This window comes from Coregonus clupeaformis, chromosome 30, assembly GCF_020615455.1.
Source record: "Coregonus clupeaformis isolate EN_2021a chromosome 30, ASM2061545v1, whole genome shotgun sequence".
Taxonomy (NCBI): domain Eukaryota; kingdom Metazoa; phylum Chordata; class Actinopteri; order Salmoniformes; family Salmonidae; genus Coregonus; species Coregonus clupeaformis.
Genome location: NC_059221.1, coordinates 41,022,228 through 41,093,914, shown reverse-complemented (window position 1 = coordinate 41,093,914; position 71,687 = coordinate 41,022,228). Strand labels below are relative to the sequence as shown.

At 45.1% G+C, this 71,687-nt stretch overlaps 4 protein-coding genes across 6 annotated transcripts in view; all 4 read left to right on the top strand.

The window, feature by feature from the left end:
• The window catches only part of LOC121546564 (extracellular sulfatase Sulf-2-like), a 30,500-nt gene extending 28,206 nt beyond the window's left edge, over positions 1-2,294 (top strand). The window contains exons 12-15 of the mRNA XM_041857817.2: positions 64-187; positions 627-660; positions 1,513-1,566; positions 2,206-2,294. Of these exons, the coding sequence (XP_041713751.1) occupies positions 64-187; positions 627-660; positions 1,513-1,566; positions 2,206-2,236 (243 nt within the window). The 3' untranslated portion in view covers positions 2,237-2,294. The remainder of the gene's footprint in view (positions 1-63; positions 188-626; positions 661-1,512; positions 1,567-2,205) is intronic.
• Positions 2,295-10,603: 8,309 nt separating this feature from the next.
• Positions 10,604-14,117, top strand: LOC121546788 (dolichol-phosphate mannosyltransferase subunit 1). The gene is made up of 9 exons (XM_041858028.2): positions 10,604-10,766; positions 11,689-11,788; positions 11,896-11,929; positions 12,044-12,120; positions 12,397-12,422; positions 12,555-12,650; positions 12,804-12,872; positions 13,223-13,337; positions 13,454-14,117. The coding sequence occupies exons 1-9, from the start codon at positions 10,636-10,638 to the stop codon at positions 13,556-13,558; spliced, it is 753 nt and encodes a 250-aa protein (XP_041713962.1). The 5' UTR covers positions 10,604-10,635; the 3' UTR covers positions 13,559-14,117.
• A 757-nt stretch (positions 14,118-14,874) lies between these two features.
• LOC121546025 (activity-dependent neuroprotector homeobox protein-like) lies at positions 14,875-23,053 on the top strand. Of its 3 annotated transcripts, none has more exons than XM_041857004.2 (4): positions 14,875-14,962; positions 18,277-18,393; positions 18,715-18,813; positions 19,085-23,053. In XM_041857004.2, exons 2-4 carry the CDS (start codon positions 18,286-18,288, stop codon positions 22,016-22,018), a joined length of 3,141 nt encoding a protein of 1,046 aa, XP_041712938.2. In that variant the 5' UTR covers positions 14,875-14,962; positions 18,277-18,285; the 3' UTR covers positions 22,019-23,053. The 3 variants fall into 3 exon arrangements, with proteins under 3 accessions (XP_041712938.2, XP_041712935.2, XP_041712939.2); XM_041857001.2 differs by lacking the exon at positions 14,875-14,962 and adding an exon at positions 15,046-15,511; XM_041857005.2 differs by lacking the exon at positions 14,875-14,962 and adding an exon at positions 15,692-15,999.
• Positions 23,054-27,989: 4,936 nt separating this feature from the next.
• Positions 27,990-71,342, top strand: LOC121546787 (partitioning defective 6 homolog beta-like). Its single transcript, XM_041858027.2, has 3 exons — positions 27,990-28,299; positions 39,696-39,918; positions 69,666-71,342. Exons 1-3 carry the CDS (start codon positions 28,237-28,239, stop codon positions 70,496-70,498), a joined length of 1,119 nt encoding a protein of 372 aa, XP_041713961.1. The 5' UTR covers positions 27,990-28,236; the 3' UTR covers positions 70,499-71,342.
• The last annotated feature ends 345 nt before the right edge of the window (positions 71,343-71,687 follow it).

Genomic DNA, 71,687 nt, shown 5'->3' with positions numbered 1-71,687 from the left:
TCTGTCTCTGTCTCTGTCTCTGTCTCTGTCTCTGTCTCTCTCTCTCTCTCTGTCTCCCTGTAGCTGATGAATGCTGTGAACACGCTGGACCGAACCGTCCTAAACCAGCTCCATGTTCAACTCATGGAGCTCCGCAGCTGCAAGGGCCACAAGCAGTGCAACCCCCGCACCCGCACCCTGGAGCTGGGTGAGTTCATCTCACACACATACAAACACACACACACACAATGTCAGGTTGATGTGGGTTGTGACTACAGAAGAATGATCTCTGTTTGGTATCCTCATCACCATCATCCTCTCCACCAAATCCAAGTCCTGCCTTGCTTTGTGTTGCTGTTTTCACCATCATGTACCAATTTTATTACTGCATCTTAAACGATTACAACCCCTCGCTCTGGAATGAGTTTTGTTCCTTTTAATTAAGGTCAATTCAGTTGAAACTCGTTTTCTTTACATTATTTGAATTTCAGACACCATTTTGCATTTTAAACAACTGCTTCTTTCTAACCCGTTTAAAAGCCTCTCTCAACACAGTTAGACCTACATGGCTTAACTAGGTCTCTGTGCCTTAACTGATAGGAATCTGTTCCTATATTCTCTAACCACTGCTATTGTCTCTTCTTCAGGAGGTAAAGAGCGAAGCAGCTTTGATGAATACAGGTATCTTTACTCATTGACATAAACACCACTCAGCACTTAACTATTTATTAGGTATTAGTACTATATCAGATTAATATAAACATTCCTAAAAGATAGTTTACTATCTACATGGTCTAAAATACGTTGACAGAATACACAACACTTAGCGAATACATAGAGTTTGTGTATATGGGCGATGTGTGGGGCGATGTGTGGACGTCATTGGAGGTTGGTGGCTCCTTAATTGGGGAGAATGTGCTCGTGGTAATGGCTGGAGCGGCATAGGTGGAATGTTATATTATACATAAAACACATGGTTTTCTATGTGTTTGATGCCATTCCATTTGCTCCGTTCCGACCATTATTATGAGCTTTTCTCTCCTCAAGCAGCCTCCTGTGGTGGACGTGAGATTGACAGTGTTTTGGTTTTGTGCTCTTTCTTTTCTCTCCTCTTTTCCTCTCTTTCTCTTCCTCTCTTTCTCTCCTATCTTCATCTCTTTCTCTCTCTCTCTTTCTCTCATCTCTTTCTCTCCTCTCTTTCTCTCCTCTCTTCCTCTCTTTCTCTCCTCTCTTCCTCTCTTTCTCTCCTCTCTTTCTCTCCTCTCTTCCTCTCTTTCGCTCATCTCTTCCTCTCCTCTCTTTCTCACCTCTCTTCCTCTCTTTCTCTTCTCTCTTGCTTTCCTTTGCATCTTTGCATGACTTCTGGTTTGGGGGATTTTGCACTGAGCACTTTTCTATCCCTGGGGAGTACTCACTGTATGCTTGACTGTCTCTACATTCCTTCTAACTGAGGTTGGGAGAGGGTTGAGGGCTTATTTTCCTTTGCTTGAACGGGCTGGATAACAGTCTATCTTATTGTTGCTTGTGCATCAGGCAGTTTCAACGCAGAAAGTGGCCAAAAGTGAAGAGGCCCACCTCCAAATCACTGTGAGTTTGGACATCCATCTGGAACCTCACGATGCCACTAAACAGTCACCTCTAACTTGGCTTTTCTTCGTCTCATTCTTCCTCTCTTTCTTTTCGTTAGTTCTTTCAACTCTGGGTTTTTCCAGGCTTGCATGCTGCTCTCTGCTAGTTCTAGTTATTAACCATGTCTGTCTCACTCTCCTGTCTCTCTGAATGGATGTAATTCTAACCTGCACGGTTTAGGCAGCTCACATCTCATACTGTCCTGCTGATTGTCACCTGTAGAGGGCGCCATCCACCTCCACCGCCCAGCGCATCTGCCTTAATCATTTTATTACCTCTATTGGTTGACTTTCTCTTTTCATAAGAGGGCAGTGCCTCACAATGTCTCTCTCTCTTTCTGACACGCTGCTGTCCATGTGTCTTATGTGTTTGGTGATGTAGCTGCCTCACATACTAGAGCCTGGTGTGAACGTCAAAGAGTGAACCCATTCAAGCATTCATATAGAAATGAATACAACTCTGTCCTGGGACCAGTTTACTGGGAGCAGTGTTCACGTGGTGCTGATGGGAAGAGGAGAGTACAGAGTACAGACACAACGGTAGACAGAGGTTTACTGTGGATGACACTGTTTTGTCTGTGTGGTTTTGTTTCATCAGAGGACAGATTTGGGAAGGCTGGGAGGGATAGGGTCCAGCAGGAGAGAGTGGCCCCTTCAGAAGCGCCCACTGCGGGGGGAACGGGAATGGACTGGTCAGAACTTGAACCCTTGTACAGACTTGACAAGCACGCCTATGATCTCAAACTCAACTTCAATGTCAGCCTGGAGGACTGGGACAACTTTGACGGGACTGTGGACAGGATGTTCGCATTGCTAGGCAACTTCAACCACCAGCCGAACGGGCACCGCAGCAACTTGATTCCTGGGGAGGGGAGAGGAGGAAGAGACCAAGCCCTGGTGTCCTCAACGGACCAATCAGCCTCAGCCATCTACCTGACCACCCTGGCCACTCCTGCTCTCCTGCTGAGAGAGGCTGGGGCCGAGGTCCTGAGGGAGGCGCTGGGGCTGAATGGAGGGGCGCACCGCTCTCCCTCTTCCTCCTCCTCTTCCTGTCCTCCAGTCCCAGCTGAGGAGGGCCGCTCAGACTGGGACCGCTCCCCACCTCTCCTCAACCAGTTAGGGGATGAGGGCCGGCCCAGTCAGCATGAGGAGGGCAGGGAGAGGGGTGATGAAGAGGAGGAGGAGTTGTTGAGGAGACGGTCGGCCCAGTGGAGGCTGAACCATGTTCACTGTGAGTGCAGTGACTTTGTTCAGGAAACTGAGAACGGGTTGCCCGAATGACTGCATGTAAGACCCCTCTCTCACTCTGTCTCCCCTCCTCACCTGAGATTTTAGGGAGACTGAATCAGCACAATGCCACCTCTGGCCTGTCCCCCCTTGACCTCTCACCCTCCTCCTCCTCAGGCCACAGCAGTACCTCCAGGCTGATATGGGGACGAGCCTGTCCCTTTAATCCAGACTGCAGCTCTCCAGTGCCCCAACCATATCCCAGACAGACTGCCCCCTGCTGGCCCCTTCCTGTAATACACCACAACACAACGGGTTTAACCAGGAGATTCTTTATGCGCGAACGCAGCAGCACATGATTTTTTGCCTAATGCAGGACGTTACCTTGCTTTGTTTTTAGTTTGTGGGGCAGGGAGCTTTGTGAATGTGAGAGGAAAAGAAACTTGATCGATTTTTGATATTCATTGGATTCTTTAAAAAAAAGATGTGTACTTGACCTTTTAGTTTTTACTAATGGCTGTATTAATTGGTGCCAGTTCCATCCCCTTGTGCAGATTCCGTGTATGTGGCACATTGATTAATGCTGTTTTTTATCAATGTGTTACTAATCAATTTTTGTAAACCCTTAATTCTATAAAATGCAGATGATGAATAATGAGATGCAGCGATGCACACACACACACACACACACACACACACACGCACACGCACACTCACACACTTTGAGTTACAGTGCTGTGGAACCTGCTCTTGAGTATGGCATCAGACTGACACGAGGATGCTGTGGTTAGGGTTAGAGTGCAGGTAGGAACTGGGAGTATGCCATCTAAGTGCCATTTATTTTCAGTGTTGCTGCTAATTTAAGTTTTACTATGTTTCTAATGAAAAACAAGAGACTTGATATTTATGCGTATCAAAACATAATTTGGAACGCATTCCCTTTTGTTGTGTTCTTTTTTAAATTTCAAAATGAGTGAGGTCTCGATGTTGGAACAGAATAAGAGTTTTTCCTATTCGTACAGCTTGGAATCTGGTATGAACCGTTATATTTTTATAAAACTTTTTTTTTGGTCATTTAGCAGATGCTCTTATCCAGAGCAATTTACATGAGCAATTAAGGTTAAGTGTCTTGCTTAAGGGCACATCAACAGATTTTTCACCTAGTTGGCTCGGGGATTAGAACCAGCGACCTTTCGGTTACTGGCACAACGCTCTTACACACTAAGCTACCTGCCGCCGTCTGTTATGAAACAGTCCAATCAGAGAACATGCATTTGAAGGCACTTATCTAATGTGAACCCATTGAGATGTATAAAGATCCCAACATTGTAGCTGTCCCGTTATGGCGTCTGTGACAGCATGGGCAGCGCCATTGAAGCTATCTACATTTTGAAGTAGTCCATTTTCTTCTTCTTTTGATGTTTGAAAAAAGTGTAAAGCTAATATTGGTGTCTTACCGCCTCCACCTGCAGCGCTGGAGTCTTGAACCAAATATTGTAATTCAGTTATTGTGGACACTAGATGGCAGTCACATAATTTAAAGCCATTTACAAACTAGGCAAACCAGTGTGAAGAAGAAGACAATGCTCTGCTCATTGGCTGATCGCTCCCAACCCCATTGGAATCCGTACCCTGTTGATTACTTTAAAATGTCTGGAAGCCCTCAATGCCAATGTCCATTCAAAAACGGGTTATTTTCATGTAATTTACATTTACATTTTACGTCATTTAGCAGACGCTCTTATCCAGAGCGACTTACAAATTGGTGCATTCACCCTATAGCCAGTGGGATAACCACTTTACAATGTTTTTTTTTTTTTGTAATGATCGCTATACATCAGGGGTGTCAAACTCATTTTAGCTCAGGGGCCACATGGAGGAAAATCTATTCCCAAGTGGGCCGGACCGGAAAAATCATGGTATATATAACTTAAAAACAACAACTTCAGATTGTTTTCTTTGTTTTATAATACGATCAACATACAACATAAAGCTGGAGCCTGAGGACAGTGTGTCCAAAATAGTACAAGCACAACATAACTATTAATCATAAAACACGTCAAGTTTATTTGAAAATTCTAAAGAAAAAGAACACACAAACACACAATGCCTCAGTGATTAACAGAACTGTTTCACAGATCACAGAACTATATCAGGGTGTCATTTCTCAGGCAGAAATGTAGATAAAAATAATGAAATCCTGTTCCCCAAACAAGTGCAAGAACCACAGAGTCAAGAATAGGTTAAATATACAAATAAAATAAAATCAATTAAAAACAATAGCACATCAACATAAAAACATATAAACATAAAGCTGGAGCCTGAGGACAGTGTCCAAAAGCACAACATCACTATTAATCATAAAACACCTCAAGTTATTTGAAAGTTCTGAGGACAAAGAACACACAAACACACAATGCCTCAGTGATTCACAGAAGTATATCACAGATCACAGAACTATATCAGGGTGTCATTTCTCAGGCAGAAATGTAGATAAAAATAATGAAATCCTGTTCCCCAAACAAGTGCAAGAACCACAGAGTCAAGAATAGGTTAAATATACAAATAAAATAAAATCAATTAAAAACAATAGCACATCAACATAAAAACATATAAACATAAATCTGAAAGCGTTGCTCAAACTCCCGTAACAGTCCCGTTATTTTATCTTTGAACCGCTTCATGTCTGCCACATGTTGGGTCGCGCACACATTTTTCAGACAGGGGAAGTGAGCTGCATCACCACCGGCGAGTTGCGTCTCCCACAATGACAGCTTCAACTTGAAAGAACGTATGCTGTCATAATACTGTGTGACAACTTTGTTGCGCCCTTGCAGCTGTTTGTTCAAGTTATTCGGGTGCTCTGTAACATCCACCATAAATGAAAGGTCCTGCATCCATTCTGCGGAATGAAATTCTAACACTGGTTTGCCCTTTTCTTCCATGAACTGTTCAATTTCTTCTCGTAAATCAAAGAAACGCCTCAGCACAGCACCTCGGCTTAACCATCTTACCTCAGTGTGGTATGGCAGGCCATAGATGTGGTCTTTCTCTCTGAGAAGGCTGTCAAACTGACGGTGATTCAGGCTTCTGGATCGGATGAAATTAACAGTTTGGATGACCACCTTCATGACGTTATCCATCTTTAATGACTTGCAACACAAAGCCTCCTGGTGCAAAATACAGTGAAAAGTCAAAAAATCACGTCCTCCATTTGCAGATTGCACTTTCTCTCTGAACTTTGTCACAACGCCTGCTTTTTTCCCGATCATTGAGGGCGCACCATCTGTAGCCAGGCTGACAGCGCGGGACCCAGTCCACTCCGACCCTGTCCAGCGCGCCGACGAGTGCGGTAAAAATATCAGCTGCTGTCGTTGTATCTGTCATCGGCACCAACTCCACGAACTCCTCGGTGACGGTCAATGTGTCATCAACTCCGCGGATGAAAAAATGGCCAGTTGTGCAACATCTGTAATGTCCGTGCTTTCATCAATTGCAACCGAAAACGCAATAAATGACTTTACTTTTTGCTTCAACTGGCTGTCCAAATCCACTGAAAGATCGGAAATCCTGTCTGCAACTGTGTTTCTTGTCAGGCTGATATTTGCAAAAGCCTGCCGCTTTTCAGGGCACACAATCTCCGCTGCCTTCATCATGCATGTTTTTACAAATTCACCCTCACTAAATGGTTTTGAAGCCACTGCGATTTCATTAGCAATGAGGTAGCTAGCTTTCACTGCAGCGTCACTGATGTCTCGGCTGTGAGTAAACACAGACTGCTGTTTCTTCAGACCCGCCAACAGTTCATTCACCTTCTCTCATCTCCGCTGTCCTTGAAAGTTGTCATATTTGTCGGCATGAAGACTCACATAGTGGCGACGAAGGTTATATTCTTTCAGCACTGCAACATGCTCTGAACACACCAAACATACAGCTTTCCCATTCAATTCCGTGATTAAATAGGATGACCATTTTTCTTGGAACACTCTGCACTCTGCGTCCACTTTTCTCTTTTTTGACAGAGACATATTGGGGCAATGAGGGTGCCAAAGCACATAATGTTAAAAGTAGAAGCCGTAATAAATATCGCGGGCAAAACAAAGTAGCTCATTGGCTGCACGTGCTTGACCTACTTGCTCTGCCACGGTATAAACAGTTTGCTTGCTTAACACAATTGCTATTGCGCCATCCAGTGGACGCAATTGGAACAGCAGTTTATTTTATAGAAAAATTGCAGCGCATTTTTATACTTTACAAAATAATAAAAACATTTTTTAATTTTTAATTTTTATTTTTTTTAAATCATCTCGCGGGGCGGATTAAACCCGTTTGCGGGCCTGATCCGGCCCGCGGGCCGTACGTTTGACACCCCTGCTCTAGGAGCTCAGATGCAATACTTTAATATCCTAATAACCAACGTTTCGACAGACAAGCTGTCTTCATCAGGGTATAATGACAAACACTGCGGGTCACTAGTTTATATAGTGTCAAAGGACACACGCAGGTGTCTGTAATCATGGCCGGGTGTGGCCTAATAGCGTTGGCCAATTCACAGATAAAAAAAGAACATACAAAAAATATGGATAGCATATGATCATAGATACTTGGCTACACCTTCACACTTAAAATATTGGTATATCTGTTCATTACCATCCATGTTTTTTTTACTCATGCACTGTTTGTGAATGCATTTGACCATGAGACTGGCTTTTACAGAAATATTCTAAATCAGGGGTGTCAAACTCATTTTAGCTCAGGGGCCACATGGAGGAAAATCTATTCCCAAGTGGGCCGGACCGGTAAAATCATGGTATATATAACTTAAAAACAACAACTTCAGATTGTTTTCTTTGTTTTAATACGATCAACATAAAACATAAAGCTGGAGCCTGAGGACAGTGTGTCCAAAATAGTACAAGCCCAACATCACTATTAATCATAAAACACCTCAAGTTTATTTGAAAATTCTAAAGAAAAAGAACACACAAACACACAATGCCTCAGTGATTCACAGAACTGTTTCACAGATCACAGAACTATATCAGGGTGTCATTTCTCAGGCAGAAATGTAGATACAAATAATGAAATCCTGTTCCCCAAACAAGTGCAAGAACCACAGAGTCAAGAATAGGTTAAATATACAAATAAAATAAAAACAATTAAAAAGAATAGCACATCAAGATAAAAACATAAAACATAAAGCTGGAGCCTGAGGACAGTGTGTCCAAAAGCACAACATCACTATTAATCATAAAACACATCAAGTTATTTGAAAATTCTGAGGACAAAGAACACACAAACACACAATGCCTCAGTGATTCACAGAAGTATATCACAGATCACAGAACTATATCAGGGTGTCTCATGCAGCACTTTAAGTGGGGTTGCATAGTTTATTTGACTACTGATACCTGGCATCTTTTAGCTTTCACCAGCGCATCAATATCAGGCGTCACATCCTGAGTGGCAGCCAACTTCAGGATGTGATTCAAGTGCTTGTGCGCAGCTTTGTTTTATTTATGCTCATTACAGAGAACTTGCTCACAAAGATATGTGGTTCCAAACATGCACAACAGTTTTGCAGCAAGGGCTGTCAAGTTGGGGTAACCTGGCAAGAGATTCTGATAAAATGTGTCCAAGCCAGCTGCGGCAAATTTGCCCTTCAAATCCGAGTCACACTGCAAGTCTATTATTTCAAGTTGGATGCTGACGGGCATATCAGAGGGATTCACGGTGAATGGCGAGCAAAAAATGTTGAAGTCTTTCTCCAGTTCACCAAAAATCTGAAAGCGTTGCTCAAACTCCCGTAACAGTCCCGTTATTTTATCTTTGAACCGCTTCATGTCTGCCACATGTTGGGTCGCGCACACATTTTTCAGACAGGGGAAGTGAGCTGCATCACCACCGGCGAGTTGCGTCTCCCACAATGACAGCTTCAACTTGAAAGAACGTATGCTGTCATAATACTGTGTGACAACTTTGTTGCGCCCTTGCAGCTGTTTGTTCAAGTTATTCAGGTGCTCTGTAACATCCACCATAAATGAAAGGTCCTGCATCCATTCTGCGGAATGAAATTCTAACACTGGTTTGCCCTTTTCTTCCATGAACTGTTCAATTTCTTCTAGTAAATCAAAGAAACGCCTCAGCACAGCACCTCGGCTTAACCATCTTACCTCAGTGTGGCATGGCAGGCCATAGATGTGGTCTTTCTCTCTGAGAAGGCTGTCAAACTGACGGTGATTCAGGCTTCTGGATCGGATGAAATTAACAGTTTGGATGACCACCTTCATGACATTATCCATCTTTATGACTTGCAACACAAAGCCTCCTGGTGCAAAATACAGTGAAAAGTCCAAAAATCACATCCTCCATTTGCAGATTGCACTTTCTCTCTGAACTTTGTCACAACGCCTGCTTTTTTCCCGATCATTGAGGGCGCACCATCTGTAGCCAGGCTGACAGCGCGGGACCAGTCCACTCCGACCCTGTCCAGCGCGCCGACAAGTGCGGTGAAAATATCAGCTGCTGTCGTTGTATCTGTCATCGACACCAACTCCACGAACTCCTCGGTGACGGTCAATGTGTCATCAACTCCGCGGATGAAAATGGCCAGTTGTGCAACATCTGTAATGCTTTCATCAATTGCAACCGAAAACACAATAAATGACTTTACTTTTTGCTTCAACTGGCTGTCCAAATCCACTGAAAGATCGGAAATCCTGTCTGCAACTGTGTTTCCTGTCAGGCTGATATTTGCAAAAGCCTGGCGCTTTTCAGGGCACACAATCTCCGCTGCCTTCATCATGCATGTTTTTACAAATTCACCCTCACTAAATGGTTTTGAAGCCACTGCGATTTCATTAGCAATGAGGTAGCTAGCTTTCACTGCAGCGTCACTGATGTCTTGGCTGTGAGTAAACATAGACTGCTGTTTCTTCAGACCTGCCAACAGTTCATTCACCTTCTCTCTTCTCCGCTGTCCTTGAAAGTCATATTTGTCGGCATGAAGACTCACATAGTGGCGACGAAGGTTATATTCTTTCAGCACTGCAACATGCTGTGAACACACCAAACATACAGCTTTCCCATTCAATTCCGTGAATAAATAGGAGGATTACCATTTTTCTTGGAACACTTTGCACTCTGTGTCCACTTTTCTCTTTTTTGACAGAGACATATTGGGGCAGTGAGGGTGCCAAAGCACATAATGTTAAAAGTAGAAGCCGTAATAAATATCACGGGCAAAACAAAGTAGCTCATCCGGACTGCGGTATAAACACTTTGCTTGCTTAACACAATTGCTATTGCGCCATCCAGTGGACACAATTGGAACAGCAGTTTATTTTATTGAATAATTGCAGCTCATTTTTATACTTTACAAAATCATCTCGGGGGCCGGATTAAACCCGTTTGCGGGCCTGATTCGGCCCGCGGGCCGGACATTTGACACCCCTGGTCTAAATGTTTCTACAGCAGGATGGCAATGGAGAGTGTCTATAAAAGTGCACTGGTTCAAACTTTCTTCATCCCCAAACAGTGGGCAAGTTTTTACTTCAATGAGATAATGATTATATTATGTAGCTATTGCAAGACAATACTATTAAATAGGCTACTGTTACTGGGGAATAACATTGGCAGTTGAATAGGATCAGTATTATCCAATATCTCCAATCAACAGACGTATTATTTGTTGCAATACCTCCACCTAGTGGTAGCTATATTCCTAGGAACCATTATTTTAAGAATTTGTTGCATGGGTGGATATTTTTGAGAGCACCCGCATCCGGCTCAACATTCCAACATGGCAAGCCGAAAAGGTTCGCAGCAAAGCCGGGTAAATGGTGATAAATATTCCGTGTTGTTGCCAACTTACAATGAACGTGAAAACCTACCTCTTATTGTGTGGCTACTGGTGAAGTACTTCGGTGAAAGGTTAGTAGTCGTTTCAAGTCATTAGTTACAGAATCTCTAGCCCAGAGTGAATGACAAGATCTGTAGCCCACAATCGGTGATGAGCTGTCACTAAAAATCTGATTTGCCAGGGGACAGCTAATGGCTTACTTTAACAATCTGTTGTTGAGATTTCCAGCCGCTCATTTGTAATATCATTTTATGAAATACCCCCTGTTTTTTTTCTTCAGAATATGACTTATAAATACCTTAATGAGCTTATTACAAATGCCTTACCTCTTCATAACAACAAAAGGAAGTTGTGGGTGGGCCAGTCAATTATTTAAACAAGCAACACTGTACTCCATAGACATCAAAGACTGCAATGACATTTTACATGTTGTGCCTTTAAAAGAGTAAATCTTGTAAGCGAACTAATGCAGTGGTCTAAGGCACTGCATCTTAGTGCTTGAGGCGTCACTACAGACTCCCTGGTTCGATTCCAGGCTGTATCACAACCGGCCATAGGGTGGCGCACACGTCGTCCGGGTTTGGCCGGTGTAGGCCGTCATTGTAAATAAGAATTTGTTCTTAACTGACTTGCCTAATTAAATAAAGGTAAAATAAAAATAAACTCCATTTGAACAGATCTTGCACATTTGTATTTTTAGTGATCCAATTGACATTTTAGTAATTTAGCAGACGCTCTTATCCAGAGCGACTTACAGTTAGTGAGTGCATCAATTTTTCATACTGGCCCCCCCGTGGGAAACGAACCCACAACCCTTGCGTTGCAAGCGCCATGCTCTACCAACTGAGCTACAGGAGGGCCAATGAATACATTTTGACTGAAGCTATAACTGGAACAATGATAGTTAATTGTAAAGTCCCTGTTTTAATCAGTTGTCAGATTAGCATATTATTTGTTGTGTGCTGAGTTGAAACATCTGTTTGTTATTTGCAGTGGATATAACTATGAGATTATTGTAATTGATGATGGAAGTCCAGATGGGACACTTGAGGTGGCAGAACAACTGCAGAAGATATACGGAGAGGACAAGATAGTAAGTGATTGGAATAGATATTAGTAGTTGTAATTTGACATTCACATACCTGCTGACATAACACAACACTCATTCTTTCTCTGCTCTGTGTTGGGTTTTTTCTCCAGCTCCTTCGACCAAGAGCAAAGAAACTAGGGTTAGGCAAGTGTCACATACTCATTAATTAAAGTGAACACAGTGTTGCATCTGTATTTAGAAGAATATCTCAGACACTCTACACACACGTCTGATAATGTCATTTGATTCTTCATACAGGTACTGCCTACATCCATGGCATTAGACATGCTACAGGGAACTATGTCTTCATAATGGACGCAGACCTCTCCCATCATGTGAGTGGATCTTCTATATATCTGGAGGGGACAATACAATAGCAGATGAACAGGGTGGGATAGTGGCTACGGACCCTGTACATTCAATATTCACAATGTTTTAGTCCAATACTATTTTTAGTTCCTTTTATTATTCAGGAGGTTACTTGTGGTGTTATAAAACTTGCTTGGTTAAATAGGCCTATTTGTATATGAATGCTTCATAGACAGAATTGTCTTTTTAAATCCTTTGAATGCATGCATGCTAAAATACATCCATTTTGCCTTTGTTTACAGCCTAAATTTATTCCAGAATTCATAGAGTAAGTCATCTATTTTAATTTGTACAAAAATGTGAATATTTTTCTGAAATCCACACGTTCAATAGCCCACTGCATCTCTACCATATGATCGTCTGTTGCCAAGTAGCTGATGTGAATGTGTTTGTCTCCAAGGAAACAGAGAGAAGGCGGGTATGATCTGGTGTCAGGCACCCGATACAGAGGAGACGGGGGCGTATACGGCTGGGACCTGCGCAGGAAACTCATCAGGTGACTGCAGTGGCACGCTCTCACTTCTGCTACATTAAAATTGTTGGCTGTCAGTTATCCTGCTTGTGCTAGCACACAAAGCAAGCACCAAACTTTAATTAAATATTCAAGTTTCCTCATCTCGTTTTGTCCTTCCCTCTCTCTCTCTTACAGTCGGGGAGCTAACTATGTCACACAGGTGCTGCTGAGACCTGGGGCATCAGACCTGACTGGCAGCTTCAGGTAAGTGGCAAAATGTAAATAAGTGTGAAGAACAGCAGGTACAGTTATCACACTTACATACTGGCACATCAGCTTCTATCAGTGAGCTATTAGTCACTGTCAGATGAAAACCTTGTAACTCCATTTATGTCAATAAAACATTTTTGAAAGCAGTCCTCTGAACAGGACCAATAAAATTTATTCAAAATAGCTTCTGAAGTTTCGTAATTATATGCTTGTTAATGGGAAAATATGGCAGTTTTTTCAATTTCCTGAAAAGTTTCTGTTTTGGAGATGAGATGTTTTCATTCGACAGCAACGTAGTGAGTGTTATCTCACGTTGTGTTTGTTCTAATGCATGGTGACATCAGGCTCTACAAGAAGGAAGTACTGGAGAGTCTGGTGGAGCGGTGTGTGTCCAAAGGCTACGTCTTTCAGATGGAGATGATTGTCCGTGCTAGACAGCTGAACTACACCATTGGAGAGGTGGGGACTTTCAACCCTTTGTGTGTTTTGTGTTGTTGTACCATTTTGAACGCTCTGTTTGTCATGTCAATAGGTTGTATGTAAGTTAAACTATACTTTTTCTGTCTTCCAAACAGGTTCCAATTTCGTTCGTGGATCGTGTTTATGGGGAGTCAAAACTGGGAGGAAATGAAATAGTGTCGTTCCTGAAAGGACTGCTTACTCTCTTCGCGACAACATGATTTATGATGCTCTAGGACTCAGCAGCACTGCTTATGTGATGTTTTTTAGTCATTCAGTAAGGGTCTTAGTGCAGTAATTAGCCAAAATAAGAGTCAGGAAAATGGACAGACTACGCTCTTTTTTATGAGTAGTTGATTATTGACAAGAAAAGCACAGATGGTAATAAATTAGAATACTCAATCTTCCCTTCCTCTACTCTAAATGTATCTCCAAACTAGTGGAGACTGCTGAGGGGAGGACGGCTCATAATAATGGCTGGAACGGAGCATATGGAATGGCATCAAACCATGTATTTGATACCATTCCAGTAATTCCTCTCCAGCCATTACCACGAGCCCGTCCTCCCCAATTAAGGTGCCACCAGCCTCCTGTGCTCCAAACAGACAGATTTTGAAACATAAGTCCAGGTATAAACAGTCACAAGTTCCTTCTGATGTGTTCTTATAGATGGATCAACTTATTTTCACATTTTTCAAAGATTTTGTATTCACCCTAAACTGAGAGACCTGTGATTGTTGTAAAAATAAATAGTAATAAATACTTTACATTATTTCCTAATATGTTGAATTGGTCGCTGCATGGCTGTTTCCTTTGTTGGAATCTATGTGAACTGTCAAATGTGCATAGGCAGCAACAAATACAATACACATTGTTAGTGTGCTAATTGACCGCATTGTTTAACCTGCGCTGCATCAATAGTTAGTTGTGACACAATTTGGAGCAGACGGTGAGTGTAAAAGTATTTTCTTTCTTTACCCAGTGATCTGAAGTTCTCACAAAATATGTAAAATTCAGATCAAACCCAATCTAGCAGGATGATATTAGTTTGGCATGTACTGCCCAGAACATGGTGCGATGGGGAGAAGTCAAGGATGGCCTTGCTTTCGCTGCCTGGGAAGAAATAATCCTTGAGCATAAAAAAGATGAGACCATGAAGGCGGCCATATCTATCACCCATCAATCTATCACATGATATGGTCCCTCCATCCCACCACCACCCCAATCTCACAGGGGCCCATGCCAAGATGGGCAGAGAACAATTTGCCCTCAGGCTTGGGAAATGCCCCAGACTCTCGGGAAAGTAGTCCCGGTGAGTTTAGTGTAATGGGAACATAGAACAGCGCCACCTACTGTTCTCATAGCACTCTGACGTTGGGCAAGTGCAAAGGCACTGTGAGTACTGAGGCACTGTATACATCCGACCCTCTGCAGTGTACGAAGCCAGATGTAGTCCTATAACGCATGCGTTCATGCCATGCTAAACTAGAGTGCGCCTGCTGTTGGTTGAATCTGGTAAATACAGCTCGAGCTTGTTTACCCCAGTCCCTCAGGCATAGAAACTACTTGCCCCTGACAGACGTGGAAGAACGACCAAGGCCAAAATCAGAGGCCTGTCTTGAACGGTATGAGCATAGATAGCTAATTGATTACCACACACTAATTGAGTTGTATAAGTCTCGACTCATATGGATATAAAGATGAGCTTTTTATGCTAATCAAACATATGTCACTTCCGCCCTTTCATTTGCGCCATTTTGGATAGGGCAGTTTCCAGGCTAGGGTTGTATTGTCTCTATAGGAAGAGATGGGAGCGCGTTATCAGTGAACATTCACAGAGTTAACACATTTTTGGATGAGGGGTTCCTCGTAATATTTACTACAACGCTAGCCACGCTATCTTTTCCTACAATGGGCGTTCTAGATGTTTATCCACCTAACTAAATGAGTTTCAGTGGCACTTCATCCCCGGTAGCCGAGAAGGATAGTCTGTGTCGGATAGTAGTGAGAGGAGTCGAGCTTCCTCTCTCGGTGTGGTGTGACCGCTTGGAGAGAAGACTGCAAGGCGGTTAGCCCCAGCTGCTTATCTGGAGGACTAGGAGGGAAAGTGAGAGTGCCTTGTTTCTCTGAAGTTATATAATTTACTACAACAGGAGCACCGGATTTCAAACCAGGTAAACTCCTCATACTCCGCTTTTCAGACAACCAAGCTAGTTAGGATACACCAGTGATAGCTAACTGGGTTAGCTACGGTAACGTTATGATGATGCGTTGTTCGGTCATAGTTACGGTCGGGGAAAAAATGTATACTCTAGTATGACATGGATTGATCATTGAGGATAACAAATGAAACATCATGTGGAATATTATGATCGCGTATATCATAAGTTGTCGGTAAACATGACACCGATTTTGGCTCGCTAAACTTGGGCACCGAGTGGCGCTCAGAATCAGCACCGACTGAAGAGCTCATGCGGGGCACCTTTCTAATACTCAGTTAGCAGCTGCTAGCTAACGTTAGCGCGCTAGTTCCCCGTGTTTTACGTGCGCTTCCCTTTGTGGTGGCTCACTAGCTACTGCTAGCAAGCTACTATCAGCTATCGATCTTAACGTTAGTGAAAATATTACCAGATCAGATGTTATTTGGCCGTAAAACCGTGAGGTAAGATGCATGTAGTAATCGTGTTAGAAATATTTATATCCTCTTTCATTTGTCAACCAGATATAGACATTAAACAATATCAATCATTGACTTCAATCAAAGCCTTAACCACATTGATAAGTGGGGAGATGGTGATAGCTCGTGAGTAACCTCCCCTACTCGCCTGGCTATTTATTACTAGCCACATTTGACCTATATTAGGTCCCTTCCCTTATCAAATGGAACCGTATTTTTCTTCCAATTTCTAGCCTGGTAACGTTATCCTGACTCATTCAGCAACTTGCCCACAGAGTGAGAGTGAGTGTGTGTATAGATAGGCTAGGTGACAAGGGGTTGTTATCCGCACATCGCAGGTTTGATTTTGAGTGTCGAAATACAATTGATGTCAGATGAAAAAGTAGTCTCGCCTCCTTTATTCACCTCTCACAATTAACACAGTCTATGTGAAACAGTGTTTCCAGCCATTTATGTATGGTGTCGACATTGTCTTGGAGGTTAGTTTTATACCCTCTATTGATTCAACCATCTGTTCTCATGGTCCCAGTGTGAGAGCAATCAGGAGAAAGAATGCGGTGGTGATCCTGATTTGAACCTTTCAGTCATTTAGCTAGGTGTTCTACTTAAATGCCAACTCTGTTCCTTTGGTGTTTAGGGTCATAGATGACCCTTTGCTGACAGGGTATGACTGATACAATCAACTTTTGTTTTGGTAATCAATGTGAGTTTGGAGGATCAGAGGTGACCAGAGGAAATGTCATCATTGATGCTTAGAAGGACAGGCAGAACTCAGTTGTATATTAGAGAGAGGACATGGTTTTCGTTTTTAGGCCTAAGGTTTAAGATTACTACTATCCCCCTCTTCCTCTCCTCCTCTAACTCTTGTCAGCTGTAGAGAGGGGCTATTCTCTGCCAGCTACCCACCCAGCCCCCACTCCCCTGCAGACTCATTGTAAATGTTGTGCTCTGATGCTGACTCAATAGGAGGCGCCATTCTGTGAAAACGGGGCAGGCAGAGCAATGGAGGCCTTACGTAATGGAGGCAGAGCAATGGAGGCCTTACGTAATGGAGGCAGAGCAATGGAGGCCTTACGTAATGGAGGCAGAGCAATGGAGGCCTTACGTAATGGAGGCAGAGCAATGGAGCAGAGCAATGGAGGCCTTACGTAATGGAGGCAGAGCAATGGAGGCTTTACGTAATGGAGGCAGAGCAATGGAGGCCTTACATAATGGAGGCAGAGCAATGGAGGCAGAGCAATGGAGGCCTTATATAATGGAGGCCGAGCAATGGAGGCCTTATATAATGGAGGCAGAGCAATGGAGGCCTTACATAATGGAGGCAGAGCAATGGAGGCCTTACATAATGGAGGCAGAGCAATGGAGGCCTTACATAATGGAGGCAGAGCAATGGAGGCCTTACATAATGGAGGCAGAGCAATGGAGGCCTTACATAATGGAGGCAGAGCAATGGAGGCCTTACATAATGGAGGCAGAGCTGTCCTCTAGCGCCATCTATAAGCCATGGGAGTCAGGCAGCATTCAGCTCAGCGAGGGAGTCAGGCAGCCAGACAGCATTCAGCTCATATAGGTGGATGGATGGATGGATGGGTGGTGACGAGTGTTTGGCCTTATGCTGCTTGTCGCTAAAGCTTCTTGTCCTGACCTTTGAACCTGAGTAGAGAATCAATTCTATAGTGTTTCCATTGTTCAGCATTGACTGGAATATAACAAATCAAACAGCCCAGACGCATAAAGGTGGTAGTAGGGTCATAACGGATAGACTTGACGAGTGATGCAGCAGTGATGCAGCTGAGGAAAACCACTGATGGTTTTATGATGAAAGGTGACTGACAGGAAGCAGGTACTGTTGTGGTGGCGTTTTTCCATAGGAGCACTAGAGTCACTCCAGTGATTATGTTAATGTTAGCTCTAGTGTTATTCTTTTGGAAGTGTGTTTCCATCACCCAGGGTGACACTAAGGTTTTTCTTTTGGGTCTGCTTAACTCTGCTCTCTACAACAATGATCAGTTCATATGTTGACCTGGGGTGTATTCACTAGGAACTAAACGGAAGCAAACAGAATGAAACAGGGCGGGACCTACCTGAATTTGTCCAATAGAAACTCTTGTTTTCATTGCAAAACATTTTCCATTTGGAGTAAACGTTTTCTGTTTCTAAACGTTTTGCAACTGTTTGCTATGGTCTTCGTCTAATGAATACACCCCTGACCTCGCCTGTTGCTCACCCCTGTCCACCTACCTGTGTCCCTCCCTTCTCCAGGTGGGCAGAATGTTCCAGCTCCCGGTCAACAACCTGGGCAGCTTACGGAAAGCCAGGAGAAATGTCAAGCGGGTTCTGGGAGACATTGGCCTGGAGTTTTGTAAAGACCACATTGAGGTGAGCGGCACATCATTTGATCTGTTCTACTATCCATGGGTGAGTGTGCCCTTGACACATTTTATCACACTGTTTTTTTTCCCTCCAAAAATGAAGAGATAATAGCTCATTCATTTAATAGCTAATTCATCAATCAGTCTAGTAACATTTCAACTTAGGAGGCCTCAAATTTCTCATGTCTGTTTGATGTCATAATTAACAAGCCCAGTCATCCACAACCATAACAGGTCGACTCCTCCTAGCAAATCATCTCTATCAGACTTGATGTTTTGCATTGATTCTATATGAATTGTGATTAATCATGTATTTCTCTCCCCTTAGGACTACAAAGACTACGTCCCTGATAATAACGAGTTCTACATCAAGCACACCACCTGGGATGATGTGTGTGTGTGGGATCCTTCACTGACCAAAGCCCAGGTGAGTGGCTCACTACCTGCCTGGAGTGGCTCCCTGGAACACCCTGTATTTTCGAGGGAGGGAGGGAGAGGGAGACCGAGTGAGGGGGGAAGGGAGACAGAGGGAGGGAGGGGGGAAGGGAGACTGAGGGAGGGTGTATTTTAGCTCTTTTGTCTCTTAAAAGCTTTTAACTGGGATATTATCGTATGTTTATCTTCAATAAATGTTTTATTTACATGGAATAAATGTCATCAAATGACTGACCACTGTCTCTATTTCCCCTGTCTCCCAGGACTACAGATCAAAGCCTTTCTGCTGTTCCGGCTGCCCCTTCTCCTCCAAATTCTTCTCAGCGTACAAGAGCCACTTCCGCAATGTCCACAGCGAGGACTTTGAGAGCCGCATCCTGCTTAACTGCCCCTACTGCACCTACAATGGGAACAAGAAGACCCTGGAGACGCACATCAAGCTGTTCCACATGCCCAACAACGTGGTGCGCCAGGGTCCCGGCGGCATGCAGGGGGCAGTGGGGGGGCTGAAGGACGGCATGCAGCTGGGCAAGAGGCCTGGAGAGAGCATCGAGCAGGCCGTATACTACTGCAAGAAATGCACCTACAGGGACCCGCTTTACAACGTGGTGCGCAAGCACATCTACAGAGAACACTTTCAGCATGTGGCCAAGCCCTACCTGGTTAAGCCTGGGGAAAAGACCACGCCCAACGGTGCCGCAGCAGGCACCACCACGGGCACAGGGAACACAGACCGCAGCAGCAATACCAATACCAATGTCAATGCTAACGCCAACAGCAACACCCTCCACTGCAAGCGCTGCCTCTTTTTGCCACGTACCTATGAGGCACTGGTGCAGCATGTTATTGAGGACCACGAGCGCATCGGTTACCAGGTGACCGCCATGATTGGTCACACAAACGTGGTGGTGCCTCGCGCCAAACCTGTCATCATGGTATCCCCGAAGACTGGGGAGAAGACTGTCATCGGGGTAGGACCTAAAGGTCAGCTAGTGACCACCACAGTGGGGGGAGTCCGCTCCGTTTCTAGCCAGAACCTCAGCAGGATCGTCATCCCAAAGTCAGGCCTGAGCTCAACAGGACTCCTGTCTGGGGTTCACCTGAAGCAGGGGGCTTTTGGGTTAAAAAGCGGGACTACTCAGTCCTTCTCTATAGGCGTGCAGCAGGTGAGAATCACTCTGCCTGGCAACGCAAAGGTGTCTGTGCCCCAGCATTCTCAGGCTGCCAAACAGAACCTCCCTGGTGGCTTGCGGAGCCCCATAGTGGTGAGTTCCTCCTCGTCTACGCTCAACTCCCGAGTCCAGGCGGCTGCCGCTACGGTAGCCTCGGTCACGGCCAAGGGGAAGGGGGGTAGCTCTGTCCTGGGCACGTCGTACACACAGAAGTGGAAGATCTGCACCATCTGCAACGAGCTCTTCCCTGAGAATGTGTACAGCTCGCACTTTGAGAAGGAGCACAAGGCGGAGAAGGTCCCTGCCGTGGCCAACTACATCATGAAGATCCACAACTTCACCAGCAAGTGTCTGTACTGCAACCGCTACCTGCCCAGCGACACACTCCTCAACCACATGCTGATCCACGGCCTGTCCTGCCCACACTGCCGCGCCACCTTCAACGACGTGGAGAAGATTGTGGCACACATGCGACAGTCCCACCCGGACGAGGCGGTGGGGCCGCGCACCGATTCCCCTCTGACTTTCGACCTCACCCTGCAGCAGGGCAACCCCAAGAACGTCCAGTTGATTGTCACTACCTACAACATGAGAGACGCACCAGATGAGTCTGTGGCCCTCCATGCCCAGAGTGCCTCATCGTCCACACAGACGGGCAAGAGGACCGTGCCCAGCCAACCCCCAAAGATGCCCTCTGATTCAGAAGAGGGCTCACCTGCCAAGAGTGCACCTCAGGCGGCCGTGCCGTACAAAAAAGACGTGGGCAAGACTCTGTGTCCGCTGTGCTTCTCCATCCTCAAGGGCCCCATCTCTGATGCTTTGGCACACCATCTGAGGGAGAGGCACCAGGTCATCCAAACCGTGCACCCGGTGGAGAAAAAACTAACCTACAAATGTATCCACTGCTTGGGTGTGTACACAAGCAACATGACAGCCTCCACCATCACACTGCACCTGGTGCACTGCCGCGGTGTGGGCAAGACTCAGAACGGGCAGGACAGCAGGCCTGCGCCCTCCCCCAGGGTCTCTCAGGCCCAGGGCACTAGCCTCAAACGGGCCGGCTTCGAAAACTGTGACCCTAACGACCCAAAGCAGCGTAAGCTGGCGCCTGGAGAGCCGGAGGGCCCCGCGGCTTTTGTAGAGAATCCAGACGACCCTGTCAACCTGGTCCTTGACCCCAAAGGTCACGAGGATGAGTCGTACGAGGCGCGGAAAGCCTTCCTATCGCAGTACTTCAACTGCGAGCCCTACCCAACGCGTAGGGAGGTGGAAAAGCTAGCCGCAAGTCTGTGGTTGTGGAAGTCCGATATCTCCAGCCACTTCACCAACCGCAGGAGGAAATGCACGCGGGACTGTGAGACCCAGAAGGCCGAGGTGCTGCTGGGCTTCAACATGCAGGACATCAGCCGGCTCAGCCACGAACTGACCTTTGACCCTGAGTGCTTGTTTGAAGGCAAAGGGGACAGTGGAGAGACAGTGGAGAGGCGGACGTCTAGGACGTGCATCGGGCGGTCTGAGCAGGCCATCCAGCGCATGGAGGAGAGGGCGGTGGCTAACGGTGGTGCCACACTCCAGCAGGCTACGCCAGCAGGGTCTGGCAGTGGGGCCAGGGCCACAACCCAGCCCAACTGTGGGGCCAAGAGCGACCAAATCAAGACAATCGGAAGCACCTTAAAAGAGAGAGGGCCTCAGGATCTCTCAGAACCAATCGCTATTGACTCAGACAGCGATGAGGATGAAATGGATGATGATGGTGATGATGAAACGGGACCAGTAGAAGTGAATTCCATGGGTAATGACAGGCTGGCTGCAGGGAGAGAGGGAGAGGTGGTAGGGACAGGGGCCCACTCCAGCTCAGACCTAGAGGATATGGAGGATGGGTCAGAGGAGGAAGAGGGTCATGTAGAGAATGGATATGGTTCAGTGCTGCTGGAGAGGCAGGCTAAGGGGAAGGAAGCTGTTGCCAAACTGGGACAATCGGGAAGTGGAAAAACTAGGGCCCAACTCGGCAAGCATCAGGTCTAACCAATGGACACAAACAAATGACACGACGCACACAGAGACGTTACATTTGATCCATGCCAACAACTCTGCCTCACCAGAACTTTAGAGCTGGAAATGGTCAATGGTGACATGAAGGAGAAGAGGAGAGTGTTAAGGAGAGTCTCTTTCCTTTTCACTTCCACAAGCCATCCAATGACGTTTAAACATGTCATGTCAAAGACCAATTAAAGCTGCTCTGCAGTGATAAAGTAACTATGAGTGATGTAAGATTTGTGAACAAAGTTGATACTTTACCTCCAGGGGGAAAGAGAACACTGAAATGATTTGCCTTCTGTTTACTTTACTAGAACATTCAGATTAGTACTTATTCTTGTCCATTTGGCCACAAGTTAAACTGTGGCAAAAACATGAGTCATTACGACTTACTAGTTTAAAAGAAACTAGAAAATCCCACGTTTTTCATTGCAGGTATGCAGGAATAGCTAGTGTATATTTGTACAGTCTTTTAGACCTTTTTGGGGAGAAGTTGCTGTAGATGTACTCATCAAATATTTGCTTTTCTTTCTGTGTACAAGCTAGCTGCATATGTTCTACATTGGTTCGCTAGATGATAGATGTTGCTTTGGTGGCTGGTGTTTTCTGTATGTTTTGTTAATTTTTTTGAACAAAACCATAGCATTTTTGCTAAATAATATATCTATATATAAATGCAAATTTAAATGAACATAATTGATTGCTTTTGTTTTTCGCTGTTTGTTTACTATGATTGATTATACTTTTTTATTTGCAGTAATAACTTTGGTTCTGTTGAAAGAGTTCCTCATATCCTTCTCCCACATAGTTAAAGGGCCATTTCGACTGATCTCTGTAGCCCTGTGCTCTGTAGTCTAGACTGTGCTTGATTAGCCTCTTCCACCGAGACGTTTGCTGTTGCCTTTGAAACAGACCGCATTCGCTATTAATGACTTTTCTGTGTGTATGTTTAATTTGTGATCTTCAATTTATTTGTTTTGTTTTTAACTTTAGCATTTATGAACAATAAAGTGCTGCACTGTGCTTCTCCTAGTCTAACCTCTTTTCCTTCCTCTTATGTGACACGCCCCTTTATGGAGACTGGACAAGTAGCACCGCAAGTTAGGTTTTCCAAATGTAACCCATGAGCTAGCTGTACACAGTCACTAGTGGTATAAATCCTATTGTCTCCGGTGTTTTTACAGTGAATCTTTCAGTAAATCACAACCTACTAACATGGTTTTACGTGTGTAAAACACGGGGTTCTAAAGCTTTGTGATTTTGTTATATTTCACCTGAAACAGAATATAGGTGTAGTCCATGTGAACTATGCTAGTCTGTGAGAGGCATCTGGACTTAGTGGACCCACTGGTGAGATGCTGGTGGTTAGATGGTTGACAAGAAATCAACAGTTGGACTCAGAGGAGAATGATTGTATTAACCCTTTGCTGAGGCTCATTATCTGCTGTTGTGTGTATCAATCTGGTGCCAAACCAAAAAAAATATGACTGAGTCCCATATTGACTCTGTGTTTGATTGTGTTATAGTGATAATTTTATATATGAGTAATTCCTTATGCTACAAATGTTTGTTTTGTGCTTATGTTCCATACCATAGATAGTCTGACAGTCTCTAGCCTCCTGGTAAGAAAATAAAATGGAGGGAAATTGCCCCTCTGCGAGAGAGAGAGCGAGAGCACCCTCCCCCTTGCTGGCTTGCTCAGTGTTGCTATGCTGGTATGAGGAGCAGCAGGGAGGGAGGGAGGGAGGGAGGGAGGGAGTGGCAGGGGGAGGCTGAAGGGAGGCGGGGGAGGCTGAAAGAGAGGCCTAGCAGACTGGGAGACGTGGAGGCCTCATCTGCAGTGCTGTGAGCAGCAGGAGCGCCAAGCAGACTGAGGGGGAGGGGGGAGGCAGGCAGGCGAGGGGGGAGGGGAGACTGCGCGAGAGAGGGGGAGGGAGGCAGGCAGGCAGGCAGGCAAGGGGTAGGTTGGCAGGCGAGAGGGAGGGAGGGAGGCAGGTGAGGGGGGAGGGGAGAAAGGGTGAGAGGCAGTGGGGAAGGGGAGGGAGGGGGAAATCGACAGAGAAGGGGGGAGGGAAAGGAAGACGGGGAGAAAGGAAGACGGGGAGAGGAGGAAAGGGAGGGCGGGTGAGGGGGGAGACAGAGAAAGGGAGGGAGAGGAGGAAAGGGAGGGTGAGGGGGAGACAGAGAAAAGGAGGGAGGGAGCACGAGGGAGAAGGGAGGGAGGGAATGAGGCGAGGGGAGAAAGGGGAGGGAGGGAGGTGAGGAGGGAAGGGAGTGAAAGAAGAAAGGGAGACAGAGAGGGGGGGAGAAGAGGGGGAGGGGAATAGAGTGAGGCAGTGAGGAATTGAAGCTCCTCCTGGCGCCCCCTGGAGTTAGAGACTGGCTCTTGTCTCTGTACTGTCTCTAGTGTTAAACACAACACACTGCAAGCATGGAGTCAACAAAGAGTGCCAAAGGTTAGGGACAGTCAGCACAGTATTTGGGATGAGTTTTTACCTGCCTGTATTAAATCTATTTCGGCAAGGGTGATTTCATATTGATGGATCAATGGTCTCATCGTGGCGTGGCTGGTGTCCAATTTGTTGACCAAACTGTGATCTTGTGAAGAAAATACATACTCCTGGGACAGGGGCAGTGGAGCCATTGACTAGAGCACATCATATTCAACAGGAGCTTTAGAGGCAACGACCTATGAAATAGCCAACTGTGAAGAGCTTAATGGAAATATTGCACCAAGAGGGTGGAAGGGAACAATACCATCTGTCATCAATGTGTCAAACCACAGTATTTCAAAACACCAGATTATTCATAAATATTTTGGGATGCTTCATATAAATTGATGTTGACATCCCAATCAGATTGAGCAAAAAAAATCAATGTTTTAATGGTCTCTAATTGTCAGCGTTCCAAAAGGGACATTATTTGTCTTTTTACCTAAACATGCAAACACCATCAGATAGAATACATAGCAAGCAGTGCACTGGAATGACTCATTCTCATGGGATGGGTGGCAAAAAATAACTAACTGAAAGCCACACCCCCAATAAGCCACGAATATGACTGCATTGAGGCCTATGTCACTGGGCTTCTATGGCCATATGCACCATGACACTGCCTACTTAATTTGTTCATTTAGCAAACAAGTGTCAATCCACCTATGTTATCACAGTCAACCCACCTATGTTATCACAGTCAACCCACCAATGTTATCACAATCAACCCACCTATATTATCACAGTCAACCCACCTATGTTATCACAGTCAACCCACCTATATTATCACAGTCAACCCACCTATGTTATCACAGTCAACCCACCTATGTTATCACAGTCAACCCACCTATGTTATCACAGTCAACCCACCTATGTTATCACAGTCAACCCACCTATGTTATCACAGTCAACCCACCTATGTTATCACAGTCAACCCACCTATGTTATCACAGTCAACCCACCTATATTGATTATATTATTACAGTCAACCCACCTATGTTATCACAGTCAACCCACCTATATTATCACAGTCAACCCACCTATGTTATCACAGTCAACCCACCTATGTTATCACAGTCAACCCACCTATGTTATCGCAGTCAACCCACCTATATTATCACAGTCAACCCACCTATATTATTACAGTCAACCCACCTATGTTATCACAGTCAACACACCTATGTTATCACAGTCAACCCACCTATATTATCACAGTCAACCCACCTATGTTATCACAGTCAACCCACCTATATTATCACAGTCAACCCACCTATGTTATCACAGTCAACCCACCTATGTTATCACAGTCAACCCACCTATGTTATCACAGTCAACCCACCTATATTATCAAAGTCAACCCACCTATGTTATCACAGTCAACCCACCTATGTTATCACAGACAACCCACCTATGTTATCACAGTCAACCCACCTATATTATCACAGTCAACCCACCTATATTATCACAGTCAACCCACCTATATTATCACAGTCAACCCACCTATGTTATCAGTCAACCCACCTATATTATCACAGTCAACCCACCTATGTTATCACAGTCAACCCACCTATGTTATCACAGTCAACCCACCTATATTATCACAGTCAACCCACCTATATTATCACAGTCAACCCACCTATATTATCACAGTCAACCCACCTATATTATCACAGTCAACCCACTTATATTATCACAGTCAACCCACCTATATTTCACAGTCAACCAACCTATATTATCACAGTCAACCCACCTATATTATCACAGTCAACCCACCTATATTATCACAGTCAACCCACCTATATTATCACAGTCAACCCACCTATATTATCACAGTCAACCCACCTATATTATCACAGTCAACCCACCTATATTTGTAGCTTTAATTAGCTTTAAAAATGCACAAATGTTTCTCAGCACCTATATTTTTGCTTAAAAACTGCAGACAAAAACTATTGGCCTCAGGTCAAAATGTCTAGAATATCGTGAGATTTGCTATAAATCTGCACATTTTTATCTTTGCCCCATAGCAAAATATGTAGAATTGCAGGAAGTTTGCTGTTTTCCCAAAACAATTGTTTTATTTTATTTTTTTGGCCCCCCACCAAATTTCAGCAGGCCCACCTACCAACGAATTGCTGACTATGCTACTGGTTGACATACACATTTTGTATGTCAAATTTAACTTGCAAATTGGTACTGGTACTCCCTGTATATAGCCATGTTATATTCTACTTCCTGTATATAGCCATGTTATATTCTACTCCCTGTATATAGCCATGTTATTTTCTACTCCCTGTATATAGCCATGTTATTTTCTACTCCCTGTATATAGCCATGTTATTTTCTACTTCCTGTATATATCCATGTTATATTCTACTCCCTGTATATAGCCATGTTATATTCTACTCCCTGTATATAGCCATGTTATATTCTACTCCCTGTATATATCCATGTTATATTCTACTCCCTGTATATAGCCATGTTATATTCTACTCCCTGTATATATCCATGTTATATTCTACTCCCTGTATATAGCCATGTTATATTCTACTCCCTGTATATAGCCATGTTATATTCTACTCCCTGTATATAGCCATGTTATATTCTACTCCCTGTATATATCCATGTTATATTCTACTCCCTGTATATATCCATGTTATATTCTACTTCCTGTATATAGCCATGTTATATTCTACTCCCTGTATATAGCCATGTTATATTCTACTCCCTGTATATATCCATGTTATATTCTACTCCCTGTATATATCCATGTTATATTCTACTCCCTGTATATATCCATGGTATTTTTACTCTTATTGTTATGTTATTCAGTCTGTATTTATTTGTCGTGTCACTATTTCTATTTTTATTCGATCTTTTTTATCTGTATCTTTAACTCTGCGTTGTTGGAAAAGGACCCGTAAATAAGCATTTCACTGTTAGTCTACACCTGTTGTTTACGAAGCATGTGACAAATAAAATGTTATTTCATTGTATTTCGCTGAATTCTATCTTTTGAGGGAAACTGTCTGCGCTAACAACAGATGGCGCAATTTAACAACATACAGGAGTTCGGGAAAGGACTCGGAGCGGACCTCACTTTGCCCAAGGTGAATTGTAAAGGTTTATATGTGATGTAGACGATAGTGACAGAAAACCTAGCGCATTCCTTATGCTTGACTTTCTTTGTGCTTTGAACCATTTTATAAGGCATTTTAGACATGTATTCACAAAATAGGACATGCACATATACAGAAAAAAAAAAGTAGACAAGATTATGTGGACAAAATACAAACATTTATTGACTTTTCGGTTGCGTCATATTAGAAAAATAATTGTACAGCACCTAAAAAGTAATCAAGATACATTTTACTTGATTCTGACACTAGCGGGAGTGCGTGTGTTGGGAACGAGGCTCCAGGCAGGAGCAGTTTCCTGGGAGCGTGAAAGCGTCACACACAGGACAGCAGTGAAGTGGTTAGCTGGCGATGTGACGACGAGTATGATAAGATAAGTTTAAGGCAGGTTGGTTGGCAGGCGTTGTCGCATTCTAGGAGGAGGACAATCCAAACGAGGGAATTTAAGTATCTTATAAGGACACACAGCTAACTGGAATACCTGTGTTGATATCATTTGGGATATAGGGCAGTGCGAAGCAGACGAGGGCAGCCCCGCGAGGGCGAGTGTGTACTGTGGCGGTCCTGCTAGCGAAAGATGAACAAGAACCACCGAGTGCCGACCAACCGAACTCTGAGCGCCGTGGAGGTGAAGAGCAAGGTGCGTTGCTTGCAAAATTAGCTAGCTAGTTGCCAACACAAAACAGTTAGCTATGTAACTATTGTATGAGTTATCGAAGTCTCCAACCCCTACTTGCAAATCATGGCTAAATTAGCCTGCTAATTGTCTTGTCAGCAAGTTATGATGTTGTAATTATCTCGTCTGCGCCAGTTTGCAAACTAACTAGATCGCTAACTAGTTGGCCAGCCAGTTATCTAGCCAGTGAATTAGCAAGTGTCAAATGTGGATTGGTGTGAGAAAGGCATGTGTTGGTGATCAATGTTTTACCACATTCTATTATTTGTACGAATTCTATTATTACGATGCGGTCGGATTAGGCAATGTTGTGACTGTACCCAGCAAACCACATAATGAGCGAATACTTGTCAGCAAACCAGACATTGATGTGGTTGATCAATGGAGTTTGGACAATATATCACACAATTCCATAGGATGTGTTTGGTTGGATATTTATGATTACAAACTTGTTTAAATTTGAAATGCTAGAACCATAAGATTCAAAAGCATCTGAGACATATTGTATGGCCTACTGACTGGTTGTTAATGAATCTGTTATGAAGATTATTGGCCTAGGACTCTGATAAATCACTTTGCTGTTTATTGTCCCGTGCGCAGGTGTCACAGGTGATCTCTGTTCCTTCCGCAATGAATCGCTAGTAGTAAACAGAAGTCATTGCGCAGTTTGCATACATATTTCATACTTATTAACTACAGTTTCCATGATTGCAATATCCCCAATGAATAGCCAGTATCACTATTGGAATGTCACATAATAATAATAATAATAATAATAATAATAATAATAATAATAATTCAGGGTCCCTTCAAAATACTAACTTTTTTTAAATCAATCAGCAATCATCAGTAATGAGATGTTTTCAAGACTAGACATGAAAAGGATGACAATAGTACCAATCTTCAGTTTCCCAAGTGCAGATAAAGAAGAATGCAATTTTCTTGTTTTCTTCAGCCTGGTTAGACAAGGGGTCACTAATCAACCGTACAAACCCAGTCCCCCGCACTGTGCAGCAGTAACCACAACACTGCTAGTCGCTGTGGGCACCATCACGGGGTTTAGCCAACATCCATCCATTTAAAAGCACGTCTTTGCAGAAATATATATGTATATATGTGTGTGTGACAGACAGATTGATATATATATCTCTATCACACACACATACAGTTGAAGTCGGAAGTTTACATACACTTAGGTTGGAGTCATTAAAACTCGTTTTTCAACCACTCCACAAATTTCTTGTTAACAAATTATAGTTTTGGCAAGTCGGTTAGGAGGTCTACTTTGTGCATGACGCAAGTAATTTTTCCAACAATTGTTTACAGACAGATTATTTCACTTATAATTAACTGTATCACAATTCCAGTGGGTCACAAGTTTACCTACACTAAGTTGACTGTGCCTTTAAACAGCTTGGAAAATTCCAGAAAATGATGTCATGGCTTTAGAAGCTTCTGATAGGCTAATTGACATTATTTGAGTCAATTGGAGGTATACCTGTGGATGTATTTCAAGGCCTACCTTCAAACTCAGTGCCTCTTTGCTTGACATCATGGGAAAATCAAAAGTAATCAGCCAAGACCTCAGAAAAATGTGTAGACCTCCACAAGTCTGGTTCATCATTGGGAGCAATTTCCAAACGCCTGACGGTACCACGTTCATCTGTACAAACAATAGTACGCAAGTATAACCACCATGGGACCACGCAGCCGTCATACCGCTCAGGAAGGAGACGCGTTCTGTCTCCTAGAGATGAACGTAATTTGGTGCGAAAAGTGCAAATCAATCCCAGAACAACAGCAAAGGACCTTGTGAAGATGCTGGAGGAAACTGGTACAAAAAGTATCTATATCCACAGTAAAACAAGTCCTATATCGACATAACCTGAAAGGCCGCTCAGCAAGGAAGAAGCCACTGCTCCAAAACCGCCATAAAAAAGCCAGACTACGGTTTGCAACTGCACATGGGGACAAAGATTGTAGTTTTTGGAGAAATGTCCTCTGGTTTGATGAAACAAAAATAGAACTGTTTGGCCATAATGACTATCGTTATGTTTGGAGGAAAAAGGGGGAATCTTGCAAGCCGAAGAACACCGTCCCAACCGTGAAGCACGGGGGTGGCAGCATAATGCTGTGGGGGTGCTTTGCTGCAGGAGGTACTGGTGCACTTCACAAAATAGATGGCATCATGAGGAAGGAAAATTATGTGGATATATTGAAGCAACATCTCAAGACATCAGTCAGGAAGTTAAAGCTTGGTCGCAAATGGGTCTTCCAAATGGACAATGACCCCAAGCATACTTCCAAAGTTGTGGAAAAATGGCTTAAGGACAACAGTCAAGGCATTGGAGTGGCCATCACAAAGCCCTGACCTCAATCCTATAGAAATTGTGTGGGCAGAACTGAAAAAGCGTGTGCGAGCAAGGAGGCCTACAAACCTGACTCAGTTACACCAGCTCTGTCAGGAGGAATGGGCCAAAATTCACCCAACTTATTGTGGGAAGCTTGTGAAAGGCTACCCAAAACGTTTGACCCAAGTTAAACAATTTAAAGGCAATGCTACCAAATACTAATTGAGTGTATGTAAACTTCTGACCCACTGGGAATGTGATGAAATAAATAAAAGCAGAAATAAATCATTCTCTCTACTATTATTCTGACATTTCACATTCTTAAAATAAAGTGGTGATCCTAACTGACCTAAAACAAGGAATTTTTACTAGGGTTAAATGTCAGGAATAGTGAAAAACTACGTTTAAATGTATTTGGCTAAGGTTGATGTTCTAGCAGTGTCTGAATCCTGGCTTAGGAAGGCCACCAAAAATTCTGAAATTTCCATCCCCAACTATAACATTTTCCGTCTAGATCAGGGGTGTCAAACTCATTTTAGCTCAGGGGCCACATGGAGGAAAATCTATTCCCAAGTGGGCCGGACCGGTAAAATCATGGTGTGTATATATAACTTAAAAACAACAACTTCAGATTGTTTTCTTTGTTTTAATACGATCAACATAAAACATAAAGCTGGAGCCTGAGGACAGTGTGTCCAAAATAGTACAAGCCCAACATCACTATTAATCATAAAACACCTCAAGTTTATTTGAAAATTCTAAAGAAAAAGAACACACAAACACACACTGCCTCAGTGATTCACAGAACTGTTTCACAGATCACAGAACTATATCAGGGTGTCATTTCTCAGACAGAAATGTAGATAAAAATTATGAAATCCTGTTCCCCAAACAAGTGCAAGAACCACAGAGTCAAGAATAGGTTAAATATACAAATAAAATAAAAACAATTAAAAACAATAGCACATCAAGATAAAAACATAAAACATAAAGCTGGAGCCTGAGGACAGTGTGTCCAAAAACACAACATCACTATTAATCATAAAACACCTCAAGTTATTTGAAAATTCTGAGGACAAACACACAAACACACAATGCCTCAGTGATTCACAGAAGTATATCACAGATCACAGAACTATATCAGGGTGTCTCATGCAGCACTTTAAGTGGGGTTGCATAGTTTATTTGACTACTGATGCCTGGCATCTTTTAGCTTTCACCAGCGCATCAATATCAGGCGTCACATCCTGAGTGGCAGCCAACTTCAGGATGTGATTCAAGTGCTTGTGCGCAGCTTTGTTTTATTTATGCTCATTACAGAGAACTTGCTCACAAAGATATGTGGTTCCAAACATGCACAACAGTTTTGCAGCAAGGGCTGTCAAGTTGGGGTAACCTGGCAAGAGATTCTGATAAAATGTGTCCAAGCCAGCTGCGGCAAATTTGCCCTTCAAATCCGAGTCACACTGCAAGTCTATTATTTCAAGTTGGATGTTGACGGGCATATCAGAGGGATTCACGGTGAATGGCGAGCAAAAAACGTTGAAGTCTTTCTCCAGTTCACCAAAAATCTGAAAGCGTTGCTCAAACTCCCGTAACAGTCCCGTTATTTTATCTTTGAACCGCTTCATGTCTGCCACATGTTGGGTCGCGCACACATTTTTCAGACAGGGGAAGTGAGCTGCATCACCACCGGCGAGTTGCGTCTCCCACAATGACAGCTTCAACTTGAAAGAACGTATGCTGTCATAATACTGTGTGACAACTTTGTTGCGCCCTTGCAGCTGTTTGTTCAAGTTATTCAGGTGCTCTGTAACATCCACCATAAATGAAAGGTCCTGCATCCATTCTGCGGAATGAATTTCTAACACTGGTTTGCCCTTTTCTTCCATGAACTGTTCAATTTCTTCTCGTAAATCAAAGAAACGCCTCAGCACAGCACCTCGGCTTAACCATCTTACCTCAGTGTGGCATGGCAGGCCATAGATGTGGTCTTTCTCTCTGAGAAGACTGTCAAACTGACAGTGATTCAGGCTTCTGGATCGGATGAAATTAACAGTTTGGATGACCACCTTCATGACATTATCCATCTTTATGACTTGCAACACAAAGCCTCCTGGTGCAAAATACAGTGAAAAGTCCAAAAATCACATCCTCCATTTGCAGATTGCACTTTCTCTCTGAACTTTGTCACAACGCCTGCTTTTTTCCCGATCATTGAGGGCGCACCATCTGTAGCCAGGCTGACAGCGCGGGACCAGTCCACTCCGACCCTGTCCAGCGCGCCGACGAGTGCGGTGAAAATATCAGCTGCTGTCGTTGTATCTGTCATCGACACCAACTCCACGAACTCCTCGGTGACGGTCAATGTGTCATCAACTCCGCGGATGAAAATGGCCAGTTGTGCAACATCTGTAATGTCCGTGCTTTCATCAATTGCAACCGAAAACACAATAAATGACTTTACTTTTTGCTTCAACTGGCTGTCCAAATCCACTGAAAGATCGGAAATCCTGTCTGCAACTGTGTTTCCTGTCAGGCTGATATTTGCAAAAGCCTGGCGCTTTTCAGGGCACACAATCTCCGCTGCCTTCATCATGCATGTTTTTACAAATTCACCCTCACTAAATGGTTTTGAAGCCACTGCGATTTCATTAGCAATGAGGTAGCTAGCTTTCACTGCAGCGTCACTGATGTCTTGGCTGTGAGTAAACACAGACTGCTGTTTCTTCAGACCCGCCAACAGTTCATTCACCTTCTCTCTTCTCCGCTGTCCTTGAAAGTCATATTTGTCGGCATGAAGACTCACATAGTGGCGACGAAGGTTATATTCTTTCAGCACTGCAACATGCTGTGAACACACCAAACATACAGCTTTCCCATTCAATTCCGTGAATAAATAGGAGTATGACCATTTTTCTTGGAACACTTTGCACTCTGCGTCCACTTTTCTATTTTTTGACAGAGACATATTGGGGCAGTGAGGGTGCCAAAGCACATAATGTTAAAAGTAGAAGCCGTAATAAATATCACGGGCAAAACAAAGTAGCTCATCCGGACTGCGGTATAAACACTTTGCTTGCTTAACACAATTGCTATTGCGCCATCCAGTGGACACAATTGGAACAGCAGTTTATTTTATTGAAAAATTGCAGCTCATTTTTATACTTTACAAAATCATCTCGTGGGCCGGATTAAACCCGTTTGCGGGCCTGATCCGGCCCGCGGGCCGGACATTTGACACCCCTGGTCTAGATAGAACTGCCAAAGGGGGTGGAGTTGCAATCTACTGTAGAGATAGCCTGCAGAGCTCTATCATACTATCCAGGTCTGTGCCCAAACAGTTTGAGCTTCTACTTCTAAAAATCCACCTTTCCAGAAATAAGTCTCTCACTGTTGCCGCTTGCTACAGACCCCCCTCAGCCCCCAGCTGTGCCCTGGACACCATATGTGAATTGATTGCCCCCCATTTATCCTCAGAGTTCGTACTGCTTGGTGACCTAAATTGGGATATGCTTAATACCCCGGCCATCCTACAATCCAAACTAGATGCCCTCAATCTCACGCAAATTATCAACGAACCTACCAGTTACAACCCTAAATCCGTAAACATGGGTACCCTCATAGATATCATCCTGACTAACTTACCCTCTAAATACACCTCATCTGTCTTCAACCAGGATCTCAGCGATCACTGCCTTATTGCCTGCGTCCGTAACGGGTCCGCGGTCAAACGACCACCCCTCATCACTGTCAAACGCTCCCTAAAACACTTTAGCGAGCAGGCCTTCCTAATTGACCTGGCCCAGGTATCCTGGATGGATATAGATCTCATTCCGTCAGTAGAGGATGCCTGGTTGTTCCTTAAAAGTAATTTCCTCTCAATCTTAAATAAACATGCCCCATTCAAAAAATACAGAACTAAGAACAGATATAGCCCCTTGTTCTCCTCAGACTTGACTGCCCTTGACCAGCACAAAAACATCCTGTGGCGTACTGCATTAGCATCAAATAGCCCCCGCGATATGCAACTTTTCAGGGAAGTTAGGAACCAATATACACAAGCAGTCAGGAAAGCAAAGGCTAACTTTTTCAAAGAGAAATTTGCATCCTGTAGCACTAACTCCAAAAAGTTTTGGGACACTGTAAAGTCCATGGAGAATAAGAGCACTTCCTCCCAGCTGCCCACTGCACTGAGGCTAGGAAACACTATCACCACCGATAAATCTACAATAATCGAGAATTTCAACAAGCATTTTGCTACGGCTGGCCATGCTTTCCACCTGGCTACCACTACCCCGGCCACCAACTCTGCACCCTCCGCTGCAACTTGCCCATGCCCCCCCGCTTCTCCTTCACCCAAATTCAGATAGCTCTGGACCCCTACAAATCAGCTGGGCTAGACAATCTGGACCCTTTTTTTCTAAAACTAGCCGCCGAAATTGTCGCAACCCCTATTACTAGTCTGTTCAACCTCTCTTTCGTAACGTCTGAGATCCCCAGAGATTGGAAAGCTGCCGCGGTCATCCCCCTCTTCAAAGGGGGTGACACTCTAGATCCAAACTGCTACAGACCTATATCCATCCTGCCCTGCCTTTCGAAAGTATTTGAAAGCCAAGTTAACAAACAGATCACCGACCATTTCGAATACCACCGTACCTTCTCCGCTATGCAATCCGGTTTCCGAGCTGGTCATGGGTGCACCTCAGCCACGCTCAAGGTCCTAAACGATATTATAACCGCGATTGATAATAGACAGTACTGTGCAGCCGTCTTCATCGACCTGGCCAAGGCTTTCGACTCTGTCAACCACCACATTCTTATTGGCAGACTAAATAGCCTTGGTTTCTCAAATGACTGCCTCGCCTGGTTCACCAACTACTTCTCAGATAGAGTTCAATGTGTCAAATCGGAGGGCCTGTTGTCTGGACCTATGGCAGTCTCTATGGGGGTGCCACAGGGTTCAATTCTTGGGCCAACACTTTTCTCCGTGTATATCAATGATGTCGCTCTTGCTGCTGGTGACTCTCAGATCCACCTCTACGCAGACGACACCATTTTGTATACATCTGGCCCTTCATTGGACACTGTGTTAACAAACCTCCAAACGAGCTTCAATGCCATACAACACTCCTTCAGTAGCCTCCAACTGCTCTTAAACACTAGTAAAACTAAATGCATGCTTTTCAATCGAACGCTGCTGGCACCCGCCCACCCGACTAGAATCACCACTCTCGACGGGTCTGACCTAGAGTATGTGGACAACTACAAATACCTAGGTGTCTGGTTAGACTGTAAACTCTCCTTCCAGACTCACATTAAGAATCTCCAATCCAAAGTTAAATCTAGAATCGGCTTCCTATTTTGCAACAAAGCCTCCTTCACTCATGCTGCTAAACATGCCCTTGTAAAACTGACTATCCTACCGATCCTTGACTTCGGCGATGTCATTTACAAAATAGCCTCCAACACTCTACTCAGCAAATTGGATGTAGTCTATCACAGTGCCATCCGTTTTGTCTCCAAAGCCCCATACACTACCCACCACTGTGACCTGTACGCTCTTGTTGGCTGGTCCTCGTCAAACCCACTGGCTCCAGGCCATCTATAAATCACTGCTAGGCAAATCCCCGCCTTATCTTAGCTCATTGGTCACCATAGCAGCACCCACCCGTAGTCTGCGCTCCAGCAGGTATATCTCACTGGTCATTCCCAAAGCCAACACCTCCTTTGGCCGCCATTCCTTCCAGTTCTCTGCTGCCAATGACTGGAACGAATTGCAAAAATCTCTGAAGCTGGAGACTCTTATCTCCCTCACTAACTTTAAGCATCAATTGTCAGAGCACCTTACCGATCACTGCACCTGTACACAGCCCATCTGAAATTAGCCCACCCAACTACCTCATCCCTATATTGTTATTTATTTTGCTCTTTTGCACCCCAGTATCTCTATTTGCACATAATCTCTTGCACATCTAGCATTCCAGTGTTAATACTAATTGTAAATAATTTGCACTATAGCCTATTTATTGCCTTACCTCCATAACTTGCTACATTTGCACACACTGTATATATATTTTCTGTTGTATTTTTGACTTTATGTTTTTTTTTTACCCCATATGTAACTCTGTGTTGTTGTTTTTATCGCACTGCTTTGCTTTATCTTGGCCAGGTCGCAGTTGTAAATGAGAACTTGTTCTCAACTGGCTTACCTGGTTAAATAAAGGTTAAATAAAAAATAAAATAAAATGTAAACTTCCGACTTCAACTGTATATATACACTACCGTTCAAAAGTTTGGGGTCACTTAGAAATGTCCTTGTTTTCGAAAGATAAAGCACATTTTTTTGTCCAATAAAATAACATCAAATTGATCAGAAATACAGTGTAGACATTGTTAATGTTGTAAATGGCTATTGTAGCTGGAAACGGCTGATTTATTTACAGAAGCTAGCCCTATTTGGCAAAAGACCAAATCCATATTATGGCAAGAACGGCTCAAATAAGCAAAGAGAAACAACAGTCCATCATTACTTTAAGACATGGTCAGTCAATCCGCTGCTAAATTAATAAAGGGGAAACACTGCAGACACAAGCACACCTACAGATGCATATCAAACATTCTCACTGACGCACAGATTGTACTCATCTTTTACACATACAAGCCAAGGACACATAATCATAATTTGTGCTCAGTGACACTCTGGGCTTCTAGACATTCTGCTGCAGGGGTCCCCAATAGTGATGCGCGGGTTGACTCAGAACCCGCGGTTATATCCACGGGGCGGACAGGTTTAGTGTCATTGTGTGACTGAAGGACGGGTGGGTGGGTGGCGGGCGGGCGGGCGGGTTGAATAAAGACAAACAATACCTAATGTAAAATATACTGTCTCCGTAACATGTATGTAGGTTCAGAACCTTTTGTGGAACAGCACAGTTTCAAATGTATGGCAAAAATAGAAATCAAACTGGATGGTCTTCAGAGATATATGGGAGGTGTTGAGTGTAGCTGAAGGATGGGATTAAAAACAAACAAAAGATAACTATTGTAAAATACATTGTGTCCTTAAAATGTATATAGTATAAGCTGGAAGGATAATAAAGTGTTGTTGTCCATTAGTTTATTCCAGTTAGGGGAGGGGTGGTAGGTTTAGGGAAACATAAGGAAGGAATATATGGAAATGATGCAGACAATTACATTGATGGAAGCCACAATCTATCTGCAATATTAAAGCTGATTTTACCCCCTAAAAAAAAGAGAATAAATAGAGAAACAATTCCTTAAAAAATACATAAATATATTATTATTGTGCAATTTTATATCTATATGTTACATTGAGTTGTTTCTTTCATTATTGTAGGCTATCTGGTATTAGTGCATAAGCCTAAGCTTTAGGGCTTAACTGTACCGGCGCCAAATAGCCTACACAGTCAATCGCCAAATAATGATTTTGGGAACGGGCAGAAAAATGTCAATCCACGGAGGCAAAAAAGTCATTGTCAAAGTTTAGTTCAATAAGACAAAAGCTGCGAAAGGAGAGTTAAAAGGAAAGAGAAGGGAGGGCCAGAAAGGTCATGTTTGGGAAAGATTTGGTGAAGTGGTAAAAGAGGATGGGAGCAGTGTTATGTTGTTATGTGTGATGATTGTGAGGCGCTATACAAATTCGACAGTCACAAAATGGGACTTCAAAAAGGTCTATGGCACGTCAAGGCAACTGTAGCCTACTGTTTAGATGGGTTATATGGAAACTGAAATCTGGACACTGACTCTAGGTCTAATAACCTCTCACATAGCCTTAATAAGAAATCCTTCAGAATTAAGCATTTCTTGATATACTAAATATAGGCAAAATTTGGACTTGGGAACAGGAGTGGAGTTACATGATTTATTTATTTCTGCATCTTGTGAGAACGCAATGCTCAGTTAGATGTCATCTGTCGAGGTGCTGTCTTCATCATAAAAGCTGATAGCATTTCAACCACCTGAAAATTAATCGAAGCCGAACTGAAATCTTATCAGAAACACCTTGGGTTGTTTTCACAGCTTTCTATTTCCTTACAACCGGTCAAACTGATGTCATCTGGACATTTTGAACAGAAAATCTTAACCTTTTTTTTGTGTTATTGTATTTTCTCTCCAGTCCCTAAACATCTTTGCTCCACGAAAGATGACAGAGAGAACTTTAGAAAACATATCTAAATTAGGCAAAAAGTCCTGCACCCCCTGTCAAAAAATCGTTCTGCCGTCTTTGACTGTAGCCGATAGTGCATTTTCTATATTTGCGGGTTAGGGTCGGGTGCGGGCCTCAGATTTTAACTTTATCACATATAGTCGGGCGGTTGTGGATGGGTTATTAGCAATTGCAGGTGGGTGCGGATGAACAAACAGCTGGCCCGCGCACCACTAGTCCCCAACTACATTCAGCCGCGGGTGGGCGGGGGGTGTGTAACATAATTATAAATAATTAGGACACTGCAAATTGACCGCAAGAAGCCCAAACAGATAGTATTTGACAAAAACAGAATCATTTCAAACCTTTATTACATTGGGATACGATCACATACTGTATGTCTCTCTATTTATGCGTGGGAATACTTGGGATCAGATTTCCTAAATTTAAATCACTTTGAGCTGATTTCCTGCTGATTTGAGTCTTTTATGTCCAACAATGAAATTTCAACAAAAACATTTGTTGCTGAAAACTTTGGGGGCCAAATAAAATCACCCGCGGTTTGGGAACTCTGCTCTGTCACATAGCGGTCATGAGTTTAATTGCTTGAGAGCTGTGTGCTCTGGAAGACGAGGCCTACTGCTTAAACAAACAGTCCATTTACCTATGTCAACCACCGTGTAATGTCTTTCTGGTTTGTTGTTAAATTCTTTCTACAAAACACCAAGGTCATTATCATTCCTCCTATACAATCTTTAAGTGTGTGTCACATTTCTCTGTCTCGCTTTCTCTCTGTCTCGCTGTCTGTCTGTGTTTGTGCATTCCCCTATGTGTCCCAGTTTGGGGCCGAATTCCGCAGGTTCTCCCTGGACCGGTCTAAGCCTGGCCGGTTCGATGAGTTCTATGGGCTCCTGCAGCACGTGCACCGGATCCCAAACGTGGACCTGCTGGTGGGCTATGCCGACGTCCACGGCGACCTGCTGCCAATCAACAACGATGACAACTACCAGAAGGCCATGTCCGTGGCTAACCCGCTGCTACGCCTCTTCCTGCAGAGGAAAGGTACAACCTAGCCTCAGGGCAGCTTGTATAATTTGGGATGTTTTATTTTATATCCCTCCATTTAGTATGATACGTTACGAATGGAACAGCGGTCGTACGACATATCAACTCAAATTATATTGGTTGCGTACACATTTTGCAGATGTTATCGCAGGTGCAGCGAAATGCTTATGTTTCTAGCTCCAACAGTGCAGTAATCCTACGTATGGCTAATGTGGTCAGGTTGAAAGGTAAGGAAGGATCACACAGAGCTAGGGGGCAGGCCGGGCTGTAGTGATTTTGTATCTTTCCCTTTCAAGATGATTTGATACGTAGATAGATACATGGGCCCTGATACCATACAGGAACCATGCGTATCTATACTGAACAAAAATATAAACGCAACATGTAAAGTGTTGGTCCCATGTTTCATGAGCGGAAATAAAAGATCCCAGAAAAAAAGCTTATTTCTCTCAAATGTTGTGCACTAATTTGTTTACATCCCTGTTGGTGAGCATTTCTCATTTGCCAAGATAATCCATCCACCTGACAGGTGTGGCATATCAAGAAGCTGATTAAACAGCATGATCATTACACAGGTGCACCTTATGCTGGGGACAATAAAAGGCCACTTTAAAATGTGCAGTTTTGTCACAACACAATGCCAGAGATGTCTCAAGTTTTGAGGGAGCATGCAATTGGCATGCTGACTGCAGGAATGTCCTCCAGAGCTGTTGCCAAATAATTGAATGTTCATTTCTATAGCATAAGTCGCCTCAAACGACGTTTCAGAGAATATTGCAGTACACACAACCGACCTCACAACCGCAGACCACGTGTAACCACGCCAGCCCAGGACCTCAACATCTGGCTTCTTCACCTGCAGGATTGTCTGAGACCAGCCACCCGGACAGTTGATGAAACTGTGGGTTTGCACAACCGAAGAATTTCTGCACAAACTGTCATAAACCGTCTCAGGGAAGCTCATCTGCGTGCTCGTCGTCCTCACCAGGGTCTTGACCTGATGTCAACATTGTGAACAAACTGCCTCATGGTGGCGGTGGGGTTATGGTATGGGCAGGCATAAGCTATGGACAACGAACAATTCGAAGGCAATTTGAATGCACAGAGATACCGTGATGAGGTCCTGAGGCCCATTGTCGTGCCATGAATTTGCCGCCATCACCTCATGTTTCAGCATGATAATGCACGAACCCATGTCGCAAGGATCTGTACATACAGTGGGGGAAAAAAGTATTTAGTCAGCCACCAATTGTACAAGTTCTCCCACTTAAAAAGATGAGAGAGGCCTGTAATTTTCATCATAGGTACACGTCAACTATGACAGACAAAATGAGAAGAAAAAATCCAGAAAATCACATTGTAGGATTTTTTATGAATTTATTTGCAAATTATGGTGGAAAATAAGTATTTGGTCAATAACAAAAGTTTCTCAATACTTTGTTATATACCCTTTGTTGGCAATGACACAGGTCAAACGTTTTCTGTAAGTCTTCACAAGGTTTTCACACACTGTTGCTGGTATTTTGGCCCATTCCTCCATGCAGATCTCCTCTAGAGCAGTGATGTTTTGAGGCTGTCGCTGGGCAAAACTGACTTTCAACTCCCTCCAAAGATTTTTTATGGGGTTGAGATATGGAGACTGGCTAGGCCACTCCAGGACCTTGAAATGCTTCTTACAAAGCCACTCCTTCGTTGCCCGGGCGGTGTGTTTGGGATCATTGTCATGCTGAAAGACCCAGCCACGTTTCATCTTCAATGCCCTTGCTGATGGAAGGAGGTTTTCACTCAAAATCTCACGATACATGGCCCCATTCATTCTTTCCTTTACACGGATCAGTCGTCCTGGTCCCTTTGCAGAAAAACAGCCCCAAAGCATGATGTTTCCACCCCCATGCTTCACAGTAGGTATGGTGTTCTTTGGATGCAACTCAGCATTCTTTGTCCTCCAAACACGACGAGTTGAGTTTTTACCAAAAAGTTATATTTTGGTTTCATCTGACCATATGACATTCTCCCAATCCTCTTCTGGATCATCCAAATGCACTCTAGCAAACTTCAGACGGGCCTGGACATGTACTGGCTTAAGCAGGGGGACACGTCTGGCACTGCAGGATTTGAGTCCCTGGCGGCGTAGTGTGTTACTGATGGTAGGCTTTGTTACTTTGGTCCCAGCTCTCTGCAGGTCATTCACTAGGTCCCCCGTGTGGTTCTGGGATTTTTGCTCACCGTTCTTGTGATCATTTTGACCCCACGGGGTGAGATCTTGCGTGGAGCCCCAGATCGAGGGAGATTATCAGTGGTCTTGTATGTCTTCCATTTCCTAATAATTGCTCCCACAGTTGATTTCTTCAAACCAAGCTGCTTACCTATTGCAGATTCAGTCTTCCCAGCCTGGTGCAGGTCTACAATTTTGTTTCTGGTGTCCTTTGACAGCTCTTTGGTCTTGGCCATAGTGGAGTTTGGAGTATGACTGTTTGAGGTTGTGGACAGGTGTCTTTTATACTGATAACAAGTTCAAACAGGTGCCATTAATACAGGTAACGAGTGGAGGACAGAGGAGCCTCTTAAAGAAGAAGTTACAGGTCTGTGAGAGCCAGAAATCTTGCTTGTTTGTATGTGACCAAATACTTATTTTCCACCATAATTTGCAAATAAATTCATTAAAAATCCTACAATGTGATTTTCTGGAATTTATTTTCTCATTTTGTCTGTCATAGTTGACGTGTACCTATGATGAAAATTACAGGCCTCTCTCATCTTTTTAAGTGGGAGAACTTGCACAATTGGTGGCTGACTAAATACTTTTTTTCCCCACTGTAATTCCTGGATGCTGAAAATGTCCCAGTTCTTCCATGGCCTGCATACTCACCAGACAATGTAACCCATTGAGCATGTTTGGGATGCTCTGGATCGACGTGTACGACAGCGTGTTCTAGTTCCCGCCAATATCTAGCAACTTCGCACAGGCAATCACACAGCCTTTAAAAAAAGTTATCTGTGACCAACACATGCATGTCTGTATTCTCAGTCATGTGAAGTCCATAGGTTAGGGCCTAAGGAATTTATTTCAATTGACTGATTTCCTTATATGAACTGTAACTCAGTAAAATCGTTGAAATTGTTGCATGTTGTGTTCATATGTTTGTTCAGTATAGATACATGGGCCCTGATACCATACAGGAACGATATGTTTTAGTTTCAAACGATTCGGTGCGATTCGGTTCGATTCTTCGAGGACCCCAAACAGTTGAAAGTTGATTGGCCATTGTGGAGTGGATTTAAATGGACACGTACAATCTGATTTCCTGATTTATCAATAACTCTGCCATCTCTTAACCAATTCCTTCGCTTTTCTCAAATTAAGAGATGTACCATGGGCCTGTAATTTGGTGTTATTTTGAAGCGACAGATATGAGTGTTTAAGTGAGACTGCTTATAACAGTGCCCCCTATAGGCCAACTGGTGCCATTATTATTTACCGAGTTACTCATGGCCTCTAGTTGTGTGCCAAATTAGAAAAAGTGACCAATCTATGCTTGTTATTTGACCAAGTCAAAATATACAAATTCAGTCAATAACAATATTTATTTTAGAGTATCTGGAATATCTGATAAAAAATGTCATGATATTATTTGAACAGTAAGATCATTTCAAATGCCCATCAGTTGAATCTAGAGACACTGGGCTGTTGTCTGTGAGTCTAAGCTGTCTCGCTGTGCCATATGACCTATAAATGACAAGCCACTTTGTCAGGAAGGGATTACAGTGGTCTCTGTGTAAAACCCTGTAGGCCCTGGGTTTCAATTACACGCTAGACACTAACGTCACGCTGGGTCCTGTCTCTGTGGCTGCATCCCCCCACCCCTCACCCTAACGTCACGCTGGGTCCTGTCTCTGTGGCTGCATCCCCCACCCCTCACCCTAACGTCACGCTGGGTCCTGTCTCTGTGGCTGCATCCCCCCACCCCTCACCCTAACGTCACGCTGGGTCCTGTCTCTGTGGCTGCATCCCCCCACCCCTCACCCTAACGTCACGCTGGGTCCTGTCTCTGTGGCTGCATCCCCCACCCCTCACCCTAACGTCACGCTGGGTCCTGTCTCTGTGGCTGCATCCCCCACCCCTCACCCTAACGTCACGCTGGGTCCTGTCTCTGTGGCTGCATCCCCCCCCCCCTCACCCTAACGTCACGCTGGGTCCTGTCTCTGTGGCTGCATCCCCCCACCCCTCACCCTAACGTCACGCTGGGTCCTGTCTCTGTGGCTGCATCCCCCCACCCCTCAACCACACACACACTCTTTTTAAATCTTTGCCCGCTGCCTTTTCCCCCCAACAGTGTAGGGAGCAGTTAGCTCTAACTGGGGATTTGTCTGGATGTGGGTCCACATATTGTCTCCTTGCACTAATGGGTTCCGGACCGTTGGGCTAAATGATGGCAGGGCTCTTCCTCTGGGCTCAGCCTGTTTTAGGATGTAAAGAGCAGGTTTGTTGCTCTCTCTTTACTCCCCTCAGTTGTGTTCTGCTAATTCTCTCTAGATTATACGTTCGTTTGAGAAGTGAAGAACGCTGTATGTGTTTAGCGAGAAGGTTTTTCCCTCCAGCCATGGCTGACATTGTCACTGTGGAAGTAGGCCTAAAGGGAACTAGACTTAAGTAGCAGATCTTTCTTTATGGGCAGATTTAAGAATACAGTTGTCATTGGACTGCTGTGTGGAATGCTTTAATGATGAGCTGTGGATGTGGAATATTGTACATCTTCTTCTGTGGAATGTGTATGGAGTTAATATGTTGGCAACGCACTCATGTTAAACACGCAGTGGTATTCACATAATCTGAATGAAAAATGTTATTTGTGTACACGTGCCACTTTTGTGGGCTTCTTGATGTTGGGGAGATTGTTTTTGGAAAATATATTTGTCACTGCTGATGGTAAAGAATGACTAGGGCTGTGACGGTCATGGAATTTTGAATGCAAGTTATTGGTCAGCCAAATGACCGCGGTCACCATTTTAATCGTATGAAGTTTGATTATTATTATTTGTAATTTTTTAAAGATGCACCATTTTCTCCTCTCCTGACTGCTTGTGCTGCTGCTGGAGGAAGGGGGGCGTTGCCTAGGCAACCAGACTCGTTTGCTACAACACCTTGCTTGTTTCAGCAAAGACCAACAAGTTTCACGTTGTAAAGAGTCCGCTGAAACGGACTCAACCGCACAAATGCACGGCCGTCCCATCTTCAGTCACCTGTTGGTTCCAAAAAATAATTTATTTTATTTTCATGAAGGTCTTCCTCCATAATTGTCGGTTACACGATTATACAGTAATTATGCCAGCTCTATGTATGACAGCATTCTTGGGCAGTGTTGGCTTTCATTGACATTTTAGTCATTTAGCAGACGCTCTTATCCAGAGCGACTTACAGTTAGTGAGTGCATACATTATTTTTTTATTTTTCATACCCCCGTGGGAATCGAACCCACAACCCTGGCGTTGCAAATGCCAACCTCTACCAACTGAGCTACATCCCTGCCTGCCATTCCCTCCCCTACCCTAGACGACGCTGGGCCAATTGTGCGCCGCCCCATGGGTCTCCCGGTCATGGCCGGCTACGACAGAGCCTGGATCCGAACCAGGATCTCTAGTGGCACACGCCACTCGGGAGGTTGCTTTCCTTCCTTCTTTTGGCCTGTGTGTGTGTGTGTGAGAGAGAGAGAGAATCACTAGGTAATTTCTGTCAATAGCTTGTCACACTGAAATCATTTGGACACGCACAAAGAAGGAAACACACTCTCTTACACAATGTCTGGACGCTGCAGTGCAGTGCCCCAGGCCTGTTTACCTGTTACCATGGTAGCCCTGAAGCGGCCCATTGGATTAATGGCCCTGGGTATTGTTTAGGACTGACGGGAGCTGCAAAGCCTGCTGAGGGGAAATACCCCCCCACACACTTAAACAATAATAGTTTTGAGACGTTTTTTGTGTGTCATTTGTGTTTGAGGTTTACTCAAACACAATGTGTGAAGTTGAAGGGTTATGAATGATACACTGTGTCTTTCCTTCGCATGACAACTTGGTTGCTGTTTGCAAAGTCCAGTTGTCTATCTGTATGCTCTGAATTCACATTGTTTTTGTTTAGTTTTACTGAATGGGACCAGAGCACCAGAGCAGGTTGCCTTTTCCCATACCTCCCCCGTGTCCCACAGGCACATTGTTTCTGCTGAGGTCACTGGAACACTGTGTTTATTGTGGTCAGCCAGAGAATGACAGCTGTACTCCTCTGTTCTCATCAATTATACCCCTCTCAGATAAAGCAGGTAAGCCTTGGTATCAGTTGTCACGGGGATGGGTGTGGTGTACTAGTGGAACACAGGGTTGTCAAAAGAGAATTCCGTTGTTGTATGACATCTTAATCGGTGTCTGTCATACAGAGCAGAACACTCCTCCCAGCCTTCACCTCCTGTCCTGTCCTCGCAGCATGAGACTGTCCAGGTTTCCATACTGATTGGACCCAGTCATTATTCAGGGTATCTGGGTGGGTCGGTGTGTTTTGTTGAACTAATGATGTCATCGCCATCATAGTTTCAGTTGTGAAAAGCACAAGGGTTTTTATGAGGGTGAGTGGAAGTACTGCACTGTGCTGCTCCAGCAATTACTGGCAAAGTAATTAGTAACCATGCCTCATAAAGAGAGAACAGCACTGCATAGTGTTTTAGTACGCCATGCTGTCTACCCACCCAGTAAAGCAATCACTGTTGCATGATAACTGTGTGGGTTTTAAGAGTGGCCGAGTAGATGGCATGATATTTACATTTACATTTAAGTCATTTAGCAGACGCTCTTATCCAGAGCCACTTACAAATTGGTGCATTCAACTTAGGATAGCCAGTGGGACAACCACCACTGGGGGAGGGGGGTGTATAAGGATTACTGTTAGACTATTCCAGGTATTCCTTAAAGAGGTGGTTGTGGAGGCAGGGAAAAGTAATGGAAGAGAGGAGGAATAGAGGAGGAAAGGAAGGGAGGGGTGATCGAGTGAGTGAAGAATGCAGAGTGAGGCCCTAGATGGGGGACCGGGGAGCTGGAAGAGGAGGGGGCTTCATTGTGTGGATTTGTGGCTTGCCTCTGATCACCACTGCTGGGTAGATTAAACTGGACAGCAGGCCGTACACAACACTAGAGCCATGGGACAGGAGTTAGCTGGGCTGCCCAGCCAGGGAGAGAGAGAGGGAACTAGTGCTGACTACTCAGGGCCAGTGGAGAGAGGGATGACAGCAGGAGAGAGGGAGCGAGGTAGAGGGAGGGAGAGAGGGAACTAGTGCTTACTACTCAGGGCCAGTGGAGTGGGGGATGACAGCAGGAGAGAGGGAGCGAGGTAGAGGGAGGGAGAGGGAGAGAGAGAGGGAACTAGTGCTGACTACTGAGGGCCAGTGGAGAGAGGGATGACAGCAGGAGAGAGGGAGCGAGGTAGAGGGAGGGAGAGAGGGAACTAGTGCTTACTACTCAGGGCCAGTGGAGTGGGGGATGACAGCAGGAGAGAGGGAGCGAGGTAGAGGGAGGGAGGGAGAGAGAGAGGGAACTAGTGCTGACTACTGAGGGCCAGTGGAGAGAGGGATGACAGCAGGAGAGAGGGAGCGAGGTAGAGGGAGGGAGAGAGGGAACTAGTGCTGACTACTCAGGGCCAGTGGAGAGAGGGATGACAGCAGGAGAGAGGGAGCGAGGTAGAGGGAGGGAGAGGGAGGGAGAGAGGGAACTAGTGCTGACTACTCAGGGCCAGTGGAGAGAGGGATGACAGCAGGAGAGAGGGAGCGAGGTAGAGGGAGGGAGAGAGGGAACTAGTGCTGACTACTCAGGGCCAGTGGAGTGGGGGATGACAGCAGGAGAGAGGGAGCGAGGTAGAGGGAGGGAGGGAGAGAGAGAGGGAACTAGTGCTGACTACTGAGGGCCAGTGGAGAGAGGGATGACAGCAGGAGAGAGGGAGCGAGGTAGAGGGAGGGAGAGAGGGAACTAGTGCTGACTACTCAGGGCCAGTGGAGTGGGGGATGACAGCAGGAGAGAGGGAGCGAGGTAGAGGGAGGGAGGGAGAGAGAGAGGGAACTAGTGCTGACTACTGAGGGCCAGTGGAGTGAGGGATGACAGTGGGAGGGAAACAAAATGCCAAAGGGAAGTACAGGTGGTATTGTTTGCCATCTTGGTCAAAGGGCAGTGCCTTTATGCATTGTAGTACTGTACTGTACTGTTATCTCGTTGTAGGGCTGGGCCTTATCCTCCTCCTCATGATATGAATGTTGGAGATATGATTTCATCATTCCCTGATATTGACACAAGTTCTCCACATACTGCAGCCTACCATGATAAAGCTCAGTTAGGTGCTAATGTTATCAAATGGAGGCTGTTGAACATGTCCAAATATGAATAAAGCTTATTCATATAGATAAATGCTAATTGACATGGTCACGTTCATCATATTGTTATCCATGATGTGACAGGGATATTTGTCTCCCTCGCCCAGCCCTAATTAGGCAGACAGTGCAGTATGAAATGTATATCTGATTATTCACTAACCTTTCCCCTCAGAGCCCAGATCAAAGTGACAACTGGGCTCCCTGTCTCTGCAGAACCACAGGAGGATGAGACCGAGAGATGCCGTGAGGGGAACAGAGGTGTTCTGAGCCAGGCTGCAACACCAGCAAAGTCTTTGTTCAGGAGAATGAGCGACAGGGTGGCCCGGATAGGGAAGGGGCTTACTAACCCACGTGCCTGTTCCTCCCCTCTGTCTTCCCCCTCCTCACCCCTCGCCTTGGAGGCTGCGTGTACAGGCATGGCCCATCAGACAGCATCATCAGACAGCAGAGAGAGACAGGGCAGAGAGAACCAAGCCAGTCTGGATGAAAGGGGACAGAGGGTGAAGGAGAGACTGCAAGAGGCAGGGAGAGACTGAGTGAAGGACAGAGAGAAAGGGACAGAGGGCAGTGGGGTGGAGAAAGAGAAAGCTCGGTCAGCAGAAATGGAATTGATGAAGTACAGTATGTTGCAGTGATGACAAGGGACAGAGGGAGAAAGTCTGTTCTTTGTCAGTCTCAGTCTCTCTTACACAATAAAGGATAATTAAAGAACGGAATGCATTGCCTGTGCACCTCCTTATAACACAAAGCAGTGCAGAAAGATCACTCTACACTATAGTACATTACTGTAATAATGCTGACGATGTACCAAGTGAAAACAGTTGAAGAGTGATGACCTGCTAATTGATTTAAGATTCATTTGAAGTTCATGAATGTGACCGGGCAACTTTTGGCTCATGGATGTGTTGTTGTACAACATTATATGAATGATATCATTGGAGCTTTAAGCTTAGTCAGCGTTTTATTTTGTCCTCCTTCTGATCTCTGCTCCCCACTTCCCTTTACCGTAGGCCTGGCTTACCCCTCCCCACTTCCCTTTACCGTAGGCCTGGCTTACCCCTCCCCACTTCCCTTTACCGTAGGCCTGGCTTACCCCTCCCCACTTCCCTTTACCGTAGGCCTGGCTTACCCCTCCCCACTTCCCTTTACCGTAGGCCTGGCTTACCCCTCCCCACTTCCCTTTACCGTAGGCCTGGCTTACCCCTCTCTTGCTCTCTCCATCTCATTCTCCTCTTTGCTTTTCTCCTTCCCTCTCTCTCTCATGCGCTGCCCTGCTGGGGTGGCAGGTAGCCTAGCGGTTAAGAGCATTTAGCCACTAACCGAAAAGCTGGCAAGGTGGAAAAATATGCCGTTCTACCCTTGATCAAGGCAGTTAACCCCCAAAAACTGCCCCCCCCCCAGCACCGCTCTAATTCAGAGGGGTTAGGTTAAATGCGGAAGACGTATTTCGGTTGAATGCATTGAGCTGTGCAACTGACAAGGTATCCCCTATCCCTGTTCTCTCCTGTTCCTTCTGTCTCTTCTCTTATCAGCATACAGCTCTTTTTATCTCAGCTGTGCCAGGGAAGTATGTTCATTGCTCACAGAATAGAAACGCTAAAGGAATTTATTTTCCCTTTTTAAAGTCCCCCCCTTCTCCCCATTCTTTAATAAACATCGTCCCTCCCTCATCCCCACGCACTCCCTCCCCCGTAGATCGCTCCGTGACTGGAACACCATGGTACTCAACATGCGGGGGATATCCAGGCCTGTCGTCAGCATATGAGACAGTTTCCAGAACAGTTCTTATTGAGCAACATTCAGTCCAGAGCAGAACAGATGCAGAACAGTGTTCCCAAGAGTTCAACACAAACCTAGTCATACAATATTAAAATGTACAGTAACTACATCCTTATTCCAGATCTACATTTCGATGACTGACGCATTGGTTGTTTTATCTTAATTAACTCCCAATGCTCTGATGGTCATGACAGAACAATATATTTAGAATGTTTGGCTCTGGGTGATGGCTGATTGACAGTCCTGTTGCTATGTGAAGGTAATTGTTGTCACCTGATCATGGTGTCCCATTACTCTGACATGGCCCTCAGCTCTGCTCTGTCTGTGACTAGCAACACACAGGATGTCCGGTGGCTCCGCCAGGGATAATGTCACCGGTCAGCACAGTGTCCGGTACTAGGACGCTCCTGTTCCTCAGATATAGATATTGTAACCATGATTTAGACTTAATATCTGACTGACACGGCCCTGCGTTCTGCGCAATCATGTGACATAGCAAGATGTTATCCTGTATTTTAAGCCTCGTCCAGAATGTTTTATTATACAAAAAAATGAAAGCGATTATCTGAGGATGGAGCTGGACCATCTGACATCAAAAGAAAAGGGGACAGTTTGATGAAAAAGCTTTAAATAAATGTTGATATCCAGGCATGTCACATGATTGCTCAAAACACAGGGCCCTATCTAAGGGCTAGGAGCTGATCACATGACCTGATCAGGATAAACACTCCTGGCCCTGTATTTGTCAAGCGACTCAATATCCCTTATTATCTAAAAGGCTAAATTGATTCTAGCTCAGCACTCCTACTCTGAGAGGATTAATACATACATGACCTTGAAATAGAGAGTTTTTATGTGGCGTGTTTGGGTAAAATGGGCCATGGTCAGTTTGTAAGTCGCTCTGGATAAGAGCGTCTGCTAAATGACGTAAATGTAAATGTCAGTAGTAAATGGAGGTGGAGTGAGTTGGAGTCCCTACTTTAAACAGACCATGTGGGGGTTGGAAATGCATTAGTGCATTCCATTCACAGTACACACGTGTGTGGGTCCGTGTGTGGGTCCGTGTGTGGGTCCGTGTGTGGGTCCGTGTGTGGGTCCGTGTGTGGCTCCGTGTGTGGGTCCGTGTGTGGGTCCGTGTGTGTTTGAGAGAGAGTTTGGATGTCATGTCTCCCTCTACTCAGTTACTTCCTGTATTCTGGTGCTGTCTTTACCGTTCTCTCTCCAACAACTATTCAAACGGTTGTGTGGGAAATCATAACGTTCCAAATATTTTTTTAATAGCTTACCCATAATAGACCAATGAAAAATGTCTAGCTGTTGGATTGGATCCAGTGTACACACAGGTCTGATGTTGAAAAAAACGATTATTTCCACTAAATGACTGACAAATTCAGACTTAACAAGCAAACAAATACAACCAAATGGCATTGTACCCAACCCTAACTCTCACCATTGAGGGTTATGCTGGTGTGTACCCAACCCTAACTCTCACCATGGAGGGTTATGCTGGTGTGTACCCAACCCTAACTCTCACCCTGGAGGGTTATGCTGGTGTGTACCCAACCCTAACTCTCACCATGGAGGGTTATGCTGGTGTGTACCCAACCCTAACTCTCACCATGGAGGGTTATGCTGGTGTGTACCCAACCCTAACTCTCACCATGGAGGGTTATGCTGGTGTGTACCCAACCCTAACTCTCACCCTGGAGGGTTAGGCTGGTGTGTACCCAACCCTAACTCTCACCCTGGAGGGTTATGCTGGTGTGTACCCAACCCTAACTCTCACCCTGGAGGGTTATGCAGCAAACCCTAACTCTCACCATGGAGGGTTATGCTGGTGTGTAGCCAACCCTAACTCTCACCATGGAGGGTTATGCTGGTGTGTAGCCAACCCTAACTCTCACCCTGGAGGGTTATGCTGGTGTGTACCCAACCCTAACTCTCACCCTGGAGGGTTATGCTGGTGTGTACCCAACCCTAACTCTCACCCTGGAGGGTTATGCTGGTGTGTACCCAACCCTAACTCTCACCCTGGAGGGTTATGCTGGTGTGTACCCAACCCTAACTCTCACCCTGGAGGATATGCTGGTGTGTACCCAACCCTAACTCTCACCCTGGAGGGTTATGCTGGTGTGTACCCAACCCTAACTCTCACCCTGGAGGATATGCTGGTGTGTACCCAACCCTAACTCTCACCCTGGAGGGTTATGCTGGTGTGTACCCAACCCTAACTCTCACCCTGGAGGATATGCTGGTGTGCAGCCAACCCTAACTCTCACCCTGGAGGATATGCTGGTGTTTAGCCAACCCTAACTCTCACCATGGAGGGTTATGCTGGTGTGCAGCAAACCCTAACTCTCACCATGGAGGGTTATGCTGGTGTGCAGCCAACCATAACTCTCACCATGGAGGGTTATGCTGGTGTGCAGCAAACCCTAACTCTCACCATGGAGGGTTATGCTGGTGTGCAGCCAACCATAACTCTCACAATGGAGGGTTATGCTGGTGTGCAGCAAACCCTAACTCTCACCATGGAGGGTTATGCTGATGTGCAGCCAACCCTAACTCTCACCATGGAGGGTTATGCTGGTGTGCAGCCAACCATAACTCTCACTATGGAGGGTTATGCTGGTGTGTAGCCAACCCTTACTCTCACCATGGAGGGTTATGCTGGTGTGCAGCCAACCCTAACTCTCACCATGGAGGGTTATGCTGGTGTGCAGCCAACCCTAACTCTCACCATGGAGGGTTATGCTGGTGTGCAGCCAACCCTAACTCTCACCCTGGAGGGTTATGCTGGTGTGCAGCCAACCCTAACTCTCACCATGGAGGGTTATGCTGGTGTGCAGCCAACCCTAACAACCCTGTCTCAAGTTACCGGGTGTAATGGTGCTTTAATGAGACTCAAAGCCTTGCTAGTTGCTTTAATGAGTCTGAAAACCTTGTTAGCTGCTTTAATGAGACTAAAAACCTTGCTAGCTGCTTTAACGAGACTGAGAAGCTAGCTGCTTTAATGAGACTGAGAAGCTAGCTGCTTTAATGAGACTGAGAAGCTAGCTGCTTTAATGAGACTGAGAAGCTCATTGCTCTGAGATGAGGTATTGGTTTTCACTGGCATGTGTCGCACAGAGGATCATTAGTCAGAGATCAACACGAACAGTCAAGGGATGGAGCAGTGTGTGTTTTCAGTTGTGTGTGTGTGTGTGTGTGTGTGTGTGTGTGTGTGTGTGTGTGTGTGTGTGTGTGAGCAAGCCTAAGCATAAGTGCGTGTTGTGTAGTTGTTGATGTGAGTGCCTGTTTGTGACTTCTAGGGGGGGGAGAGAGAAGAGACTGAGTGAAAGAGTAGTAGAAAAAGGAGAGGGGGAAACAGAGAGATGAACTGGTATGCTTGACTGCACTGTAGGGACCAGTCTGCCAGATCTGTGGGTGCCTGTCCTTAGAAATGCCTATCTGTGTGTAGAGTAGACAGAGGGCCTTCAGAAAGTATTTATTTTTACATTTTAGACATTTAGCAGACTCTCTTATCCAGAGCGACTTACAGGAGCAATTAGGGTTAAGTGCCTTGCTCAAGGGCACATCGACAGATTTCACCTAGTCAGCTCGGGGATTCGAACCAACAACTTTTCGTTTACTGGCCCAACCTCTTAACCAATCGGCTGCCACCCAGCCCACCCAGTATTCACACCCCTTGACTTTTTCCACATTTTGTTGTTACAGCCTGAATTTCAAATGGATTAAATGTTGTTTTCTTGTCACTGGCCTACACACAATACCCCAAAATGAAAAGCTGAAATGTCTTTAGTCAATAGGTATTCAACCGCTTTGTTATTGCAAGCCTAAATAAATTCACGAGTAAACATTTGCTTAACAAGTCACATAAGTTGCAATAATAGTGTTTAACATGATGTTTGAATGACTACCTCATCTCTATAACCCACACACACAATTATCTGTAAGGTCCTTCAGTCGAGCAGTTAATTTCAAACCTAGATTCAACCACAAAGACCAGGGAGGTTTTCCAATGCCTGCAAAGAAGGGCACCTATTGGTAGATGGGTCAAAATAAAATAAATATCCCTTTGAGCATGGTGAAATTATTAATTACACTTGGGATGGTGTATCAATACACCCTGTCACTACAAAGATACAGGCGTCCTTCCTAACTCAGTTGCCGGAGAGGAAGGATTTCACCCTGAGGCCAATGGTGACTTTAAAACAGTTACAGAGTTTAATGTCTGTGATAGGAGAAAACTAAGGATGGATCAACAACATTTTCCGTCTCGATAGAACTGCCAAAGGGGGTGGAGTTGCAATCTACAGTAGAGAGAGCCTGCAGAGTTCTATCATACTATCCAGGTCTGTGCCCAAACAGTTTGAGCTTCTACAAAAAATCCACCTTTCCAGAAATAAGTCTCTCACTGTTGCCGCTTGCTACAGACCCCCCTCAGCCCCCAGCTGTGCCCTGGACACCATATGTGAATTGATTGCCCCCCATCTATCCTCAGGGTTCGTACTGCTTGGTGACCTAAACTGGGATATGCTTAACACCCCGGCCATCCTACAATCCAAACTAGATGCCCTCAATCTCAATTATCAAGGAACCTACCAGGTACAACCCTAAATCCGTAAACATGGGCACCCTCATAGATATCATCCTGACTAACTTACCCTCTAAATACACCTCCGCTGTCTTCAACCAGGATCTCAGCGATCACTGCCTTATTGCCTGCGTCCGTAACGGGTCCGCGGTCAAACGACCACCCCTCATCACTGTCAAACGCTCCCTAAAACACTTTAGCGAGCAGGCCTTTCTAATTGACCTGGCCCGGGTATCCTGGATGGATATAGATCTCATTCCGTCTGTAGAGGATGCCTGGTTGTTCTTTAAAAGTGCTTTCCTCTCAATCTTAAATAAGCATGCCCCATTCAAAAAAAATCAGAACTAAGAACAGATATAGCCCCTGGTTCTCCTCAGACTTGACTGCCCTTGACCAGCACAAAAACATCCTGTGGCGTACTGCATTAGCATCGAATAGCCCCCGCGATATGCAACTTTTCAGGGAAGTTAGGAACCAATATACACAAGCAGTTAGGAAAGCAAAGGCTAGCTTTTTCAAACAGAAATGTGCATCCTGTAGCACTAACTCCAAAACGTTTTGGGACACTGTAAAGTCCATGGAGAATAAGAGCACCTCCTCCCAGCTGCCCACTGCACTGAGGCTAGGAAACACTATCACCACCGATAAATCTACAATAATCGAGAATTTCAACAAGCATTTTGCTACGGCTGGCCATGCTTTCCACCTGGCTACCACTACCCCGGCCACCAGCTCTGCACCCTCCGCTGCAACTTGCCCATGCCCCCCCCGCTTCTCCTTCACACAAATTCAGACAGCTGATGTTCTGAAAGAGCTTCAAAATCTGGACCCCTACAAATCATCTGGGATAGACAATCTGGACCCTTTCTTTCTAAAAATAGCAGCCGAAATTGTCGCAACCCCTATTACTAGCCTGTTCAACCTCTCTTTCGTAACGTCTGAGATCCCCAGAGATTGGAAAGCTGCCGCGGTCATCCCCCTCTTCAAAGGGGGTGACACTCTAGATCCAAACTGTTACAGACCTATATCCATCCTGCCCTGCCTTTCGAAAGTATTTGAAAGCCAAGTTAACAAACAGATCACCGACCATTTCGAATCCCACCGTACCTTCTCCGCTATGCAATCCGGTTTCCGAGCTGGTCATGGGTGCACCTCAGCCACGCTCAAGGTCCTAAACGATATTATAACCGCGATCGATAATAGACAGTACTGTGCAGCCGTCTTCATCGACCTGGCCAAGGCTTTCGACTCTTGTCAACCACCACATTGTTATTGGCAGACTAAATAGCCTTGGTTTCTCAAATGGCTGCCTCGCCTGGTTCACCAACTACTTCTCAGATAGAGTTCAATGTGTCAAATCGGAGGGCCTGTTGTCTGTACCTATGGCAGTCTCTATGGGGGTGCCACAGGGTTCAATTCTTGGGCCGACTCTTTTCTCTGTGTATATCAATGATGTCGCTCTTGCTGCTGGTGACTCTCAGATCCACCTCTACGCAGACGACACCATTTTGTATACATCTGGCCCTTCATTGGACACTGTGTTAACAAACCTCCAAACGAGCTTCAATGCCATACAACACTCCTTCCGTAGCCTCCAACTGCTCTTAAACACTAGTAAAAGTAAATGCATGCTCTTCAATCGAACGCTGCTGGCACCCGCCCACCCGACTAGAATCACTTCTCTCGACGGGTCTGACCTAGAGTATGTGGACAACTACAAATACCTAGGTGTCTGGTTAGACTGTAAACTCTCCTTCCAGACTCACATTAAGCATCTCCAATCCAAAGTGAAATCTGGAATCGGCTTCCTATTTCGCAACAAAGCCTCCTTCACTCATGCTGCCAAACATGCCCTCGTAAAACTGACTATCCTACCGATCCTTGACTTCGGCGATGTCATTTACAAAATAGCCTCCAACACTCTACTCAGCAAATTGGATGTAGTCTATCACAGTGCCATCCGTTTTGTCTCCAATGCCCCATACACTACCCACCACTTTGACCTGTACGCTTTTGTTGGCTGGTCCTCACTACATATTCGTCGCCAAACACACTGGCTCCAGGCCATCTATAAATCACTGCTAGGCAAATTTCCGCCTTATCTTAGCTCATTGGTCACCATAGCAGCACCCACCCGTAGTATGCGCTCTAGCAGGTATATCTCACTGGTCATCCCCAAAGCCAACACCTCCTTTGGCCGCCATTCCTTCCAGTTCTCTGCTGCCAATGACTGGAACGAACTGCAAAAATCTCTGAAGCTGGAGACTCTTATCTCCCTCACTAACTTTAAGCATCAGTTGTCAGAGCACCTTACCGATCACTGCACCTGTACACAGCCCTTCTGAAATTAGCCCACTCAACTACCTCATCCCCATATTGTTATTTATTTTGCTCATTTGCACCCCAGTATCTCTATTTGCACATCATCTCTTGCACATCTATCATTCCAGTGTTAATACTAATTGTAATTATTTTGCACTATAGCCTATTTATTGCCTTACCCCCATAACTTGCTACATTTGCACACACTGTATATATATTTTCTGCTGTATTTTTGACTTTATGTTTTGTTTTACCTCACATGTAACTCTCTGTTGTTGTTTTTATTGCACTGCTTTGCTTTATCTTGGCCAGGTCGCAGTTGTAAATGAGAACTTGTTCTCAACTGGCTTACCTGGTTAAATAAAGGTGAAATAAATAAAATAAAAGTAGTTACTCCACAATACTAACCTAAATGACATAGTGAAAAGAAGGAAGCCTGTACAGAATAAAAAATATTCCAAAACATGTATCCTGTTTGCAACAAGGCACTAAAGTAAAACTGCAAAAAATGTGGCAAAGCAATTAACTTTTTGTCCTGAATACAAAGTGTTATGTTTGGGGCAAATCCAATACCACACATTACTGAGTCCCACTCTCCATATTTTCAAGCATAGTGGTGGCTGCATCATATTATGGGTATGCTTGTAATCGTTAAGGACTGAGGAGTTTTTCAGATATGGAATGGAGCTAAGCACAAGCAAAATCCTAGAGGAAAACCTGGTTCAGTCTGCTTTCCACCAGACACTGGGAGATGAATTCACCTTTCAGCAGGACAATAACCTGAAACACAAGGCCAAATTTACACTGGAGTTGCTTACCAAGAAGACAGGAAATGTTCCTGAGTGGCCGAGTTACAGTTTCGATTTAAATCTGCTTGAAGATCTATAGCAAAACCTGAAAATGGCTGTCTAGCATTGATCAACAACCAATTTTACAGAGCTTGAAGAATTTTGAAAAGAATAAAGGGCACATGTTGCACAATCCAGGTGTGGAAACTTACCCAGAAAGACTCACAGCTGTAATCGCTGCCAAAGGTGATTCTAAGATGTATTGACTCAGGGGTTTGAATACTTGTCAAATCAAATGTTATTGGTCACATACACATATTTAGCAGATATTATTGTGGGTGTAGCGAAATGCTTGTGTTCCTATCTCACCATGGAGGGTTATGCTGGTGTGTTGCCAACCCTAACTCTCACCATGGAGGGTTATGCTGGTGTGTTGCCAACCCTAACTCTCACCATGGAGGGTTATGCTGGTGTGTAGCCAGCCCTTACTCTCACCATGGAGGGTTATGCTGGTGTGCAGCCAACCCTAACTCTCACCATGGAGGGTTATGCTGGTGTGCAGCCAACCCTAACTCTCACCCTGGAGGGTTATGCTGGTGTGCATCCAACCCTAACTCTCACCCTGGAGGGTTATGCTGGTGTGCAGCCAAACCTAACTCTCACCCTGGAGGGTTATGCTGGTGTGCAGCCAACCCTAACTCTCACCCTGGAGGGTTATGCTGGTTTGTAGCCAGCCCTTACTCTCACCATGGAGGGTTATGCTGGTGTGCAGCCAACCCTAACTCTCACCATGGAGGGTTATGCTGGTGTGCAGCCAACCCTAACTCTCACCCTGGAGGGTTATGCTGGTGTGCAGCCAACCCTAACTCTCACCCTGGAGGGTTATGCTGGTGTGCAGCCAACCCTAACTCTCACCCTGGAGGGTTATGCTGGTGTGCAGCCAACCCTAACTCTCACCATGGAGGGTTATGCTGGTGTGTAGCCATCCCTAACTCTCACCATGGAGGGTTATGCTGGTGTGCAGCCAGCCCTAACTCTCACCATTGAGGGTTATGCTGGTGTGCAGCCAGCCCTAACTCTCACCATGGAGGGTTATGCTGGTGTGCAGCCAGCCCTAACTCTCACCATGGAGGGTTATGCTGGAGTGCAGCCAACCCTAACTCTCACCATGGAGGGTTATGCTGGTGTGTAGCCAACCCTAACTCTCACCATGGAGGGTTATGCTGGTGTGCAGCCAACCCTAACTCTCACCATGGAGGGTTATGCTGGTGTGCAGCCAACCCTAACTCTCACCATGGAGGGTTATGCTGGTGTGTAGCCAACCCTAACTCTCACCATGGAGGGTTATGCTGGTGTGCAGCCAACCCTAACTCTCACCATGGAGGGTTATGCTGGTGTGTAGCCAACCCTAACTCTCACCATGGAGGGTTATGCTGGTGTGTAGCCAACCATAACTCTCACAATGGAGGGTTATGCTGGTGTGCAGCCAACCCTAACTCTCACCATGGAGGGTTATGCTGGAGTGCAGCCAACCCTAACTCTCACCATGGAGGGTTATGCTGGTGTGCAGCCAACCCTAACTCTCACCATGGAGGGTTATGCTGGTGTGTAGCCAACCCTAACTCTCACCATGGAGGGTTATGCTGGTGTGTAGCCAACCCTAACTCTCACCATGGAGGGTTATGCTGGTGTGCAGCCAACCCTTACTCTCACCATGAAGGGTTATGCTGGTGTGTAGCCAACCCTTACTCTCACCCTGGAGGGTTATGCTGGTGTTTACTTCTTACACAGTTATCACTGATTGTATTGATTAATTATTAACTCACATATGCTCACTCACTCAATTGCGTTCCTGACGTTTGAGTCATGTACTTAAGGAGCATAAAGGTGAACTCCTATCTACAGGTGAGAGTTATATTGTTGTGTGTAGTTTATCAGCCAGCCATTGCACATTAATGAGAAAAACGGATAAACTGTGTCATGGCACCGAGTGTAATGGTGACCCCGGTGGCCCAGTCCAGAGGGAACTGTGGTATTATGACAGTGACCCCCAAAGGGACACACACACCAAGACAGTCACAGATGATTAGTCTGTGTCTTGGGGCGTTAGCGCCATAGTATTGACTATTTACGCCTACTTTATCGACCATAGGAAACCAGTAGTGGCGGGTTGAAGGGATAACATTTAGGAAGGGTCAACTATTTGATCAGGTATGTGTATAAAATAGATAAATTACTCTTGAAAGCCTTGATAGTTGCTTTAATGAGACTGAAAGCCTTGGTAGCTGCTTTAATGAGACAAAGCCTTGCTAGCTGCTTTAATGAGACTGAAAGCCTTGCTAGCTGCTTTAATGAGACTGAAAGCCTTGCTAGTTGCTTTAATGAGACTGAAAGCCTTGGTAGTTGCTTTAATAAGACTGAAAGCCCTGCTAGCTGCTTTAATGAGACTGAAAACCTTGCTAGCTGCTTTAACGAGACTGAGAAGCTAGCTGCTTTAACGAGACTGAGAAGCTCATTGCTCTGAGATGAGGTATTGGTTTTCACTGGTATGTGTCACACAGAGGATCATTAGTCAGAGATCAACACGAACAGTCAAGGGATGGAGCAGTGTGTGTTTTCAGTTGTGTGTGTGTGTGAGCAAGCCTAAGCATTAGTGCGTGTTGTGTAGTTGTTGATGTGAGTGCCTGTTTGTGACTTCTAGAACAGCATGTCTTTCCTGAGCCTGTATGAGTGGCCCTCAGGGGCCTCCTGTTGTACACGTCATCCTTCACTATAACCTCATTGTTAGACTTGCACTTTGATATGTGGGAAGGGGGGAGAAGAGACTGAGTGAAAGAGTAGTAGAAAAAGGAGAGGGGGAAACAGAGAGATGAACTGGTATGCCTGACTGCACTGTAGGGACCAGTCTGCCAGATCTGTGGGTGCCTGTCCTTAGAAATGCCTATCTGTGTGTAGAGTAGACAGAGGGCCTTCAGAAAGTATTTATTTTTACATTTTAGACATTTAGCAGACTCTCTTATCCAGAGCGACTTACAGGAGCAATTAGGGTTAAGTGCCTTGCTCAAGGGCACATCGGCAGATTTCACCTAGTCAGCTCGGGATTCGAACCAACAACTTTTCGTTTACTGGCCCAACCTCTTAACCAATCGGCTGCCACCCAGCCCACCCAGTATTCACACCCCTTGACTTTTTCCACATTTTGTTGTTACAGCCTGAATTTCAAATGGATTAAATGTTGTTTTCTTGTCACTGGCCTACACACAATACCCCAAAATGAAAAGCTGAAATGTCTTTAGTCAATAGGTATTCAACCGCTTTGTTATTGCAAGCCTAAATAAATTCACGAGTAAACATTTGCTTAACAAGTCACATAAGTTGCAATAATAGTGTTTAACATGATGTTTGATTGACTACCTCATCTCTATAACCCACACACACAATTATCTGTAAGGTCCTTCAGTCGAGCAGTTAATTTCAAACCTAGATTCAACCACAAAGACCAGGGAGGTTTTCCAATGCCTGCAAAGAAGGGCACCTATTGGTAGATGGGTCAAAATAAAATAAATATCCCTTTGAGCATGGTGAAATTATTAATTACACTTGGGATGGTGTATCAATACACCCTGTCACTACAAAGATCAGGCGTCCTTCCTAACTCAGTTGCCGGAGAGGAAGGATTTCACCATGAGGCCAATGGTGACTTTAAAACAGTTACAGTTTAATGTCTGTTATAGGAGAGGACTAAGGATGGATCAACAACATTGTAGTTACTCCACAATACTAACCTAAATGACATAGTGAAAAGAAGGAAGCCTATACAGAATAAAAATATTCCAAAACATGTATCCTGTTTGCAACAAGGCACTAAAGTAAAACTGCAAAAAATGTGGCAAAGCAATGAACTTTTTTGTCCTGAATACAAAGTGTTATGTTTGGGGCAAATCCAATACCACACATTACTGAGTCCCACTCTCCATATTTTCAAGCATAGTGGTGGCTGCATCATATTATGGGTATGCTTGTAATCGTTAAGGACTGAGGAGTTTTTCAGATATGGAATGGAGCTAAGCACAAGCAAAATCCTAGAGGAAAACCTGGTTCAGTCTGCTTTCCACCAGACACTGGGAGATGAATTCACCTTTCAGCAGGACAATAACCTGAAACACAAGGCCAAATTTACACTGGAGTTGCTTACCAAGAAGACAGGAAATGTTCCTGAGTGGCCGAGTTACAGTTTCGATTTAAATCTGCTTGAAGATCTATAGCAAAACCTGAAAATGGCTGTCTAGCATTGATCAACAACCAATTTTACAGAGCTTGAAGAATTTTGAAAAGAATAATGGGCACATGTTGCACAATCCAGGTGTGGAAAGCTCTTAGAAACTTACCCAGAAAGACTCACAGCTGTAATCGCTGCCAAAGGTGATTCTAAGATGTATTGACTCAGGGGTTTGAATACTTATCAAATCAAATGTTATTGGTCACATACACATATTTAGCAGATATTATTGTGGGTGTAGCGAAATGCTTGTGTTCCTATCTCACCATGGAGGGTTATGCTGGTGTGTAGCCATCCCTAACTCTCACCATGGAGGGTTATGCTGGTGTGTAGCCATCCCTAACTCTCACCATGGAGGGTTATGCTGGTGTGTAGCCATCCCTGACTCTCACCATGGAGGGTTATGCTGGTGTGCAGCCAACCCTAACTCTCACCATGGAGGGTTATGCTGGTGTGCAGCCAACCCTAACTCTCACCATGGAGGGTTATGCTGGTGTGTAGCCAACCCTAACTCTCACCATGGAGGGTTATGCTGGAGTGCAGCCAACCCTAACTCTCACCATGGAGGGTTATGCTGGTGTGTAGCCAACCCTAACTCTCACCCTGGAGGGTTATGCTGGTGTGTGTAGCCATCCCTAACTCTCACCATGGAGGGTTATGCTGGAGTGCAGCCAACCCTAACTCTCACCATGGAGGGTTATGCTGGTGTGTAGCCAACCCTAACTCTCACCCTGGAGGGTTATGCTGGTGTGTAGCCAACCCTAACTCTCACCATGGAGGGTTATGCTGGAGTGCAGCCAACCCTAACTCTCACCATGGAGGGTTATGCTGGAGTGCAGCCAACCCTAACTTTCACCCTGGAGGGTTATGCTGGTGTGCAGCCAACCCTAACTCTCACCATGGAGGGCTATGCTGGTGTGTAGCCAACCCTAACTCTCACCCTGGAGGGTTATGCTGGTGTGTAGCCAACCCTAACTCTCACCCTGGAGGGTTACGCTGGTGTGCAGCCAACCCTAACTCTCACCATGGAGGTTTATGCTGGTGTGCAGCCAACCCTAACTCTCACCATGGAGGTTTATGCTGGTGTGCAGCCAACCCTAACTCTCACCATGGAGGTTTATGCTGGAGTGCAGCCAACCCTAACTCTCACCATGGAGGGTTATGCTGGTGTGTAGCCAACCCTAACTCTCACCATGGAGGGTTATGCTGGTGTGTAGCCAACCCTAACTCTCACCCTGGAGGGTTATGCTGGAGTGCAGCCAACCCTAACTCTCACCCTGGAGGGTTATGCTGGAGTGCAGCCAACCCTAACTCTCACCATGGAGGGTTATGCTGGTGTGTAGCCAACCCTAACTCTCACCATGGAGGGTTATGCTGGTGTGTAGCCAACCCTAACTCTCACCATGGAGGGTTATGCTGGAGTGCAGCCAACCCTAACTCTCACCATGGAGGGTTATGCTGGAGTGCAGCCAACCCTAACTCTCACCCAGGAGGGTTATGCTGGAGTGCAGCCAACCCTAACTCTCACCCTGGAGGGTTATGCTGGTGTGCAGCCAACCCTAACTCTCACCCTGGAGGGTTATGCTGGTGTGCAGCCAACCCTAACTCTCACCATGGAGGGTTATGCTGGTGTGTAGCCAACCCTAACTCTCACCCTGGAGGGTTATGCTGGTGTGTAGCCAACCCTAACTCTCACCCTGGAGGGTTACGCTGGTGTGCAGCCAACCCTAACTCTCACCATGGAGGTTTATGCTGGTGTGCAGCCAACCCTAACTCTCACCATGGAGGTTTATGCTGGAGTGCAGCCAACCCTAACTCTCACCATGGAGGGTTATGCTGGTGTGTAGCCAACCCTAACTCTCACCCTGGAGGGTTATGCTGGTGTGTAGCCAACCCTAACTCTCACCCTGGAGGGTTATGCTGGTGTGTAGCCAACCCTAACTCTCACCATGGAAGGTTATGCTGGTGTGCAGCCAACCCTAACTCTCACCATGGAGGGTTATGCTGGTGTGCAGCCAACCCTAACTCTCACCCTGGAGGGTTATGCTGGTGTGCAGCCAACCCTAAATCTCACCCTGGAGGGTTATGCTGGTGTGTAGCCAACCCTAACTCTCACCATGGAGGGTTATGCTGGTGTGTAGCCAACCCTTACTCTCACCCTGGAGGGTTATGCTGGTGTGTAGCCAACCCTTACTCTCACCCTGGAGGGTTATGCTGGTGTGTAGCCAACCCTTACTCTCACCCTGGAGGGTTATGCTGGTGTGTAGCCAACCCTTACTCTCACCCTGGAGGGTTATGCTTGTGTGTAGCCAACCCTAACTCTCACCATGGAGGGTTATGCTGGTGTGTAGCCAACCCTAACTCTCACCCTGGAGGGTTATGCTGGTGTGTAGCCAACCCTAACTCTCACCATGGAGGGTTATGCTGGTGTGTAGCCAACCCTAACTCTCACCATGGAGGGTTATGCTGGAGTGTAGCCAACCATAACTCTCACCATGGAGGGTTATGCTGGTGTGTAGCCAACCATAACTCTCACCATGGAGGGTTATGCTGGTGTGTAGCCAACCCTAACTCTCACCATGGAGGGTTATGCTGGTGTGTAGCCAACCCTAACTCTCACCATGGAGGGTTATGCTGGTGTGTAGCCAACCCTAACTCTCACCATGGAGGGTTATGCTGGTGTGTAGCCAACCCTTACTCTCACCCTGGAGGGTTATGCTGGTGTTTACTTCTTACACAGTTATCACTGATTGTATTGATTAATTATTAACTCACATATGCTCACTCACTCAATTACGTTCCTGACGTTTGAGTCATGTACTTAAGGAGCATAAAGGTGAACTCCTATCTACAGGTGAGAGTTATATCGTTGTGTGTAGTTTATCAGCCAGCCATTGCACATTAATGAGAAAAACGGATAAACTGTGTCATGGCACCGAGTGTAATGGTGACCCCGGTGGCCCAGTCCAGAGGGAACTGTGGTATTATGACAGTGACCCCCAAAGGGACACACACACCAAGACAGTCAGATGATTAGTCTGGGTCTTGGGGCGTTAGCGCCATAGTATTGACTATTTACGCCTACTTTATCGACCATAGGAAACCAGTAGTGGCGGGTTGAAGGGATAACATTTAGGAAGGGTCAACTATTTGATCAGGTGTGTGTATAAAATAGATGAATTACTCTTGAAAGCCTTGCTAGTTGCTTTAATGAGACTGAAAGCCTTGCCAGCTGCTTTAATAAGACTGAAAACCTTGCTAGCTGCTTTAACGAGACTGAGAAGCTCATTGCTCTGAGATGAGGTATTGGTTTTCACTGGCATGTGTCACACAGAGGATCATTAGTCAGAGATCAACACGAACAGTCAAGGGATGGAGCAGTGTGTGTTTTCAGTTGTGTGTGTGTGTGAGCAAGCCTAAGCATAAGTGCGTGTTGTGTAGTTGTTGATGTGAGTGCCTGTTTGTGACTTCTAGAACAGCATGTCTTTCCTGAGCCTGTATGAGTGGCCCTCAGGGGCCTCCTGTTGTACACGTCATCCTTCACTATAACCTCATTGTTAGACTTGCACTTTGATATGTGGGAAAGGGGGGGGGGGGAGAAGAGACTGAGTGAAAGAGTAGTAGAAAAAGGAGAGGGGGAAACGGAGAGATGAACTGGTATGCCTGACTGCACTGTAGGGACCAGTCTGCCAGATCTGTGTGTGCCTGTCCTTAGAAATGCCTATCTGTGTGTAGAGTAGACAGAGGGCCTTCAGAAAGTATTTATTTTTACATTTTAGACATTTAGCAGACTCTCTTATCCAGAGCGACTTACAGGAGCAATTAGGGTTAAGTGCCTTGCTCAAGGGCACATCGACAGATTTCACCTAGTCAGCTCGGGGATTCGAACCAACAACTTTTCGTTTACTGGCCCAACCTCTTAACCAATCGGCTGCCACCCAGCTCACCCAGTATTCACACCCCTTGACTTTTTCCACATTTTGTTGTTACAGCCTGAATTTCAAATGGATTAAATGTTGTTTTCTTGTCACTGGCCTACACACAATACCCCAAAATGAAAAGCTGAAATGTCTTTAGTCAATAGGTATTCAACCGCTTTGTTATTGCAAGCCTAAATAAATTCACGAGTAAACATTTGCTTAACAAGTCACATAAGTTGCAATAATAGTGTTTAACATGATGTTTGATTGACTACCTCATCTCTATAACCCACACACACAATTATCTGTAAGGTCCTTCAGTCGAGCAGTTAATTTCAAACCTAGATTCAACCACAAAGACCAGGGAGGTTTTCCAATGCCTGCAAAGAAGGGCACCTATTGGTAGATGGGTCAAAATAAAATAAATATCCCTTTGAGCATGGTGAAATTATTAATTACACTTGGGATGGTGTATCAATACACCCTGTCACTACAAAGATCAGGCGTCCTTCCTAACTCAGTTGCCGGAGAGGAAGGATTTCACCATGAGGCCAATGGTGACTTTAAAACAGTTACAGTTTAATGTCTGTTATAGGAGAGGACTAAGGATGGATCAACAACATTGTAGTTACTCCACAATACTAACCTAAATGACATAGTGAAAAGAAGGAAGCCTATACAGAATAAAAATATTCCAAAACATGTATCCTGTTTGCAACAAGGCACTAAAGTAAAACTGCAAAAAATGTGGCAAAGCAATGAACTTTTTGTCCTGAATACAAAGTGTTATGTTTGGGGCAAATCCAATACCACACATTACTGAGTCCCACTCTCCATATTTTCAAGCATAGTGGTGGCTGCATCATATTATGGGTATGCTTGTAATCCTTAAGGACTAAGGAGTTTTTCAGATATGGAATGGAGCTAAGCACAAGCAAAATCCTAGAGGAAAACCTGTTTCAGTCTGCTTTCCACCAGACACTGGGAGATGAATTCACCTTTCAGCAGGACAATAACCTGAAACACAAGGCCAAATTTACACTGGAGTTGCTTACCAAGAAGTGGCCGAGTTACAGTTTCGATTTAAATCTGCTTGAAAATCTATAGCAAAACCTGAAAATGGCTGTCTAGCAATGATCAACAACCAATTTTACAGAGCTTGAAGAATTTTGAAAAGAATAATGGGCACATGTTGCACAATCCAGGTGTGGAAACTTACCCAGAAAGACTCACAGCTGTAATCGCTGCCAAAGGTGATTCTAAGATGTATTGACTCAGGGGTTTGAATACTTATCAAATCAAATGTTATTGGTCACATACACATATTTAGCAGATATTATTGTGGGTGTAGCGAAATGCTTGTGTTCCTATCTCACCATGGAGGGTTATGCTGGTGTGTAGCCATCCCTAACTCTCACCATGGAGGGTTATGCTGGTGTGTTGCCAACCCTAACTCTCACCATGGAGGGTTATGCTGGTGTGTAGCCATCCCTAACTCTCACCATGGAGGGTTATGCTGGTGTGCAGCCAACCATAACTCTCACCATGGAGGGTTATGCTGGTGTGCAGCCAACCCTAACTCTCACCATGGAGGGTTATGCTGGTGTGCAGCCAACCCTAACTCTCACCATGGAGGGTTATGCTGGTGTGCAGCCAACCATAACTCTCACCATGGAGGGTTATGCTGGTGTGCAGCCAACCCTAACTCTCACCATGGAGGGTTATGCTGGTGTACAGCCAACCCTAACTCTCACCATGGAGGGTTATGCTGGTGTGCAGCCAACCCTAACTCTCACCATGGAGGGTTATAATTGTGTTCCTAGCTCCAGCAGTGCAGTAGTATCTAACAATACACACAAATCGAAAGTAAAATAATGGAATTAAGAAATATATAAATATTAGGATGAGAAATGTCGGAGTGGCATTGACTAAAATACAGTAGAATAGAATGGAGTATATACATATGAAATGAGTAAAGCAGTATGTAAACATTATTAAAGTGGCAAGTGATTTCAAGTCTATGGGGCAGCAGCCTCTAAGGTGGGTTACATAACCGGGTGGACGCCTCCTAGTGATGGCTATTTAACAGTCTGATGGCCTTGAGATAGAAGCTGTTTTTCAGACTCTCGGTCCCAGCTTTGATGCACCTGTACTGACCTCGCCTTCTGGATGGTAGCGGGGTGAACAGGCCGTGGCTCAGTGGTTGATGTCCTTGATGATCTTTTTGGCCTTCCTGTGACATCGGGTGCTGTAGGTGTCTTGGAGGGCGGATAGTTTGCCCCCGGTAATGCGTTCAGCAGACTGCACCACCCTCTGGAGAGCCCTGCGGTTGCGGGCGGTGCAGTTGCCGTACCAGGCGGTGATACAGCCCGACAGGATGCTCTCAATTGTGCATCTGTAAAAGGTTGTGAGGTTTGTGAGGGTCTTAAGATATATTAGTTTTCTTTTTCATGAATTTTTTACAAATATAATTTTTCTTCCACTTTGATATTAGAGTATTTTGTGTAAATCGTTTAAAAAATAATTACATTAAATTAAATCAATTTTAATCCCACTTTGTAACACTACAAAATGTGGAAAAGGTCAGGGGGGTGTGAATACTCTCTGAAGGCACTGTAGGCTAACTCTGTGGGAACATCATGCAGATTAGCTGGATGCTTACATTCTTTTGGGGAGGTTTTGAGTTTGGATTATTGTGCGTGTTCATGCATTTTAACTCCCAACGTATCAGTATGTGTTTTTGTGAATATGTAAACCTATATTTTGTAGTCATACAGTTCTAATGTCCTGACAATGAGGCAATGAACTTATGTTTAATTAGAATTGAGATGGGATACTCCTCTCTACACCTTAGTTTTTCTGGTTGAGGGGGGAGGGGTACCTGTCAACCTGAGGGCTGGAATCCTTATCTACAACCTGCCTGGACCCTATCCCAGATCCCAACACACCCACATAGTCTATAACGACAACACGACTATCCATGGACAATTACTGCTGATGCTTAGGTGCAAAGAGTATATCCATATCACCTGAGAACTACAGTGTGTACATACATACATAAATACATACATACACACACTACAACACACCATGGGATACGAGAACATGTCATTAATTCCAGGACATATATAGCCAGTGGGAGAAAGAAGAGACCGAGAGAGAGCGATAGATAAAGGGAGGGACTGGGGCACACGACCCAGGAGGCAATGAACGTTATGATATTAATGTTTAGCATCCGTGTGCTGGTGGTTAACCATTTTAGAGAGCCCTGTCCCTGGTTCTCTCTCTTCTTAGACCTTTGGTCTAGTCTAGAGCCCTGTCCCTGCCCTGAGCCATGCTCAGGTGAAAGTCCAGGTATGTCTCACAGCAGCACAGTTGCCTTGAGTAAGCCTCTGAGGAATTCCGAAAGCCCTGCCATGAAAGAGAGACCGGAGAGGGAGGGAGGGGCTCTAAGCTAAAGGAACCCTAGGCCTCAGGCTTAGAGCAACACCTTCGCGTTTCCATAACTACAGTATAGTCTGCAGTAGACTGTCAGTAATGATTTATAGTTCCACCATAATTATCAGGAAGCATTTACGGTATGGGAGTATGAGAGTAGATCCCAACTGTATCATGTGATATTGATATGTTTCTGATGCGTTGTTCTCTCCACCCCCCCAGAGGAAGCAGACTACTCTTCATTTGGTATGGACTCTCTGACCCGTCCTAAGAAGACGGTCCTAGCGGCCATGTTGCTACGGCCTGATGCCAACCGGAAGAAGCCCCCTGTGATCATCAGCCTGCCCAGGGACTTCAGGCCTGTCTCCTCCATCATCGATGTGGATATCCTCCCTGAGACACACCGCCGGGTTCGCCTCTACAAGCACGGCCAGGAGAAACCGCTGGGCTTCTACATCCGCGACGGCTCCAGCGTCCGGGTCACGCCCCAGGGCCTGGAGAAGGTGCCTGGGATCTTCATCTCCCGCATGGTGCCTGGGGGCCTGGCTGAGAGCACGGGCCTGCTGGCCGTCAACGACGAGGTTCTGGAGGTCAACGGCATCGAGGTGCAAGGCAAATCTCTGGACCAGGTGACAGACATGATGATCGCCAACAGCCACAACCTCATCGTGACGGTGAAGCCGGCCAACCAGCGCAACAACATCGTACGGAGTGGCGGGGGCGGGGCAGCGTCCGGGAGCTCGGGGCACTCGTCCGACAGCGGCGGCAGTTTCTACGGCTACTCCTCCCCGGGCGCTGCCATGGCGACGACTCCGGCACACATAATCCAGAACTTCCACCCAGAGGAGCTGGAGAGTGATGAGGATGATGAGGACCTGGTGATAGAGGTGGACGGAGAGGCCGTGCCCTCCCTGCCCCGCTACGTTCCCCATCTGGACCTCCGTACCACCAACGGAGCCCTGGCCTCCAGCAACAGCGCCAACTCACTGAGCAGCGCCAACAGGGGCCTGGAGGGAAGGAGCTTAGAGGAGGACGGCACAGTCATCACACTGTAGACACACACACACTGTCACACTTGCACATTTACGGTACACAAACACATAGTCGTACACACACTGAAGCACATACCTTCATGCATACACAAAGAACGCCAACATCCACACATGCGTGCCATAGTATCGACCCCGCCCTCCCTATACTGTCTGACAGACAGACACATTGATTACCCATGGTGTTTGTGTGGAGGGGGAAAGTGTCTCAGCCTCGGAGAAGGGCCTCCAACTTCCCATTCACAACCACAAAAAGCACTTGTTTCTATTTCGGGAGGGGGAGACTGTTTCTATGTTCTTCCACTTGAGGGCAGCAATGAGATGCTACAATGTTGTTTTTTCAATTTTGTGAACCATAGGAATGGACTGATTTTAATGAAGGAATGAATGATTGCAGATATCTTTAGGCTCTGACCTCTCCCTAGCTATTCTACCCTGGTTTGTTTGATAGAGGAGACTATATTTTACAATCTGCTTTTGCCTTGTCACTTTACAAACGACAACAACCACTCCCCTAGGTGATAACAGCATGTGCTTTGGGAACTAAAGTAATGGCTTCTATCCTACATGTTACCATAGTAACCAACAGAGTACTGGTCTGCAATAATACTCTGATTTTAGTCTGAGGAGAAACAACAAATATGCGTGTCTCTGCATGGACCCGGACATGGTTAACCACTATTCCTGTGTTTGCTCCCCAAGCTTTTAATGTTGATAAGCACAAGAAAAAAAACTAGAAGCAATTATGCGAAGCAACTGAACTTACAACATCTCTTAAAGGGACAATCTGCAGTTGCTACATCCAATTTAGACTTTTTTAAATGTGTGATATATATACCTATTGATTCATTTACATTACATTTACATTTACATCATTTAGCAGACGCTCTTATCCAGAGCGACTTACAAATAGGTGCATTCACCTTATAGCCAGTGGGATAACCACTTTACAATGTTTTATTTATATATTTTTTTTTTTTTGGGGGGGGTAGAAGGATTACTTTATCCTATCCCAGGTATTCCTTAAAGAGGTGGGGTTTCAAATGTCTCCGGAAGGTGGTGAGTGACTCCTGATTCTTGAGTAATATAATTTATAGATGCCTCATGAGCTTAGTTCCACAGTCGTACCCCATCAGAACCCAAATATAAGCTTGTTTTACTCCTTTGCTTGTAGACTAGGTAAATGTAAACAAAC

Bases quoted from the DNA above. Each gene is read 5' to 3' on its own strand.
- LOC121546025 (XM_041857004.2), top strand. From the start codon at position 18,286: ATGTTCCAGCTCCCGGTCAACAACCTGGGCAGCTTACGGAAAGCCAGG. The intron at 18,394-18,714 runs GTGAGCGGCACA...CTCTCCCCTTAG, and splicing joins TTTGTAAAGACCACATTGAG to GACTACAAAGACTACGTCCC. The intron at 18,814-19,084 runs GTGAGTGGCTCA...CCTGTCTCCCAG, and splicing joins CTTCACTGACCAAAGCCCAG to GACTACAGATCAAAGCCTTT.
- LOC121546788 (XM_041858028.2), top strand. From the start codon at position 10,636: ATGGCAAGCCGAAAAGGTTCGCAGCAAAGCCGGGTAAATGGTGATAAA. The intron at 11,930-12,043 runs GCAAGTGTCACA...TTCTTCATACAG, and splicing joins AGCAAAGAAACTAGGGTTAG to GTACTGCCTACATCCATGGC. The intron at 12,423-12,554 runs GTAAGTCATCTA...TTTGTCTCCAAG, and splicing joins TTTATTCCAGAATTCATAGA to GAAACAGAGAGAAGGCGGGT.
- LOC121546787 (XM_041858027.2), top strand. From the start codon at position 28,237: ATGAACAAGAACCACCGAGTGCCGACCAACCGAACTCTGAGCGCCGTG. The intron at 28,300-39,695 runs GTGCGTTGCTTG...TATGTGTCCCAG, and splicing joins CCGTGGAGGTGAAGAGCAAG to TTTGGGGCCGAATTCCGCAG. The intron at 39,919-69,665 runs GTACAACCTAGC...CCACCCCCCCAG, and splicing joins CCTCTTCCTGCAGAGGAAAG to AGGAAGCAGACTACTCTTCA.